The sequence below is a fragment of the Leuresthes tenuis genome, unplaced genomic scaffold, assembly GCF_036924035.1.
Source record: "Leuresthes tenuis unplaced genomic scaffold, fLeuTen1.0.hap1 SCAF_9, whole genome shotgun sequence".
Taxonomy (NCBI): Eukaryota; Metazoa; Chordata; class Actinopteri; order Atheriniformes; family Atherinopsidae; genus Leuresthes; species Leuresthes tenuis.
Genome location: NW_027325363.1, coordinates 24,913,348 through 24,985,436, shown reverse-complemented (window position 1 = coordinate 24,985,436; position 72,089 = coordinate 24,913,348). Strand labels below are relative to the sequence as shown.

The following is a 72,089-nucleotide window of genomic DNA, read 5'->3' as shown; positions in this document are numbered from 1 at the left end:
CAGGCTCCTTGTTTTGTTTACAGATTGTCGACATGCTAGTTTACAGCTCTGTTGTGACATGACGCGCGTGCGTGCTGCGTCTCACGGCCCCCGGGAAGGTTACAGGTAGGGCTAATGGCGGATGGGGATGAATGGAGCACAAAAGCACCGCGTGACCGTCCGTGAGGCCTGGGGAGACAACTTCATTTGTCAAGCAGCAACTCTGTTAGCATGACGACGCTAGCCACGTTTTGAAAACCTGAAGTTGGTGTTTGAGCTGATACAAAATTAAGCTAATTCGTAAAGTTAGTGAGGACAACGTTTCTGGAACTTTAGCATAACATGCAACACGAGAAGCCTATTCAAGCTGTTGTAAGATAGGCCACATCACACAGGCTGCACACTGCACAACAGCGCAGAGTTCTATCTGTGCTCAAATAAAATTAAACTTTTGCATTTAGCAGCGAAGTAGGCCGTGGACCGTGACTGGGCACCACCAGGGGGTCTTTCAGGGGGGGTTGGTGATGAAAAGTAGCATAATTAAGAGGAAAATAACTATTTCTATCACGCTTCCTTTACGGTTAGGCTCCCCAACTGTTTTTAGTCCAGGACAAATTTACACATATTTCAATCCTGTTTTAGCTCCTGAGCTTTTCTCACAGGAAAATTATTATTATTCTTTTTTTTTTTTAAATATGCATATTTTCGATCTTATTCGTCCGTTGCAGTTGCCAAAATAGAAATATCAAGTATTTTTTACTTTGAGTGGTCTTCCCTCAAGATTTTTTGTCGAGTTTTTCGGAAGAGGAGAATGCCACACACTCTCTGAGGAAGAGTTCAAAGAAGACGAAACAACCTCCGAATTCACGAGTCAAGCTAAACACGGAGCGGGCTGGAACTGAGGACATTTTGCGGCCTCCTTTTTTATTTTCACTCTCAAACCCCTTCTGCTGACCTGTGTATCATTCCCGTAACGCAGATTCAACTGCCTCCAATTAATAACCGCAATTATCAGCGGTTAAACGAGGATTTAAAAAGAATTCCTATGTGTGATCTCACAGCTCAAAAGAAGGATTGATGCAGTTATTCACGAAAGAGATTTTATGTCTGCTAAATATATAAATACATATATATATATATATATATATATATATACACGCTTTTTTTCTTGTATAAATATGATCTTGTTGTGCTGCAGATTGCTGCTTGGTTCTCGGTCTCGTGTTGGTTGATAGACGGATCAATTAGCCCAACGTATTGAATGATGTCATGCTTTAACCGAGCCCCAAATGCTTACAAAGCAGAGGCATAATGACGGTGTTGAGATGATCGGGAAATACTCTCCGTCTTAAACATGTGAGAAAGACATCGGAACAAGAAACAACATCGCGCCGCAAACGCTTCAAGCTGGGAGTCTGCGGTAATTGCACGTTGAGAGATGGTTGGCTCTCACCGCGGTTCAGCTGCTGCGGCCCGGCTGCAGACTGGGTGCAGGGTGATGACACACATGCCAATGCTGTTCCACCTGCACAGGCTCCCAGAGCACGGAAATACACTCCCGGAGAAAGCCGAGGGGACCCTCATGGGTGGCCGGAGAAATGTACACCTCTTCACGCACTTCCCTCTCCAGTGTGAGCTAATTAAGCAGCTATGGCTGTCCGGATTTTCTTAAAAACCTTTGACACGCGAAGGCTCACAAATGTCCATAAGTTTGATGAGAACGGTAGTCTGCATTTGGCAACGGTGGCAGATATTTATCTATTTTGCGACTTCGCGTTTGGACGAATTTGGTGGGGTGAAATACAAAGTGATCAGAGAAAAGTATATTTCACATCCCATAAATTACTGAAAATCAGAATTCATGCGGAGTTTTGTTTAGCCTTAAACGTGTCATTGCGTGTTGTGTTGTGCATGAAAACAACACAAGCCGTTTTCTATCTCCCATTAAATTTAATTTTTTTTTGCTAAGCTTGCTTGCTTTCTAACCCAAACAGAAAAGCTAAATGTGCCAACAGCCTTTATAGCAGTTTATCTTATGAGTGTGATATTACGCGTTTCAACGATTTCCTGCAATCTGCTTCAAATATGCACCCATAGTTCTCCAGCAATGGATGTTTTTTTTAAATTACTATTATTATTTATTTGGAAGGAACAACTATTTTAAATGTCCACATTTTCACTGATAAATAGAAGTTTCACATGCAGAAGACCACCAGAGGCGGGAACTAAAATAGGCACAAATCACAAAGCGCTACGTCGCTCCACAGAGCGCATTGGAGCAAGACTGGCCTGTCAGTGGCCTTAAAAAAAAAAAAAAAGAAAAGGGCTGGGTTTACTGACTCGCAAACCACAACTCGGGTTGCGCCTTCAGAAACCAGCTTTAGAAACATTCCAGCTGAAAGGAGGAGGTCTGCTGTGTGACACCTACTGAGCTGCAAAAGTAAGATTTGCGCTTTCAGTTCGAGGCGCATCCTGATTTTTTCTGCAGCGATTTTCGTTATATAAGCGCGCTAAAAAGCTTTTGATTCTCAGCGTTTGGACTGGGCTTGTTTTGCTCTTGGTGTGCGCGATGATGGCCACCTACCAAAGTCCAGAGGATGACCCAATGGCCCTAATGATCCACGACACCAACACGAGCAAGGAGAAAGAGCGACCAAAAGAAGAGCCAGTCCAGGACAAAGTGACGGAGAAGCCGGATCCGTCCCAGAAACCACCGTATTCCTACGTTGCTCTCATCGCCATGGCCATTCGGGAGAGCTCGGAGAAGCGCCTCACCCTGTCTGGTATATACCAATATATCATCAGCAAATTTCCTTTCTATGAGAAAAATAAAAAAGGTTGGCAGAACAGCATCCGGCACAACCTGAGCCTCAATGAGTGTTTCATCAAGGTTCCGCGGGAGGGCGGTGGAGAGAGGAAAGGGAATTACTGGACACTCGACCCAGCCTGTGAGGACATGTTTGAGAAGGGGAACTACAGGAGACGCCGCAGGATGAAGCGGCCTTTCAGACCTCCACCAACGCACTTCCAGCCGGGGAAGGCTTTGTTCGGAGGGGACGGCTACGGCTACCTGTCCCCGCCCAAGTACCTGCAGTCCAGCTTCATGAACAACTCCTGGTCGTTAGGCCAGCCGCCCACTCCGATGTCCTACACGTCCTGTCAGATGGCCAGCGGCAACGTGAGTCCAGTGAACGTGAAGGGGCTGACAGCACCCACATCTTATAACCCCTACTCCCGGGTACAGAGCATGGCGCTGCCCAGCATGGTAAACTCTTACAACGGCATGAGTCACCATCACCACCCCGCGCATCCCCACCATGCGCAGCAGCTGAGCCCGGCCACTGCGGCGCCGCCTCCGGTCTCCTCCAGCAACGGATCGGGCCTTCAGTTCGCTTGCTCCCGCCAGCCCGCGGAGCTCTCTATGATGCACTGCTCTTACTGGGAACACGAGACCAAACACTCCGCATTACACACGAGGATTGATATTTAAAGTTTACTAAAACGCTTTGTTTATAAATGAAGACTGCGTGAGTCGATTCCTGTGATTTCAAAAACAGAGCCTGCAGTATTTTTGAAGAGACTATTCTGACGAGCTGCTTGGGTCCAGCTGACATCCATGAAAGCCGATGGGGAGATACGCGCTTGTTGGTGAGGAAGCAGTTTTACAAAATGGAAACAGGAGATAGAGAAGTCATCAGCACACACCAGGTAGCACAACCTCTGGGAGCCATTTCGTGCGCCTGTATTACACTTGGACTGATGGCCATCACTCTGCTCTTGTACATATTTTGCCGAAATGAAAACGTTTTCATTATCAAGGGAATTGCGGACTTTGCTTCAGTTGTATTTGGCATGCGTAAGGAATTCTCTCACCATTACGCACGGTTCATCCAAAGTGTTGCCGATCGAAAAGAGGACACAAGATGCTCTCATTAAGTCAGTGCTATAAAATGTAATTAACTCACAGCTCCCTCTGGCTTTGAGTAACATGTGCAGAGCAAGACCTGCACGATAAATCTTGGTTGGGAACGGCCTGCAAAAGTTCTGGGTAGAAATCCATCAGATCGCCATAAAAAAATACAATTCAGGGCTTTTCAAACGTTTGGATTACTTGTGTATGTAAGATAAGTCTCGTGTGACACCAGCCAGTGCCAGGTTTTTGTTCCTCTTTCTAATTATTTTATTTCTATTTTGTAAATGTGATTAGCTATGTCATGTTTCATTTTAATTAGCACTTTGCCCTCTTTTCTAGGTTTGTGAATTTCTTAATAAACTTGTATTTCTTAAAATAATACAATGGTCGTGAAGTAATTTGTTGCACACTTTATGCCGAATAAAGCGGCAGAGAGAAAGTAGGTGAAAGTAACGCAACCGAAGTTCACCTTAATATTGTTTGATTTTTCTTCTAATATGTTTTATTTCTAACCTGTACATAGCACAAAACAACGCAGAGCTGGATGAGAAATGGCGCTGCACTCAACCAACTGTTTTCTAACAAACAAATCGATAATCACGCGCTGGATCACTTCGAAAAATAACCCCATATTGAATCAGTTGTTTTTGTTCTTTATTTAGACTTTTTTTCATGTATCTGTAATCTTATCGATGATTTAGAAGAACAAAAATTAGAATTGCGCCTAATTACAACAAACATTAGTTTTACAGCAGTGAGCATTTCCATTGTCTGATATTTGCTGATGTCGTCACGCTGTACAATCTTTGCTTTGCGCAACTGTTTTCGAGCTGTTCAGTCACAAATACTGAACATGCGCCATGCACCAGTCCAACCTTTATTCCCTTTCGTGGTACTATGAATGAGTCTCTTCCTTTTTTAATATTTCACGAGCGATCTCGTGTAAAACTGCTTTGAGGTCCTTATGTGTCCATTGTGTCATTGACATTGCTAAATAAATTGATAGATAAACACAATTAAATCAGATAAGATTAGATTAGGAAAAAAACACACAAAATGCAGAGTTGTGCGATCATTAAGCTGCTTTTCTCTCAGAATATTTCTTCAAATACTTTTTCGGTACTGGATGAAAAACAAAAGCAAGGACACCACCACTGCTGCTTAATGATAATAACAGTGATAAATAATAATAATAATAATAATGATATTAATAGTCATATTTAAGTTGGATATCACTCTCAGAACTGTTTTGTTCTTGCTTCACTGATGTTGGCTTTACTAAAACAAACACAATAATATCCACTGATCCATTATGGAAGTAAAGAAAATAAATGTAGGGACTAATAATAATAATAATAATAATAATAATAATAATAATAATAATAATAATAATAATAATAATAATAATAATAATGTTATGCCCAACCGACATATAATCCTTTATCTTTAGAAATTACGCAGGAAGGGGAATTTATTCCACCCAGAGGAAAGTTTTCACAACGCTGACATGCACACAGAGGATTAGATATTCAGAGCCACGGCTCCTTCTTCTTATTATTGTAGTAATTGTTTTTTTTTTGTGTTGGTGACACTTTTGAATTCAACCGCGTTTACGTAAACTGACCATCCCTTCCCCTCCAGGCCTCGCTACGCCAAAAGATCCGACTCTACGTAACCAACGACGTTGGCGACAGTTACCTTTGGATGAGGCAGACACGATGTCGAGTGAATTGCTTTGATATAACACAACGGTTTTACCCAGTTAACACAGCATTTTGTACATTTAAGGCGCAGTTCCAACAAAAAAAGAAAAAAAGGGAGGGACTTTTCTGACCACATCATAGCTCCAGGTTCGCTCGGTTCTTTACAGTTTAAAAAAGCATCTGCGCCTAAAAGCAGTGTATAACTGGAGGTATGGGATCACTCTTCAAAGATTCCAAACCCGGTACAACCCAGCGTCTCCCTACAGGACTTGAAAGAGCGCCAGGAGGTGTTCACCTCTATCCACCCTCTCTTCCCCAGCAACTGTCAAACACGAGCTCATCATCCAAGAGCACCAAGAAACAAAACAAGACAACAGAACCACCCGCATACCCTGGGACGATGGGAACACTGGTGCCTCGTGTCTGCACGTGCTTTGAAAGCTTTATTTTCTCGTCACAGTTTTCTTCTACTGTCATGACTACATGATGTATACCGGGGTTAATTCATCTTTGAGGGCGACATTTGATATTCAACGCAGGCCATGCTTGTGTGGCAAGCTGGCGCACTGGTTGGAGTTGCCCAGGCATAAAGGATACAGGCAGATGATGTGTTCATTTCAAGAAAACTAAAAAGTACTGATGCAAAATGGGGGAAAACTCAGTTATTCAGACGAATCGGTTGTGTGTCTGCGCGCGTCGGTGTGTAAATACAGCAAAACTTGATTTAATTAATTCATTCCAATCTAAGTGGTTTAAAGGTCTGTTATTATTATTATTATTATTATTATTATTATTATTATTTAAAATAAAATCAACTGGTAAATTTCAAAATAAATCCAAGACTTGGAACTCCTAACACTATGGCCAGTGTCCGTGTGTGTGTCCCTTTTCCATGAAACTGAAATGAATCCGTACATTTGCCGTACAGGTTTATTCAACTCTGACAGTCCTCATGCACTTCCGCAGACATGTGGATGAAACCCACGAGCCTCTGTGGACTGGTTTTGACTGAACATTTATCCCCCACTCAAATGTAAAGGTTGTTTAATGCAGAATGCAGCTGCAGAGGCCTGGGGAGAGCGGGATGAAAGTGGCAGCATAACCGGGTCAGCGGGCAGCCGCAGTCCCGGGCGGAGTTAACGCTGACACTTCGTTTTCCTCCCGTGCGCGCTGGGAGCGTCGGGGCAAGCCTGAAATGTAGCTGTGTACATTCTGGGCTTCCTCACATTAATGTTTTGTAAACAATAAGGAGATAAGGGCGCGTTTGAAAGTCAAGTGTATTCCAAACAAGCCTCCAAAAATAATAAATACGAGTGTTTGACAAGAAATAATGTTTAAACGAGTGTAACTAACCTTTAGAGAACCCGCAGGGGCAGAGAGAGACGCAATGGTCATCCTTCTTAATTCCAAATCAGGATTTAAACGGTTAGTTTGATTTATTGGTGTAAGACAAGAAGACAAGAAGAAAGGCTCGTGTCCCGGTAACATGCTTTTAACTTTTTAACCCCTTCAAACTTGTAAATAAAGTTGTCGATGGGTCACGTTTGGCCTTACACGTTTAATCCTGTTTTGTCACATGTTCACCGGTGACAGCGCAGATGCCTACACACATATTTCATGTATTCATTTTCCATTCATTTTTCCATCTCTCACACTTTTAAAACCCCTCAATCCTGCCATGAAAACGTGCAGACATCTTTGACGCGTGCGTGGAGCCGGGCGCGGCAGGTGTGCATTTGCGCACAGAGGTTGTCAGTTCAGCCAGCCAGCCGGGAACAATGGGCCTGCATACAGGATGTCTCGGGGGCTGAGACAGATAAGGCCAGCAGAGGTTCACGGCGACGCAGGCCAGCTTTAACACGGTCCTCTTTTAGACTCAGCCTTCTGATCCTCGGTCTGGATGTGCATCTTTCTTTTTTTCTTTAAGAGAAAAACTAGCTACATATCCGCTTCATCTGGAGTATTTACACCTGACGAAATTGGTGAAATGTGTTATTTAGGGCCTATCTGGATGCCTTTAACATGTTCTAAATCTTTTCGACGTTCAGTGAACATACTTGTGGAAATCGCAAGAAAAAGTGTCAGTTATATCACCAAAAAAGGCTTCGACTTTACCGCAAAGACGAATGATGTGCAAATGATCGTCCGAATATAGGTGTGGCCTAAATCAGGCCAGTAGTATCTGGTGTAGCGATGCCTTTCAGCCACAACGGCGATAATCCCAATAACATGCACAGGGATGAACATGTCTTCCTTCAATCCTCGAATATTTGTCCTCGAGGTGAAAAGGTTTAGCGCAATGTGCGGTTTGTTTTCATGTCTTTTCCGCAGAGCGCTCTGTGAATAACCATGATTGTATCCTTTGTTGTGCTCTCGGAGATGACAGATTATAATCAACAAGACGAATGAGGTCAACTCATTGTAGAGGCAACGCATTTGACCCTCGCTTCTTCGCCGTTGCAAACACACACACACACACACACACACACACACTCGCAGACAGGAGCGTACCTGGACTCGTTCCGGGTATGACAGTTTGCATGCTCCACAGGACATTGGCGATGCGACCCGGCCGGTCAAGTCACACGCAGGTTGCAGGTTTCCCAATGCCTGTACACAATTGAATTCCTGGCATTCTGGCTAATGTTTGAGATCGAGGAGCAACAGTTTCCACCTAAAAGCGGCGCACATCACCCCAAACCCATTGAATAGGAGAGTGGGGGTCAGCACTGTTTGGTATACATCTGCTCCAAACAGGAAAATATGCAGAGATTTGATTCGCAGAAAATCCGGCAATTGTTCAAAACAGCATGAGTTTTCTTTTTTTCCCCTCTCATTTTCTCTGCTTGGAGCAGAAGAAACCAGAGGTTTCAATCTGCTTGCAAATATGTGCTATTCTGTGCTTAATTTAGACCTGTTTATTTTTCTGAAGGCGTCCTCTGGTGAATCTCCAACTTGCCACGGTGATCTACGTGATGTTTTCAGTGACTGCAGATTATAATCTTAATGACAACCCCCGCGAAACAATGGATCACATGCAATAATTCTTTAATAAGCCAAAAATAATGGCGTTATTGTATGTTGATACACCGCCACAGTTTACAATGAGGAGCAGTGCGTTTGGTAAATGGACTTCTGGTCACCGAAGGTTCATCAAATGTCTGGAAATACAGTTTCTATTAATACAGCCCGAGTGTTATCTTTTCAAGGATCAGAAGGTACTGACAGCCACTCAGAGAAAATCATCAGGCGACAGCCTCCCTTCACCACCGGGACACTCAGATGTCACAAGCTAAAAAGTCTGGAGGGTGCTTGGGGAGGGGGGGTCACCATTTTGATTGGCTTTAAGAAAAGAGGTGGTCAGGTGCTGATAAAGACGCTTTGTGACTATAAGAGCATGTGGTAATCAATTCAAATGTACATATTTCATTGCACCAACACACAGTTAGGAATTGTTGTCTCTATCAGATTCAGGGACATTAAAACTAGTTTAAAAATCGTGGCGCATCCCCTCCTCTTGCGGCCTACTGAAACAAACACCCGCAGCATTTCTTCCGTGGATGTTGCGGAACTGGCCAGCTTATACCGTAAAGGGAAATGCGATAAAATGCTTCCGTTCTCTTGATTATGAGCTGCAAATTGCTTTGTCGGGATTTAAATGGCAGTTCTTTTCCCATCGCGCACTGATGGAGTCTATTTTTAAAGCCCTTTCCTCTCTCGCCCCACTAAAAACTTCCGCAGGGTTGGCAACAAGAGGCTATTAGGATAACTCCTCTCCTGTTAACGTTCAAATTAATCAAAGATGAAACCAAGTTCCCACTGGGATCATTAAGGGCCAGCACCTGTTCTTCTGATACGTTAGGTTATATAATAAACCAGTCCAACCTCAGGGTTAGCCGACCTCTGGGGATGGTGTGAGACATGCAATCACTGAAAGCCAATTATACATCAGGCCATATCAGTAATATAAATGCAACCTCATTCGGATGTGAATTCCAAACATTGAGCTTGTTTATATCAAAACAATTTCAAAACCCTTCAAATTCATACTCCCAGGGTTTTCTTAGATTTCACAACAGTGGAGTGAAGCACTAACTGTATGAGATGTTATCCTCAAAATGAATGACAAAATCTTCAGTCAGCCCTGAATAGATGATCCAGTCAGTTATTTGGCTGTTAAATTGTCATATTCTGACTCTGAATTTCCTAAAGTAACTAATAAGATTTGTGAAGTAAGTAAGTCTCTGTATTGGCTGCAGTGTAGACATGCAAAACAGGAAGCTGGCCCTAGGCCTGACCCTGGTCTTGCCTTTATGTGCATGCCAAACCCAGTCCCAGGTTAGATCTCAGACTCTGCAATCCGACTTCAGCCATATTTCTTTCAAGCAATTACATACCTTTTGGCAAGGCCTCACAATTAAACAAATGATTATATTTTGATATCCATAATTATACGCATTCACATAAGATATCCTTTCAAGTTGAATATGTTTTTTATTACATGCTTATCATCTGTGATGAGATTATGCACAGTGTGGGTTTGGACTGAGTTAGGGTACATTTAATCGAATAAGAGGAGCAGTAATGGAAGCATGCTGGACCTAAAACTACACTGCACAGGCTGCTCCCTTTGAGCCCGGCTTATGTTTGGCAAATTTCAAACAATGAGAACATTATGAGGGGAACTCTGAGGGGACAGCCTTTAACCCTGCCCACCACGGGTCAAACACATAGCACATGACTAACCTCTATATCACTGATGAGGCCCACCAAACGCATTACACAAACGTGTAAATGGATATTCTGACAAAGCTTGTTCTAAATGGTAAATGGACTTGTACTTGTATAGCGCTTTTCTAGTCTAACTGACCACTCAAAGCGCTTCACTACATGCCGCATTCATCCCACTCACACACATTCATACAGCACGTCTTAAGATGCTTAACTACGTGCTTTTTCTAATCATTCATACACACATTCATACCCCAATGATACACTGGGAGGCAACGTGGGGTTCAGTGTCTTGCCCAAGGACGCTTCGACATGTAGCCCGGGGAAGCCAGAGTCGAACCACCGACCTTCCGATTGGTGGAAGGACTCCTCCTGAACCACATTGATCTTATGGCTCAGATCAATGTGTGACCTGGTCATCTTATAGCACAGCTGTAGTGCCACATGGCACATAATGTATGCCACCAAATCATCTGAGCCTCACTTATACTCGTCAAAGTGGGAACTTTCTCCAGAAGTCACTCAAACGTGCCATAAATGCGCATACTGATGAAAGAATCAGCTCTCCCTCGAAACAATCTCTTTCTTGCCTGTAATTGTGCTTTGTAGATATTTGCTGCCCCCGTGTGGCACATGACCTGCTATTACACTTAAATTGGACTCGCTTTTCGATGCTTTTTGAATTATCCATAAACTCTCATCCGTGTGTGGGCTGCACGGTGATGTCGTAGCACTATTTCTTCACGGAAAGCTTCGAATCTCGGCTGGGTCTGTGGGGTTTGCGTGTTCTCCTGGTGCATACGAGCGTTTTCTCCTCCTACGGTCCAAAAACATATATTAGGTTGACTGGTTAGTGAGCGTGAGCACGCATCGTCGCTCTGAATCGGATGAACTTAAGGTTAATACTTTATATATACTAAATAACAACACACCCCCCCCCCCCCCTCGTCTTGGCTCATAAACAAAGAATTTGAACACAACATTTCAGAAAAACTCATAAAATATGTAGTTTTTGCATTAATTAAACAAATACAACAGTTCATTCAAGTACAACTGAAATGACTGTCAGTCACTTAACAAAAATGGGAAACTATTCCCCTCAAAAATTTAAAAAATCATGACACCGATGGGACCATTTTGTATTCTAACAGCAATGCAAAGCATTCTTCTGCATGAATAAGTTTTACTCGTGAACATTTCTGCAATAGTTCTCATGAAGTCTTGATTTAATTTTTAAGAAATTACCTTTACTTGTAACAAACTGTTTCTGTAGGATGGTAGTAGTTATTCTACTAAAGTAAAGAATTTTGGAAATTTCCTACAACACTCATCAATTTTAAAAGTTCAGCTCCTCCTAATCCATCAGCTGTGTGCTTCCATTTGTAAACACCAGGAGTGTGTAACAGTTTGAGCGATACCCAGAAATAACACAATGTAAAGCTGGTGCGCCTTTATGATCCAGCTCACATTTCTGTCCATTTCTGTTTGTGGACGACTTATTTCTTATTTAGACAGCAATAACATCTTGGGGAGGGAAACACACACACATTCATGCTTCAGAACCCCCCCACCCTTATTATATTACTGTGATTTGTTTTCACAGTAATATTAGTGTATTCTCAGTCCTTTACTGTAAAACCAATGTAAAGTAGACAGCTTTAGATCTGCAGTGCATTGTGGGAAAACATACTGTAAATCTGAACATAGTAATAAATGGGCCGCAAAAATCAAAAGCATCCCCATCTTAATATCAAAATCTGTCAACATTTTTGTGGAATATTTTGCCATTTTGGTCTCTTTGAAATTCTATTTCTTGTCCTGACACGTTTTTGTTTACCCTTGTTTTCGGTTGAGCACAACCAGGTTGGTGTGCACTGGAACAAGCCTGTTAGAAGTGAGCCCTTAAAGGTTGGCCCTTTAAAGAAAAAAGGGAACCATATGAAAATTGTGTCAAGGAGCTGTCCAAGTGTCAGGAAGTCATCACAGAGGGTGTGAAGTTTGACTCAGTTTTCAATCAGCTGATCCATTTTCATGTCTGTCAACCAGGCCTCTCACCGTGTCCAGGGCATGATCTGTTTGACAGGATTGTGTCAGTTGATCTTGCTTTGTAAATCAAAAACCTGGTGTCTGTTGAACAGCACTTAGGCCCAGTTTAATAGGATCACATTTCAAGGGAAACTCTGTGGCTGCTGAGATCCGATGGGAAGCACTTGAGTGGGACTGCAGCTCAGAACGGGTAATATTGCTTCAAATTCAGGGAAACTGAAGAGCTGATTTATGCACCCAAAATCTATATCAACCAGGTGGCATATCTAAAAATTCTCATCAGGGAATATCTTCAGACTAGTAGCTCTTTTTCCACAAACCTGCAAGGCCACAACACCACTTCCTACTCCACTACCCAGACCTAATACTTAAATTGGGTCCTCTCATTCACTTCTGGACATTGTGCTTTGAAAGTAAGCGCATATATTTTAAGCAATGTGCACGGAAGCTCCACTGCTTCAAAAACCTTGGTAGCTCTTTGGCAGAGAGGTATCGGTTGCTGCTGAAAGCCTATCTTCCCTGCAGTAATATTTTTCCTCCTGTTCTCTGAGTGGGTCAGACCAATGCATTTGATGGCCAAAATGTACAGTGTAGCTACTCAGGAAGCTGTGAAATTCAGGGGCTTCATAAAAGACACCAAAACAGCTACTGTAACAAGGGCACGACATACAGAAAGGGCATGACAGTCGTAGTGCAGGTACGATTGTGCTAATGATGGAGAAACAGGAAAAGGTTTATTTTGTGTCTGAGAAATGTCAGTACCAGAGTTGGATCTCATCACGCACTACAATATGGCTCTGAAACTGTATGTCTGTGTATGTGCTGACAGTCTTACTGACTATTTCCCATTGCTTATGTACAGACAGTTTGATTTGATCGAGCTGCGCTCCTTCATTCTGTGTGTCTTGTTGAACAGTAATGGAGGACATCATAAAAGGCACTCTTCCCCATTTAGATGATGAGACACTGGGGACTCTGCGTGAAGAGTTGTCCACAATAGGAGTAAGAGAAGAATGATTTATATCATAAAAAAGGACATCAAACACAAGAGGTGTTTGCAGAGAGCTGTTTTATGTTGTTTTTATAGAAGTACGTTTTTTGTCAAGAGTGTAAATACATATTAACCAGATCATAAATGTATGCATGTTGTGAAGAGATTAAACTGCAAATTTGTAGGGAAACATGGCAGCCTTTACATCGACCATAATATGTATGTTAAAGTTCCAGAGTGAGAGTCGCTCTCCTCTTCTCTCTGCTGTTGCAACTCCATGTTTCTTCAGTAGCCCAAAAGCAATACACCATAAACTGTCTCTTAGTGATTCATTTGAAAACAAGCTTTGTTGAAATGTTATAGAGAACATGACAGAAACACAGTCTTGTGACTGTACTAGATGCACTTGCTGTAATAATTTTTGAAGTATTTTTTTAATTCAAATTCTTTGCCTTTTCTGTATGTGTAGTACACAGTCCACTGTTTTTGTCTTGTTTATTGTCTTCAGATATGGACAGCCAACTGAACAAGTTAGGAGACTCTGCAGTGACTTATGATCATACTGACTCTGACACCACTGACACTGACATCATCATCATCATCTTCACAGAACACATTTCCAACACAGCACCCTATCACTGTGCAGCAGTGGACATCTTGGGAGAAGACCAGACCAAGTCTAAAGGTTTGCCTCTGTAACAAAGAGAGACCAGAAGAGACTGATAGGTGGCACCTACTTAGAGTTACAGTAAATGTCATGAGTGCGATATGCTTAAATCCCACCCTGAGTCAGTGTATTATTGTTGCAAAGAGCATTGTTAATCAGTATCCTAACAGTATTCAGGACAGAACAGATGAAGGCAATCAAATAGGCAGTGAACACTTTACTTTGTGTTTACATGCTTGAAAACACGCTTAAACAACCAGCACAGGAGCAACACCGTTGCACGGCTAAGAATGCTAAAACGACCTGCTGTGGCAATGTGGAATAGTCGGCCAAAACAATCAGAATAAAGGGCAAAAACAGATAGCCATGGCTGTATAAACTGTAAGCTGTGTGAGCTACCTGAGGGAGAAACAGGAAGAGTCTCTACTTAAGAAGAAGGAGGAGCTTAAAAATATTTTTTCTGGAGAGGGCCCAAAGGGTACTGACAGGGCAACAGTGTGAGCTCACGATGCTCACATACGAGGCACAGGGTCGTTCCGTCAGTGTTACACCAGCACCTAACATACAGCAGCTAAAGACTGAATGGCCTGTCCTGTTCACGAGGAGGTTCCTGATGCAGTGTTTCAGCACACTCACAGGCACTGACCTTCAAGACTCAGGGCGTCCATTGCTGGAAAAGTGTGGGTTGAGCCCATGGCTGCTATATGAGTTAGACTGGCATTCTTGAAAGACCAAGAGGATTTGCTTTTTCTTCTGTCAGACATGGATCTGATGGATAAGTGTCTTCTCAGATTGAATACTAAGTCAATAAACTTTTCTTACCAGCCATTATGTGATTTAATAGTGTGGACTTTCTTTGTTGAGATACTGGATTTCTCCTCCTCAAGAGCGCCAGTCAGAAATGGAGTTCCTCAAGGATCCATTTTGGGACCAATTTTACTCTATTTGTGTTTCCCTTGGGCTTTTTCTTCCACAAGTACAATATCTCATTCCAGAGCTATGCAGATGATACACAATACTGCCTTTCCTTATATCCTAGGCAGTCTAAAAGACGTGACATGCTGAATGGCTAATAAATATCTTCAGTTAAGTTTTATCAAGCCTCTTATGGTCATTCAAGCGTCAGACCCATGTCAGGAATTTAGGAGTCAAGTTTGATTCTTATCTGAAATTTGACAATTTTTTTTCTTTTTCAATTAAGGAACATTGTTAAATTGAAATCCATCTTTTCTGGTAATGGCTTGAAGACAGTTATCATAACAAGAATTATTTTTCACTATTTTACTTATATTGAATGGATTGAGTGAAATAAAATTCAATCCTTTATCAATCCCAAAGGGAAATTAAATTAGTGTGCATTACGCAGTACACATTTTTTTTCCAATTAGCATTTAACAGTAAAAAATAGTCATTAGTAATCAATTCAGAATTATTTACCATAAGCAGGGTATGGCTACTGCTGCTGGCAGGAATGTACCGCACTTTGTTGTAGCAGAGCTGAAGAAGTCTGACTGAACACATTTCCGTTGGTCACTGCATTGTGCAGAGGGTGTACAGTGTTGTCCATTATATTGAGCAACTTGGGCAGCATTCTTTTTTTAATATTCAGCACTAAGGTGTCTAAAGCAGTCCCCAGCACAGAGACAGTTTTTCTTTCAATTTCTTTGAGTCACTCGTTCTGATCCTCCAACAGATGCAAAGTAGATTGCACTCACAGAGTTATGCAACATCTTGGTTTAGACATTTAAGTACCTAAGTTTCCTCAAAAAATTAAGTCTACTTGTTCCCTTCTTGTATAACACCTCAGTGTTGCATTTTCTGTCTAGTCTGTTCTTGAGGTGAACACCCAGGTATCTCAGTATCTGTATTCCTTAACCACCTCCACGTCTTTTGCCAGGACACAAATTAGTTTTGGTCCTCCCACAGTCCAGTTCTCTGTACTCAGACTCTTGCTCGTCATTGATATACCCCACAACTACAATTTTTGAAGATGAAAGGTCTCTGAGTTGGACTGTGGGCACAAGGGAGGCTGTGGGTACAGATAGAGTGTGAGGTGGAGGCCAGCTTCACAGACCTCACAGAGCCATTGTTCTGTCAGGATACTGACTTCTGTCACTCCAATCCCCCTTCACCTCGAAGCCTGAGATCTTTTTCATCCCTGACCACACATCCCTAAAGGAGCTTGATTTCCATCTATTTTTCACCCCCTCCATACTGTCCTACCCCCTCTTATTTTTTCAGCTTTTTAACAATCCAATCTCTGCATAGATCACGATGGATTTCATGTGCTTTTAACCTGTCTGTGGTTATTTTTTTTCTTTTGGTTTTACTATTGTAACTGTGGTTAATGTTGTGTACAGCTGTTTGGTTAAATGTGCCTTATATGCCTTATAAAAAAACATGTAATTTGCTTTGATGATCGCGTAAAACATGACCAAAACATAGTAACTGATTCGCGTTTTCGTCAAACCACCTTAAATACTGTAGCAAATGATAAATAATATTGATAATTCCTTTACCACTAGATGGCAGCAAATCTCATAGTTTACTACCAATTTATGTTGTTGGATAAATTAAATAGTGATCTCTGATAAAGATAAAATACCCATTCCACGCAAGTCAGTGGGGTCATTATTGAACAACATTGTTTTAATGGCTTAACGTGGTGATAAACGGCTATTTATGACTCCTGTTTTAACAAATTCTTTGTAAGCCGACTGCCATTTGAAAACAAACTAGTCTTTATAGTCAGTCTGGCCTTTCTTTTGAAGGAGGTGACAAATATTTGATTTCGGACTAAATTAATCTGTCTTTTGTACCCGTTATAGGTACAAAACGTCGAAGGAAAGCCGGCTGTCACAATGTCTGCCTCAAATCAGCAAAGCACTGAACGAACCCACAAGAAAACAAGACGTGGCCTTCACAATAAAAGCCTCGTAGCCACTTGACAGAAGACATGATTTCACACGTTTAAATTATATTTCACTGTTGTTGTTTAAGTTTTGGGTGCTAGGTGGATATACTTACACTGGAACACTGCGCACGCTGAAAACAATTCAAACTTTAAAATATGTGTATTCTTTCTGACATAGAATATTTGTGTTTAGTCCTTTATCCGTACAACATAAAAAATACACAGAGGAACAAGTGTGCAATTTGGACCTCTCTCAGCATATGAAGGAACTCTCTCTAGAAATCATTAATTTCCTGGGACATTTCCTCACAGATATAAACCCTGCAGTCAGATCAGCTTGACGAAAGATGATGAAAGATGCTTGTGGAACTCATAAGAGGGATACGTCTACAATAAATGCGGTGGATCTGGTCACACCAGGTTACAAGCTGTCCTGGGGATTTAAGCCCTGCAACCTGAAGGACAGTAGGTTACTGTTTCTAATACAGAAAACTTACAGCACGGTGCACATCAGCCTCCACATACACATGTCAGTTTGCATGTAGGATGGCCTATCTATGCTGAATAGTGCATGGAAGGTCTATTCAAGGTGCCTTCTAACAGAGGTGTATTCAGGATGTTTAGACACAAAGTACAAACACTGTTGACAGATATATCTGAAGATACAGGCTCTTGTTGTGCAGTGCGATGCGGAACTGGTGTGAAGGTGAGACGTTGCTGTGTTGGTAATTGGCAGATAGACTCATCCACAGATCATCTGTCCGACAACTGGAAACATTTCCTCTTGCGTAGATATAATATAGTTTTTTCTTTTTAGTACAGTGACGATTGCAAGTACTCTTCAGGTAAAATTCTACTACCACCTAAATAATTCCCCTCAATATTACTGTTTTTCAAATAAAGCCCCTTGGTGTCCAAGTAATAGCTTGTTTTTCAAACTCCAACGTATAGTTAGCTTCCGACATAATAATAATAATAATAATAATAATAATAATAATAATAATAATAATAATAATAGTCTGATATCAAATAAATGAATAACTGCTTTTATTCTTGAAGTTCTGTCCGGATGTCCTCTTGGGCTCGCTCAGCAGGACTTTGATAGTGGCGGTGACTGGGGCAGCAGAGAGGGAGCTGGCGGAGGGAAATGTGTTGGTGGTGGTGCTTCACCTTCTCAAACAAACAGGAAGCACACCGCGTTGCTGTCCACCTGCGAGTCCTGTGTCCCACGGAGAGAGAGACTTTTAGAGCTGCTGGGTCCGCACAGGCGCCTTGTGTGCGAGAACAGTTTGTTTGGCGAAGACGTCGCGACAGTGTTACCTCTGAGCTGTTTTTATTTATCCGGCACATTCTTCAACGACCTGACACTGAGAAGTGAATGAAGGTAGGTCCCCACTTTTTAAGTTACTGATTTTAAGCGGTGCGTTTTTCACCCGCGGAATGAAGACGTCACGTCAAAAAAAAAAAAAAAAAAAACTACGTTCACCCGGTCTTGTCAAATTAACATCGCATTTTTGCTGGTTATAATAACGGTGGCGCCCTCGCAATTTCCATAACTTAATAGTCCATGTAAAGTTGATGTTTTTCTAATTCAGCAGCGGCAAGAGTAGTTTGTCAGCCATTAATCTGCATAAAGTCACTCTAGAGTGTAAAACAGACCGCAGGCTGCACCGTGAGTGTGTTGGCCACAGTTTTAAGTTGCAGTTTTTTTTTTAATGCGTTTCAGAATTCAAAATGTGTTCGCTGGCACTGACTTCTACCTCAAAGCAGGTCAACAACAAACTCATTAGGTCTTAGCTGTTTGTTCAGTGCTCCCTCCTGACGAGAACGGAATGTAGCATTCCGGAGTGACCTACAGACGGTGTTTTCACTGGAACTTTGTGGCTTGAAGATGATGCCTTAGATTTTTTTAGATGTGAAAAAAAAATCTGTTTTTTGTTGTTTTTTTTCGGGGAAATGAGCTCAGAAGCTCTTTTAGTCGGAGATACATGTCGGTGATTCCCCCTGCTCTTGTTCAGTAAGCTGACTCCTGCTCAGCTGACGACAGTGTGTCAGCTTTATTGTTGAGAAATTGACCGACAGACGAGCCAAAGAAAGAGGATGTGAAACTCCACAGAGTAAATCATGCAGTCAGCTTTTATTTCATAAAAAAATCGTGCGCTTGTTTCAGTATGAGCTATTTCATTTTTTATTTTTTGGACCCTCACTCTTTACCATCTGGTCAGTCCCCTTCAGATGCCACAGGTGAGTGTGTAATGGACGTTCATGTATACCTGACAGATGGAACGGGTCCATGCATATTCCCAATTTTGCTTTTAGCACATCACGATGAGGTTGAAACCATCAAGTTAAAGCGTAAAGTTTAAGCAGTGATTGGGGTTGAACGACAATATTGCATTAATAGTTTGGAAACGGGATAAGTGGATGAAAATGGATGTGAACAGTAGCCTTAACCTGAACAGATCAGTGTGTTTCTGCTCTGTTGCTCATTAGTACATCTTTCTGGAGTATTGTTCTCAGTAAGTTAAAAGGCAAGCTTGTTTGGTTTGAATTTAGGTGAAATTTCAGGGCGTTGCATGTCTTTTCCCTCATCAAGCCCCACCATTGCCTTCGAGGTATGGTTTTGGTTGTTATCTGTTTGTTCTTTAACGTTTGCCGCTGCTTCCTGTAGCCGACATGTAGTCCACTGCACCTCACCGCCTCCACTGTGTTTGAATGATCGAGTGCTGTGCTTTATACGTTGTTCCATACTCTTTTCTGTCATTGTTGCACAGCTTCACCTTTGTTTCATCCTCTCATTCTCTCTGTTTCATTCTCTCACTCGGCAGCAACATTTTGTTTTAGATATTTCCTCAGGTAAGCCTTTTGTGTTTGCTTTCACAAAGACATATATTTGTTCCAAAGCTGGACGCTTTTGCTCCGACGTCACTGAGAGTGATCCTGAATGAACAGTTAGGGAGTCTCCGGCGAAATGTTGCAGTTTGGAGTCAGGTTTTGGCACGTCTACCAAACCAGTAACGTCTCCCAATAAAATTGCTGGATCTGCACATGGATATCGTGAGAGTTCTTTTTCTATTCTCTCCCTCTCTCTTTTTGGTGTGTGCTTGCATGTTTGCACTCAGCATGCCACAGTTATTACGCATCTTTTGGCCCCCTTTCTCTTCGTGCTTGATAACAGAAGAGGAAAAAAAACCTGTTGTATATCAGAGTTTGAGTTCCTTCTATGTCTGCAGACGCAGCCGGTGTGCTTTGTGATAAATTGGACACGCGTATTCCAGATTAGGGGGAAAAATAGAAATTCCCAATTTTTCATCATTTAGTTACAAATGTTGATATCCAGTGGTCCTGACAGCCCTGCATAGAGCAGGGTCTGGTGTCAAGTCCCCTCTGAGGTAAAGTTGGAGAACACTGATAAGGCGAGCTGACGTCACTCTTCAGACGTCAGCCAACAATGCAGCTATTTACCCCAAGCCAGATTTAGTCTGAAAGCGGGCCTCTCTGAGAAACTGGGCACAAATGAAAGCAGAATTCTAACCAAGTGTTTGACAAAAACAGCAGAGATGGCATCTGTCTTCTGTATCATTTGCCTTACGAAGCTGAACATGAAGTTGGGTTGTTTTCTGTTGGAAGATTCCTGATGTGGTGATGTTACCTGACAGAGGAAAGTGAGTTACAACTTTAGAGAAAACGTGTCATCGGTCTCTGTGGCAACTATCATGCTTCAACTCACTGGTAAAATTCAAGCAAGAATACTTGTTAGCTGAAACGAGCACACGTTCTTTGAATGGCATCAGTGTGTTTGGTCGAAGTCTTCAGTTCCACAGCACGTTTCTCATTGTATTATTCCTGTGCTCAGAGGCTCCCAACTCTTATTTCAGTGTGTGTGAAAACTTCAGAGCGAACAGCAGTAGAAACCGAAGATGTGTTACGATTCAGTAGCTACAAGGTGAAAATGCTGACCTTCAGCTTTAAGGAGTGTTCACGTCACTACGGAATAAGCGGTATGGGAAAGTTTGAAAACTTAAAGCATCTTTTGACTCTGAGTTTTCAGAACTCTGAAAAACTTTATGTCAAGCTACACATTATGGCATGGATCTAGTAAACTTTGGTGTGTGATGAAGTCAGACTGTGCATTCATGGCACCGACTGATTCATAGGCTTAAAGACGTGACTGCGATTCCCACTGCTATTTTTCTCTGTGCTGTGACCTTCCTGGCGGTCGAGATAGCAGCTGGTAGGCATATCACACAAACAAGGCTTTTCCTGCCTCAACTTAACCAGATTTACTTCATTGTCAACATCCCAAGCACAACATTTCACATTTTTTACCTCAGTCTATTCCATTCACACTTTTTTCTGTTTTTCTCTCCTGTAATGGCACCAGCGTTGCATTTTATTCGGATTTGGGAGGTTTCATTTGGAAAATGATAACTTGCAGTATACTCTACTAAATGCAGTATGTTTGCTTTCATTGTGGACAGGCTCCCTGTGTGTTAATGGTCCCTGACCTTCTGGTTTTAGCCTGGCAGGTATGAGTTGTTTTTTTTTGTCCCTCTCTCACTGCCGCCATTGAATGCTTTTAATTCAATACTTTACTTTTTCTCCACATCTGAAAAGCAGCGGTCTCGTAGCCTCGGATAAAACTTTGTTTTTTTGCATTGCCTGTGTGAGAACAACCAGCTCATTTGGAGTAAAACACCCGTGTGTTGCAATTGCCATTTCTTTGTGTCTCTTTTCCCTTATGTCCCTGCATGTCCCTCCACCCTCTTGCTCTCTTACTCACTCACACTTCCTGCCGTTTCACTTTTAAAGCAGTTGCCACTCATTACAGCACAAGGCTTGCATAATATCCTCTCAAAGAACAATGTGTAAGGGAGATGATGGATGTCTTCTGTGAGGATTAGTTTGTGCCATGTGGCTTTTTTGCAATTTGTCTGCTGGCTGTCATGATTACCGTGACTGCATTTAAGCCTCAGAATGGTGTCTTCTGGCAGTGCTGATTAAGGACAGAGGATGGTGAATACGTAGGAATGGAAATTGCCACAGCGAGGAATGCCTCTGACTGAGAGGTGAGAGTGGCCTGTTGGAATTCTCATCTTCACTGCACAGCAGGCCGGGACCTGCCGAGGAATGCAGGGAAGACAGCAGGAGAGGGATATGTAATGAAAAGAGAAAGCCACTGTACTGTTGTAGAGTGTAATGTAAAACAGTAAAAGCGGAGAGGAATCTGTCTGCACTCAAACCACATGTGGTCAAGTGCATATGTGGATAGCAACAAATTTGCCTAAATTGAATCCAGTAGGCAAAATCTATAAACCAATTCAAACCTTGGCAGCCTCCATCCCACACTCTTAACGTCAAGAAAATCTTGTCGTCCTCCAAACAGACTTGAGAGTTTTTTTTAAGTCGGCTCGTTTGGCCCTCGCTCTCACTTAAAACATCACAGTCTCGTTCTTGTAGGAAGTGCAGACTCATCTAACATGCTGCAGGCTGCTCTGTGCGCTGGGTGATGCAGGCTGTTGTTGTGCAGTGGGATGCGGCACCGGTGTGAAGGTGAGACACTGCTGTGTTGGTATTTGGCAGATAGACTCATCCACAGATCATCTGTCGGACAACTGGAAACATTTCCTGTTGCGCTGAATCGTTGTCGGCAAACGTGGGTAAGAAGCGATTATTTGCAGGTTGTTTCATGCTCCCATCTGCCGAAAATTTCACAATAACGGCAACAAAAAAGGATCCAGACACTAGTTGTTAGACGTTAATCTGATGATTCTCAGGTGATCAACAACACAGAGTTATGTATATTCTCAGTGAAATAGCATATAAAACAACATTTATACAGCTTGGAAAATTACGTGTAATTTAAGTCCACATAGTCTATAACTTCTATGTTATACTGTGTTATATACTATGTAACATAAGAACACGTTTGGTGTAAGTGAAAAGCCTGTCTGCCTTTACCTGCGCACTACATTTGTGGCTAGCGGCTGCCTGTATATAAACCTGGAGAAGCTTTGCTTGTCATTCAGTCAAATTTAACTTCAAGAGGAAAATCTCCAGAGAAAATGCATTGACAGCTGTGTTAGTCAATTCCATCCGTTAGTTCTTAGATCCACTTGCTCTTGTTGAGGGTCACACTGCGTTACAGCCAGGATACGCTCTGGACATGTTGGCCGTCCATCATAGGGCGATCGAATGCAAAGCTTCTCAAACAGTGAACTCCAGTATTGGTGATCATATTTCACATTGCTGTATATAGCGGAGGCATCGGTATAGTATTGATTTGGTGATGAAGTTGTGTATCATTTGGAATTTTCATGATTTAAGTGAGGGTCAAATGCTGCACTCGATTTATTGAAGCCGGAGGCAGTTTTAATGCATGTTTGTCAAGTTTGTTGAATTACTTGGCTTTAATGGAGCAATAATAAGGGTATTTACATGAGCAAAATGGCTGTGTGGTGATTAGCAGTGTCACTTCACAGCAAGAGGGTTCCTGGTTTGAATGTCAGCTGGGGCCGTTCTGTGGGGAGTTTGCATGCTGTGTCCCTGTGGCTTCCTCCCACTGTCCAAAAAAACGTGCATGTCAGGTGATGCTGATGACGACACACACTCTGTCCCACGCGTACTCTGTGAGCACACGTTGAGCCTTGTGATAGATCTAAAGAACTTCTGGTTAAATGTGCAGACACACTGAGGTACGCTCGCATGCTGCCATACTACCAACATTTATTCTCCCACATATCCAGATGTTGCTAAAAACTGGAAAGTCTTACAACACGTGGGCTGTTTTTGGAGATGATGCATTATGGACAGAGTTTATCCCTTATTTCTGTCTTATTTGGTGTAGAATGACATTTGTCTTACATGTGTATAGATGGATAGATGACTTTAATTCCAAAGCTATGTCATCAGCATCCTGCTGTTCTCCTTATTTATAGACTCCTTAAGTCTGAACAGTGTTGAGTTTCTCTCGCTGCCTCCTTCTCAGTTCTGTCTCCCCTTTGTCCTATTAAACTATATGACCTCTGCCTGTGTTGAGCTACACCGTGCACCTGTCTTATAGTTCTGTCCGGTGTTGAATAAACATGCACTTGTCATCCAAGCGATCCTCAGTACTGTATCCCAGCCTGCAATGGACTTTTGCTCAGCCAGGCAGACGAAAGGTAACTGATTTACAGCATGTGAGAGAAACTTTTAAGATCAGAGGCTTGAACTCCACCCACCTGAAAGCACCTCAGAATAGTTTTTAGAGATGGAAATTAAGGAAAGAAGGGCAGAAGTGGGTAAAGGCCTCAGATAGACACAGACACCATAGAGTTTTTCAATGATCGAAGGCTTTCGTGTGAAATACTTCAAACTTTAAGTGTCGAACCCTTCTGTGTGTGAGTTTCTCATGGTCTGCTGTCATGGAGGCTCATAAACATCCCACTGTGCTAATGAGTGGGGTGTGCATTGTTTTTAGAATGGACAGACAGTAGTCCTTTTGTTTATGGTGAAGCCACGATGACGCACAGTCGAGTGTAATAGCCACTCAGGCCACACTTGGTTTGGGAGATGCATGAAATGTGTGCACTTGCACATTCCTTTTTAGCATATGTTGACTCATTGTCACACCGTCTGATATCTGTCTGTAGTTAAAAACTCAGCAAAATGTGTTAAGTTGATGTCTTACCTCGTCAGGCAGATTGTAGTTTACATTTTTCTATTTTGTTTCTGATTCTTTTAAGCAGGTTGTTGACATTCCAAATTATTAACATGATTGTTTTTATGCCCTTCGGTTGTCACTGCAAGGTAGAAAAAGACAATGATGCAGTGTCAGGCAGGGAGTGCCTTCAAGGCATATCGGTTTATTATGCAGCCCTCTGGGCCCCAAAACCCAATCAACTGTATACAAAGGAAGCACTTCATGGCTTCAGTATTTATGAGAATAACAAGAATTAAAAACATAGGACTGACCCTCATGGTCCATGCAGTGAAAAGAAAAGAAAGAAAGGGCATGTTAGAAGATTGGAGGTGTGTGTGTGTGTGTGTGTGTCTGGTAGTGCCCCAAGGTAAAGAACAGTGAGAGTCTTGGTCGGTGATGAAGCCCCCAGTCATTTAAGGCCTTAACATTCCTTACATTCCTGTACCAGGATGGGTGGAGGAGGGGAAGGGTGTGTTTTGTGGTCAAATGGGGAGAAAGAGAGTCATTTCAAAGTTAGGCTCTCACTGTGGTGGTTGTGAAATGATGAGGGTGACACAGGAAGACCCCGATGATGAAAAGAGTTGCCTCTCTGTTGGTCCTGCAGGACCGAGCAGGTCTACGTGCACTTATGTGTGTTACTTTTGCAGAAGAGACTGCACAAGCAGCGTGTAACACTTGACGTTGACGTCACTAGCCACTACTCTGTGCAGTGTGGTGAAAGTTGTTTTCCTCCCGCTGATGCCCCGCAGAAAGAACCTCTCATTTGTCCACGGTTGTGCACACAAACTGCTTCGGCTCCTCACCTGCCCACTCCTTGTTCTGAGAGTGGTAAATTAGAGGAAAACTAAAGCCTTATTAAAAATCTAAAGTAGGTCAAATTTGCTGGATTTTCTTCATCTGAACAAAACTCTTAAGAAGTATATTACTTAATAAGTTCCTCTAGATGAGATGGGGCCCTAAAAGAAAAATGCTGTTGCTTTTGTAATACATGTGCTCCATTTCCACTTTTTGTCCTGTGTTTCTTGAATGCCATTAAGGGAATTTCTTGACCATTTCTGGTGCTAACAAATGAATGCTTCCAGTAAGTCAGCCAGGTTTTATGGTACCATACACACACGCTGAGTGTTCTGATGATTTAGATTAAGAGCCTGTTTTACAGTAATATGCGGGAGTCTTGAGCTACCTCTCATTTTCCCTATATTTTGCTTCCAAGGAAGCAGACTGTTTAAAGAATATTTCAGAGTTTCTTCTTTGTGCAGCCTGTTCACGTATTTTCAGTCCAGCCTTTGTACTAGACCATTTTCATAGGAATGTGTTTTGTCAAGCTAATTAGCACTGTTCTATGAACCATTCAAGCATATGAAGGCACCTAATTCAACGGACGATCTAGTGTTGTATCTGTACATAACAGACAATTTTAAAATGTATCATGTAGCAGTTTGGTACCAGCGATGTCTCGCAAGGGCGCATCGTTTGAAAGATAACAGTTTGAGAAGAATAACATTATTTTGGATGGGGGGCTGAGAGATGCAGCTGACCTTTCAGTTGACCCATCCACTGTTCCTTGAAGTTTCATCAGAGCTGGTTTCCATTCTTAAGGAAGGGAAAGGTTGAGGTATGCCAGATTACAAAAGAACTGGACTGAAACTCCACTGGAACAGGTCTTGAGCCTAGACCTCAACATTTACTGAAGCAGTGTAAGATCATGTTGACGGAGAACGGAACACAATCCAGCCAACATGTAAAGGACAGCTTTGAAATTTTCTTCAAGAAACCCAGAGAACTATTCCTGAAGACTACTTAAAGAAATTACTAAAAAACTTGCCTAAAGGTGTTCAGGCTGTGTTAATAAAAATAAAGGTTTTCATACCAAATATTGATTTGGTATGAAAATTTGTTATGGGCCTTTCTGTGTGGAGTTTGCATGTTCTCCCCATGTATGCGTGGGTTCTCTCCGTGTACTCCGGCTTCCTCCCACCATCCAAAAACATGCATGTTAGGTTAATTGGTGACTCCAAATTGTCCGTAGGAGGGAGTGTGAGCGTGCATGGTTGTTTGTCTCGTTTGTCTCTATGTGGCCCTGTGATGGACTGGCGACCTGTCCAGGGTGTACCCCGCCTTTCGCCCGATGACAGCTGGGATAGGCTCCAGCCCACCCGCTACCTGATTAACAGATTGACGGTATAGAAGATGGATGGATGGATATTGATTTTGAGGCTGGTTATAATTGTCTGTTTTTCACCCTCCATATTACACGTCATTGCTGAACCTATTTCCCATTGTCCTGGCATAATGTAATGAATAGACTTTTTGCTACAGGTGGGTTTTGGGTGTTACCACAATCATTACCGGCAGCTCCTATTCATTTACCGGTTCCTTGTATAACGTGCTCCTTCCAATTCCCTACCTATTATTTTTGGAAAGTGCTCGCTCCTTTCCACCCAGATGGTTCTGTGTAACAAACCATCTGGCGTGTCAGGTGCCAACGTGAAGAGTTAAAGAGAACACTTTGACATTTCATTCCTTATTGTTGGATGGAACAGGTGACTTTTAGTGTGCAACTCCACGCATTTTCGGCTCAGGCCTAAAAACAAATTTAGAAAAATAATCCAAAAACCTAATCCATTGATGTCGCTTGAACAGAGCTGAGAGCGGGTTTGTCCTCCAGCAAAGACCTAATCTTTCAACCACTCCATAGTAGACTCTCTGTCTGTCTTACTTTTGAATGTTCTCCTAAAAATCACTATAACTTACACACACACACTTGCAGAGGATCATGTGACAATGACTTGAATAAAGTCAGAGTTAAACATTGACTGTCTCTGGCCTGAGATGTTATCACTGTTCAACAGCACACTTCCTGGAACCGGTCACCCTATGTGTGGCCCTACTGGAGCTGTGTGTTGGGACTTATTTTCAGGGCTGTTTTCTGGGCAGATCATATGTATTTATCCACTACCCTGTTTTAAACATATCCTCGTGCTTGGACCAAAAATGCACACACTCCCTGCAGTTATTCTTGTGAACCTCTCTGTGTTACACCCTGATAAACAAGATAGGCCATCGTAACTACTGGGGAAAAACAGGAAGTTTACTGGCCTCAATCAGAGTGAGTGCGTTGCGTGTCATCAGCTCGTGTGTTTTTGGCCATAGTACATTTGTTTTCCACATGGTTCAGTTCACATCTTGGTTTCAGCAGTGACAGCTCTCTGAACTGCAGAGAGGTGGTATGGATGGTCAGTGGGCTGCCTTGGGCCCTCTTTTCTGTACAGGGCAATAATACTGTAGGTCGTGTCTTTCACTACCTGTTTGTGCAAAACACAAGATGAATCCATGCCGACTCACAAATTATTCTAAAGTATTCGGTTACTTTAGGACTGTAGCGATACACTAATCTCATGATACGATACGATACACGACATTCAGCCAACGATTCGGTACGATTTTATGATTCTATTCGATACAATTTAATACACACAATTTTCTGAAAGATTTTAAAGGGACAGTGAGATTTGACATGAGTCGTCGCTGATTGGACCAGTGATCCGTCCTTTGAACCAAAAGGACAACACCTCCAGACAAATGGAAACAAACAAAAGTGTCTTCAGCGTACACAGACTCATGTTTATGTTGTGAATATTACATAATTAACCTGCTTGTTTTACTTGCTAAATACCATATACACAAATCCAAATTCTCTAATCACAAACCATCTTTTTAATTTTTGAGAAGGAGCTCAAACAATACATTACAACAATCCTACATTCTATAAAGAGAAAAGCCATCAAAACCACTGAGCGATGCACTTTATATAACATTTTTATGAACTAATTTATTACTGTTTTGTATAATATGACCCCCCTGGCATTGTTTTGTGTTATGTTAATGTTCTGTCTTTTCACTAATTGTAACATCTGACTTTTCAATAATGTTTTCTACTTTATCGGGAAACAAAATATCGATATATATTGCGGTATCAATACAATCGCTCAGCCCTAGTTACTATTGTTTTGTTATAAGCTACAGCTGCATTGTGATTTTCTTTTTCCAAGCATGATGGAGCTCATCACAGCTTGTGTATTTATTTTAAATTCAATTTGCTTTTATAATGTGGCACGAGTCGCAAAAACCTTTGTATCCCTGCTCATAAACTACGGCAGGTGTTCTTTCCTCACTCACTTCTCCTGCGTTGGAGAAGTTGAGGCATCTTTTCAGATCGTCTTGTGTTACTTGTCGGTTGGGGCTTATCGTTCTCGTTAACCCAAAACTTTTCCCCTCAGGTAGTTTACACATGCATGACAGCCTCGCATCACTGTGTGATCAATCCGGCGGTGCAAAATTAGCTGTGAGATGACAGTATCGCTTGTTAGAGTGGTGCGTTCTACCATATTGACTTGTCCTTACACACATAACCTGTTTTCATCTCAGCTGCTACCTCGCTTACCAGCTCAGAGGAGCATCGGGGGAAGATCAACTTGAACCCTCCGAGCCGCTTTTGTAATTTGACATTGGCTTGAAAGTGTATTTGAAAAGGCCTTTAGATTAAGGGCTCACTGGAAGGAGGAGAGAGGAGACACATGACAGCACAGAGTGGACAAATGAGATGAGCTCATTGAGGGGAAGGCACATGAGAGTGAACATAAACATTACATCCCCAGGGAATTCCTGGAAAAGTGCTTTCAAACATTTTTCATAGAAATCATTCCTCATGGAAGATCAAATTATTATTATTTTTATTTATTTTTTACTTGCTATGCAAGTTGTTCATACATTGGCACAATCTTAAAGCATGTTAATTGCTTTGTGCTCTTACATGTAGGAACTATAAATAAACAGTAAATCATGCTGTTTACTCACAATGGCTCCACAGATTTCTCAGATGAGAAAGAGACAATTCTACACACAGCTTGTTTGTTGGTAAAGCACTTTGAGCTTCTGATCAGAAGCCAATATCACAGGATGTTTCATGTGTTTCTTTTCTGTTAGAACAGATAAACATGAGCAAAATGAATTGTTTCTGACCCGTTTTTTTTTTTTTTTACTGATTTTTTTTTTTTAGGTAATCTTTGTAGGCTTTCAGATAAATATTACTGTGAAGGCAGAAGACTGCGTGAATGATTTATTTAATTTTTTCTAAGGCAAAGAGGCAGTGGGAACAGATGGTGAGAAAACAGGCCTGTTACCTTATCTTGTATTTTGAGTCAGCTGGGGCCGTTGGGCTAATCAGGTGTGCATACAGTTCAGTGCATAGTTTCTCACATACTGAACCCATATCACTGTGCACTCTGTAATGGAGTTTTAATCCGTCTTAACACACTTCCAGTTTCTCCACAGTCTCGGACGTTCTTTAACTTTGGATGCCTCTGCTGAGATGCATTTGAATACTCTTTTCCCTTCTCCTAACGCTTTGGTTTGTCCTCTCATTCATCAGATGCAGAGTCTCAGAAGCTATCTGGACTGCCCCACTGAGGAGCAGAGGCCCTGGAAATAAGAAACTTCAGGAAACAGCAGGTAAAACTTCTTTCTGTGTGTGAGCATGCTGTGTCTTGCAACAATCTTGACCTATTTTACTGGTGATGCTGCCATGTAAGCAGTGTGTGTGTTATCGTTTGAGAGTTGGAGCAGAGGAACTGAGCACTGACTGGTGGGGAATGTTGGGAAGTCGGCCAATACGCCTTATTTTCATGTCAAAGATCAGAGTTTCACCATTACATCAACACTCATTGCATCAATTATCATGTACTGTATCCTCCTCATTACTATGCAACTCGCATAGACACCAAAGCGAAACAAATCCTTATTTTCACATCACTAGAACTTGGCCATTTGTGAAATTTGCCAACATTTTTTCTCACAAACCAGATTTTGACCTGTATATAACACGCTGTTTTAACTTTAGAACTGAGTACTGATCCCTCCTTTAGGCACAACTTCTCTTCAGTCAGTTATTGAGCTGACTAAGGACTTTAAAACACAGCACCAGAGAATATCGCGGGTTTAGAGAAGAGTCAGACCTGACTTGGTAAATCCTGTGTATCATATTGGCTCCATATTATCAGCCTGTTCCTCTTAGTTTTTGTAGGCTGAGTTCATGTTCATGCTCATTTGTCAACATTTCACCAGATGTGACAAGTTTATTCCAGTGATAGCTGAGTCACTGCTGGTGCATTCACTGACCAATGGAAAGTAAGAATTTCCAACTGGTGGGAAAAAATTAATAAATAAAGAAATGCCATTTAGAAGTTAGATGTCCTTGTTGGGGAAATGAGCATGAGACTAAGACCGATTTATTTATTTTATTTTTTTTCACAAGTTAGGTGAACGATGAAAGTTCTGGAGATGGTTTGATTTTAATTGCAAAGCACAAATAAGTTTAAACTTTTCTCTTTCTGAGGTAATTCACTGCAAATCTGAGCCGCTCGCTGAGTGAAAGACTCTCAAACCTGGGGGCCACAGTGGCAGGGGTTTTTTGTTTCTTTGTATTTGTCCCTCTTGGGTTGCAAAGTGTTTGCCAGATAAAGCAGGTTGTCGTATTGATCCGTGGGAAACCTACGACGGCACTTTGTAGTCAACTGATGACAAGATTTGAGGAAGTTTATTACTAGACTTGCCAATAATAACAATGATCGTTGCAGCCCTGAGGAGTGCGTGTCTTGGCCTTTGAACTAACAAAAGATGAACATGCTGATGTTTTTTCCTCATCATTTGCATCCTAGCTGTGAGCACTTGCAGAGTAACACATGGTTAACTTTCAGACTTTTGTACATGTGGCAGTGCAAGAGTGTTGAGTATCATTGGCATCTATCAGCATAATAACCACATTCTGTGCAGGTGGCCAGAAACCACCAATAATCAGGACAGATGCCTCCCACCTGTGCTCTGTTTTTCTCCCCATTCACACCCACTCAGATGTGGAAAAATAGCTCGATCCAATTACTCATGCTATGTTCTGTCTCTGCTGATCTTCCCTCCAGCACTGACATTACTGCCACAGAGCAACAGGAATTAAACTTTTCCTAAGAAGCCAAATGAGGGTCTTTGTTTTCATTTGTTCTGTTTTGTTTGTTTTTATTTGCATTTTTGTTTTTAAGTTTTCCTTCTCCACAGAAATGACCTTGGCTGGTGTTTCTGTCTAAGTTAATATCAAGCAGTCTGTCATAACCCTTTCGCTAACACAATCCAAGGAAGCCCTGCCCATGGGCTAATTCTCAGAAGCATGTTTGCTTTGCATTATCTTCATGTCACTGACCTCACTAGCAGAGGTGTTATTGAATATATTTAGCTTAGTCTATGTTTTCAGCCGGACAATGGATGGTGAAGTTAACTAATTATAGCTGGAGGGTAAAGAAGGCATTTTCCTGTACATGAGTGCTGTGTTCATTCTTTTTTTTTCCTCTATTCTGGTTCTTTTGGGTAATGTTAGTTTGTGTTCTGAATTCATAGTTGAATAGAAAGCGGCAGAGCAGTGTGAGTTGTGTCAAACAGCCCAGACAGATGGGCGGACGTAAAAATGGAGGAGGCGGACATCGGCGTGTCATTTACCGCAACTAAATGTTCCCAGCAACTCGGTCACCTCCACAGCGAAGTGATGCCTGAAGCCAAGAAACGTCTCCCATTTCCAGGCTTGTGTGTGTGTCTTTCAGTGCCAATGTGGGGTCCTTTGTTTAGGGAGGAGATAAATGGTAGCTTGGCAAGATGCTGGGATACCAGTGCTAAAAAATCAGCAGTGTGTGTGGGAGCCATCTCCACTGCATTCACAGCTGCTCAGTGTTATTTTTGTCAGTTTCGGTTCAGTCATTCCACTGTTCCATGATTTGATCAGAAGCTACGGTCCTGTGGAGGTTCTGTGTTACCGGCTGGAGTTTGTCGATGAATCCGTTTTCAAAACTTCCATTTTTGAAGAATCGTTTTGCAGTCAGTTGTTTCTGGCAGTAACCTGAAATAATCCCACACCGTGTTGTTCTTTTGATGAATGTTTTGCTCATCTCTCTGACCAGTCTATTGTAGTTCGAAGTGGTAACACTGCTGCACTCTTCAACACATTGTCATTGTTGTTGAAACAATGCCAAAATTTACAATCTTGCATCTCACCTTTTCATAAGGTGAGCTGATGCAATCGACCTTCTATGTAGACGAGAGACCTTGAGACAAGAATCCCATGTAAAGGAAAAGTAACCCTCATATGGAAATGTCTGCTGGAAACATAGTTGTTGTAGTTTTAGAAATGCCTTAACACAATATTACCATAACACGGTTAAAAATGGTGGCATTTAATGCAGTTGCATGTGGATTCCGTTCAGGGAGAAATCACTCATTACCTTCTTAAATGAGTCAGGTAACTTATCATCAGAGTGCATTCAGCCAGCAATACCACATGCCATTGAGGCAGGCATCAGTCACCAACTGCATTATTCACGATGTCATGTGACGAGCTGGGCTCGGCACCGTTTGGTGAAAAGCAACAACGTGTCAACCTCCAGCAAACTGACAGCTGTGTTCCGGTTACTTTGATTGTTGGGCTCATTTTAGTCGTAGAGTTTTATCTCTGAACCTGAGCTACTAACAGCTTTGATCAACTGCAGTGATGCTCAGAGTGACGGTGTCGGAACGATGCTTCATTTTCTCTCCACGTGTGAGACACTGAGCACAGTGAACAATATTTAGATTACTGTCGTTTTGCAAAATACGACCATCCAGATGCTTCATGGCTGATAATGAGCTATCTGATCTCATCACCTGTGTTGGCTTACCTCTGTTGTTGTTGTTGTTGTTTTTACCTCCATATTTCTATTGAACATCTTTGCATTAAGAAATCTTTCATTTACAAAAACATTCAACAGATCATGATGGTAAAGTGTACATAAATCAGTGTCACAACATAGAAAAGATCAAATATACATGTTGACAGGCTGTGCAACCTGGACTCATTGAACAGCGTTCTTGTCTCCCCTCCCTTCACCTGATGTCGGCGGCTGAAAGAGGGGAACACGTTGTGGACCGTGCTGAGGCTAAAAGCTAATCTTCTTGGTTGCTTGCCAAGTGCTGCACTCATTCAACTCGACTGACAAGATTTGAAAAATAGACTGTATAAAGCAAAAAAACGTTATGGGATGAACTTGGTCCTCATGTGTTGAGTTGAAGACACGCTGTGGAGGCATCTTGAAGTACAATATGAGTGCGTGTGGGCTGTTGCTAGCCAACGTGAGTACGGGTGGATCTGCCAGACCATGTCATCTGCTGACGGTGAACCTGTTATGGTGACAATGCAGTTAAGTTAAGCATCTGAAAGATGGATGTAAAATGATCGCATCCCTTTGCAAACAGCAGAAATTGATGCCTGTTTACTAAGCAGAACCATATGAGAGTCCTGCAGCAGTCTGCCCCATCAGGCTCATGAGCAGCCCCTGTTGTCACCGGCTTCTCAGCAGTTGTTTATGGCTATTTTTTTTAAACTATTTTAGATTCTGATATGACTGTTATATATCTGCTTTGTTTTTTTTCAGCAGCACATTTTGGCGTTTTATGACATCTATTTGGATCAGCTAACAATTTGCACAAGTCTATATGAAAACTCTTACCTTTGAATCGGCGCTCTACCATCGATCTATGTCATTATCTAGTCGACAAGAATTTGCAAAGGATAACAACTTGGATTTTTTTCATAGAAGTTCATTCCAGTCTTGTATCTGCCAACCATGGCTTTAACCCCTTGGATTTCGGGTAATGTAATGTTTGTCAGCCAGAAACCTGACTCTAATTGCACTATCTCTGCAGGTCAGTACATAGACATCTGCGACATAACTGTTATTTCTTCACAGTTTGTTGATCGTTATGGTTTTATGTAAGATATTGATGAATCTTACTGTTGCACATTTAAAGCTTGATCGTCCACCAATCAGACAAAGAAGAATAAGAGTTAACAATTGAAAATTACATAATTGAAAGTTTGATTTGATTTGGGTTTGATCACATGAAACCAGCTGTATGAGCCAACATCTGGGCTTTGCAGAAGTGACAGAAGCCAGAACAGTTGATTTAGCTACTGTAAGTAGATGTGGTTTTAAACATGTTAACCCTTTCGTCTTTAAATTATTAAACATCAATTTAGTCAATCAATTTTTCTCTTTCCGTTTCCTCGGATATGCTTTTCTCTTGGCCGGTGGAAGAAATGATGCTGGTTCCGGTTTGATTTAATGGGTTTTATTTGTACTGTAATCTGTTTCTGTAAGAGTTATTTAGTGTCACTAAAAGCTTTGACGCCCGTAAATCAGTATTTTCACGACCATCACAAATGTAAATTTGTAAGTAAAGCAAAAAGTTGCTAAATTGAATGTGCACGTTGTCGGTCAAAGTTATAAAAGAAGAAGATTGAGATCTGTTTGGTCAGAACCTGGATGCTCTCTCTGTTTAGCCCACAGCGTGTATGTAGCTGCTTGTTGACGATAGAAGGGGATTAATACTGTAGATTTAGTATTGTTCATATGTAATGAAGTGATAATTAGCATGTGCTCAGCCCCATGCTTCTTACGCTAACTTGCCATGTGACGACTTGTGGTAACTTTGTCTTTAGTGAAAAATTTATCAACTCTAAGAGGGGAAAATGGGTGTTCACAAGATGGTCACTTTCCTGTGAAGGCTGCTCATTGTTTCTCCTTAGTTATAGCTTCCAAGGAAAGCACTCTGTTGTTTTTTTGTGAAATAAAAAAGCTATTTTGTCCATTTGAACTAAGACTAATCCTTATGTCACCCTCACAGAGCAGCTGTTTGTACACGGTCACATCAAAACAGGAGGAACTATTGCAACCTCTTCCAGTCAGCATGCGTATCATTCCGTGATCTTTGGATTCTGAGGCAAAGGAAGGCGGAGCTTGGACCTCAGGACTCCAGTTATTCAAATAATTCTTTTTTAGAAAGAGGAACAAGGAAATTTTACATTCCATGCTATTCAAAATAGATCTTTCGTTCTAGTTTTTGTGGCATCAAGTGTATTCATGGGAATGTAGGATTTATTTTATCGAGTCTTGTCTTTTCCACTCATTTGTCAAGAGACAAGGAAAATAGGTTATTTTATATCTCTGCATGGATATGCCTACATTTGATTTCCTCATTTCCTGTTTCACAGAATCAGACTGGCGTGGCAGACTTTGCACATACGATCTTTATGCCTGTAAGGCTTCAGTGTTCCTGTAGTGAGCCTATATTTGCTGTAGTATTGAGAATCCATTTATTTTACTTACTAACATAGCAGCTCATTTATATCCAGTTTGCTTAGATATTGAACCTGATGCTGGTGTGAGTTTGTGAAGGTCACAGAAGGTGTGAGTAAGTTGCCTAAAGCTACAGATGAAAAAAACAAAACATGAACAACACCATGTGACTGCACTCCTCCCTCCCAGCCTCTGTGTGTTTTTGTGTGTGTGTCTGTTGGTCTGTGAGGCCAAGCTGGCAGGGCAAGGGCAACACAAGGGCAGTGTTTGTGCAGGGCATGGGACTGTCCTTGGTGGCACACACATACAAACATGCTTGCACAGTTGCCAAAAACAGAGGGTTATTGTGAGCACTCAGCTCAGTTGGATCCACCCACTACAGTCACACTTTGTATCACATTTAGAATTCCCATCTTCTTCTAATCTTTCACATCCATCGCAGATTGCAGTCTTGTTTTGATCCTCCTCATCGCTCCCAGCTCACTCTGTTTAATATTTCCTTGCATGTCTTGAAGATCTTGCATAATTTCCATCTTTTTCTCCAACCGTTTACCACGACAGCCTCCTCCTGTCCTCATGAATCATCCCCTCCTATCCGCTCTTTTTGCTCTCGTTCCCGAAGGAGGTGTGACAAGTCTCGACAGTTAAGTCACGGAGAGATCTGCGTTGACGCTGCTCGTATTTACATCTGTGTGTTGCCTGTGTGCTTCTTCTCGCTTGTCTTGTGTGTGTGAAGTGAATCGGCCTTTATGGAACATCACAGATGCACATCTGCTTTCGTCTCCCTCCACACTAACTGTGACAGAAGCTAAATCGATGAGCTGGCAGTTCCTTTTTTCGTTATTACAGCTATCTACATAGCATTTTGTGTACTCTTTTCTTTGGAATGAAGCTGGAGAATTGTAAGATCATGAAGAGGAGGATCCGTCTAACCTTGCTTTAAGGCAGTTCCTTAAGGGATTAAGAGTTATTTGTCTGCTTCTGTCAGAAGCTGAGAGTATTTCTTCATTGAAAGAGGAGCTTTCAATGAAGTTTAAGCTGATCGATTTGATCAAGACCTCAGGAAAATAGGTTGTGGTATGCTTTTTTTTTTTCAAAATACCTCGAACAGAAGTTACAGGGCACCCTTTTTATAACATGTTTTTACACATCTATTCATAGTAGCGTGTTTCAGGGGGTGGTGTCAACCCCTCCACTCCACGCCTTTCTTCCACATTTCTATATTAAGATAGGTCGTGAAGTTTTGCGTGACCATGCCAACGAAGGCAGTCACACACCGAACTGAAAAATACTGTCCATAAGTCCGCACTCAGCTGGCCCGGATCAGGAAAACACCACACTGCAGATGGAAACCCTGGAATAACATAACTGCCAGCTGGAGGTTAATGGATGAGTCAAAATCATGAGTGAAGTGTATAATTGTGGAGGAGTGTCTTTAACTTCTGTAGCTTCATTTGTGTCTTTGTTGAACAAAAGATTAATGGTTTGTAAGCTAAGGTTGTCTTCTTTCGGCTCTACATTTCAAACCCCTTTGTTCGCTGTAAATAAAAGTGTCATTGATTGATGTCATTTCTTTATGAAAGTCTATCAAACTGAAAGCACCTCTTGAAACACAGATGATATTTATGAACATTTATGCCTTTTTGCTACCCTGTATGCTGTGCGGGCTGCCCCTGCTCCAACCTTCCTCCACTTAGTCGATGGCCTGGTCTTCCTGATGAATCAGAAGCCAAGGCCCAGCTATGAGGCCCCTTGCTGTCATTCAGACTTGGTACAGTCACTATGTAGACTTGCTTGGTCACACTCTTTCTGGCAGAGTGGCTCCTCATGATGCTACAGATAATGGTACTTTGATGGGGTTGTCCACAGTTGTCACATAAGATTTTCAGACGAGGATGTTAAAGAAGATGAGGCCTTCCTTAGATGTGACGTTTCATTTTCCTGCCTGTGCTGGAACAGTGCTGCCGTGGCGCAGAGAGGATTACTGTCACAGTGGATTAATAGTGGTCCATGAATTGTCTCTTTGATACGAGTGAATCGAAACCATCGTCACCGTAATGCATTCTGAGTTTTTGTGTTGCTCAGCACAAAATGCCTGACGTCATAATAATCCATCACACAGGTAAAGGATGGCTAATCGGGTTTTTCTTTTGCCAGTTAAAAAATGTGCTCATCCCTCCTCAGGTTTTGTGGTGAAAGTGGATCTCCTGCCTTTTGAATGGCTCTCTTATTTTCTCTTCAATTACAGTATTGTTTAGTCTTATTACACAGTCTAAGCTGATATTCTGCTATGCTGAAGGCTACACCATGTCATAGAGACAATGACTTTGTTGGGACCCATAGACCATACATGTGTAATGAACAACTTTCAGTTAATGAAACCAGGCGCACGTTAAACTCATGATGAGAGCGGCTTCTCTGCTGCTTTTCCATCAGCTGTCACAGCTACCAGTGCCCCCTGATTCAATCTAGTCAGTTTACATTAACGCAGTTCAAATGACTAATGAATGGCTCCTTATCAGGCCACTGCAGAGCTTAATGACGAGCTGATCATTTGAATCAGGTGTGGTGGAGGAGGGAAACATCGAAAGCATGCAGGGCAGTGGGTCATGAGGACCGGAATTGAGAAACACTGCATTAACGTATGCTGATCTGTAACTTTGGGAGGATCGACAGTTTGACCGTTTCTCAGAAACCTAAACATAAGTCTGAGAGGTCGTGAGACGCATAACAGCAAATATTATTTACCTTACACTGTTAATTTTTTACAAAAATTTCTGTTTCTGAGAAACAACAGCCAACTCTCTGATTCGTCAGCTTTTTATGAATGACCAGTCAGACTTTTTCTCCAGTGACTGTTTGTCACTCACTTCCTGTCTAGTGTCATTGCTTCCTGTGGGTGTATGCCACTGTGTCAGTGGAGGTGGTTAGGTTGCTGCCCGGATGTGGTTTATTTGCTCGAGCCTTACAAACACAAATAAACAAATATCCACCCATGCGGGTGGTTGTGTACATCCACTTCAGGTTTCTTCCCAGATGCAAGATGTATATTATTTAAAACCAGTTGGATTTTTTTTATATTCTTCTTTGTTTCCAAGTACTTCCACATTTTTATTTCTGACCATGATGCATCATTTCTCAGTGCTGCTGCTGATGACTTGATGGTATTATATTACCAGATGAAACCGATCCTTGTCAAGGAAATGAGGCACTGTAGCAATAAATAGATGAAGGATGCAGCAAAGTACAGTCAAGGAATGAAATTATGTCATTTTTTGGGAATGAAGCCTGTGGCAGAAAGCAAAACAAAGATTTTACATTCATTGCACGGACACTAATTCCTGACACAATCACTTTACCAAAGTAAAATGATTTCCAAAGCTCATAACCCACGCACACTTCAGACGCAGTTCACTGACACACCCCCCACCTGTCTGCTTTCCAACACACCGGCATGACAAATTCATACTAGCAGAGTTTTTATTAGCTAGCGAAGCAAATCGGATGTGACGAGCTGCAAAAAAGACGGGTAAATCAGACACTTTCCCATTGACTGGTTTGGAGTGAATAAACTAGGCTGCATAGTGTCACCAGAAGGCTTCTGTATAGGTTACAACACCTGTGGTTGTAATTCAGTGGAGGAGTAACCAGAAACAAACCTTGAGTAGGAAAAAGACGACAACAACAGCTGTGGTGGACAGCAACAAGAGAAAAAAGGAGGGGGCTATTTTTTAGGAAATCCGCTTATCTCTGGGAGTATCTTGGATACCATTACAAAGCCCGTCAGTCATGTAAGTTGGTTTTTCAGCTCTGATCGCAAAACGACGGTCGCATTTTAATCTTTGCAGGGGTTGGCACAACATGCAAAGTTATTTCCATCCTCTGTCATGCAAGTCAAGGCATGTTACTTTTAACATTTCCATTCATCTTTTCTGATTCACATCTTTGAAATGTGAATCAGAAGAAAATGAAAAGCCAGTGACTGTTGAGTAGTTGGATTCTCATGGGTCCCGTTTCTCTTTGTCCATTACCCGACACATTCATCTCCAAGCTTTTTAGTTAGCATCAAAGGCATTCCTTTCAATGAAATACAGTACTCATCTTTTTTTTGTGTGTGTGTGTGAATTGTGTCTATGAAACCTCGTGCAGTTCGTCATTGTCATATTACGGCTTTAGAAGCAGTGACTTCCCTCTCGGTGCTGTTGTGTTTGGTGGGAGAAAGTGAAACACAATTAGAGGCGAGGGTGCTAAGATTTAAAATCGCGGGCAACAGCTGTGGATGTAAATGTCATTTTAAGACCTGATAAACGTGGGTGCAGATCAGTTTCATCTTTCGTTATTTTATTTATTTTCTATGTTTACATTTCTTATTTACAGAAATTGAAGTATGGAAGAAAAAAAAATGCATTGGAAATATTGTTCGAGTTTAAAATCATGCTCTAAAATTCTTTTAGATAGTCCAAAAAGCAAATATTATCTCTGATACTACAGCTAAAAGGATTTTTTTATCACATTTTTTGGGAAAATCGACTCTCAAATATACAACCCAACCTGCATCTGCACACAAAAAGCACTGCTTCCACAGAAAGGGAAACGCTGACTCAGGCAGTTCATGTATATCTCCATAGTGACTTACAGGAGGACGGTGGTCGTCGTGGAGGGGGGAGGGGGGAGGGGGGGGAGGGGTGAAGAGGTCTTGGATCCTCCCTGTGAACTTTATTTTTAGCACAGGGTTGAAGAAAATGTGTCACAGGACCCTTAATCACCAAGCATAACCTTTTACGCACGCACACACGCCATTTGTTTAAGCCCTTTCTTTTTTCAATAACTCACACCCGGAGACGCGTGGAGACACTCACTCCATTGTGGGGAGCCTCACAGGCCTCTTACTGTCAGACAGAGAAAGAGAGTGCTGAGTAACACCAGTGTTACTGTTAAATGCATCTGGCATGAAAGCCATCCCAACGTGTCTCTGGTTCAGAGGAAGCAGAGATTCACCCTCTGGTGCGCATGACGGAGGTTATGTGACTGGGTTTTGTTTACCTTTTTCCATTGACTTTTTTGTCCTTTTCTTTTTACTTTAATGCCAAACCAGTCTGTCTTTGTTTCACTTCTCTCTGATCTCCCTGATTATTTTATTTTTTATTTATTTTTTTGGTCACACACCTTTACCAGAGCGACGGTGAATATTGGATCAGAGGACGTGGCGGTTCAAAGACGAGGCTGGTCTTCTTCGGTCCTCGACAGTTATGTTATTAATATATTACAGACCAGAAATATCAGTTGTGCTTTGAATCAGAGTTCAGTTTGTGCGTGGGACCTAATATCAAAATCCCCGCTTTGCACTGAAAACAGATGTAGGTGGGATCATATGTCAGCACCTTCAAACACAGGCAGTCTTCAGAATATGCCTGGGGAGCTTGCATAGTGATACATTGTTTACCTCAGCCAGTGTTTGCTAACTGGACTTATTTTTTTCAGGCTCGCCTGTCTGTTGCCACATAAAACACTCTTTTCTTCCTGATCTTGCAAAAAGCCACTTGTTCTCCTCTGTTCCGCCCGCTGAAACCTGACCTGGCTGCAGACATCTGGCTGTCTGCCACCACATCCTGAAACCCTGTTCACCTGTGCGGCACAGTGTGTGTGCTTTGGTAAGCACACATATTAGCAAGATGGAGGCAGAGGGAGAGAGGAGCTGAGTGTGTTGACATCACAGGAGCATGATACACTATTCAAGCTGTCTACTGTGAAAACGTCACTCTTGAAACCTATTATTATTGAGAGCAGTCAGTATGGACAGACATGCTTGCACTTGTACTTGCTCATCGCTCCCTGATAACACAGTGCTGTCAGTGTTGCAGACAGACATGGTGTCAAGTTACCTTTCATGTTGGTAACTGTGCACCTTTATGACATAACAAGTTGGCCCATGGCTCTTGGTTTGAATGGTCCCTTGTGTGGTTGTGTATTTTCTCATTGCAACCTTATAGTGTCTGTCTGAGGTGTGTGTGTGTGTTTTGCCTTGCGTATTCAGATGCAGTTGTTATTTTCATATTTATCAGATCAGATCTCTGTCGCTCCTTATCACACGCATAAAACATAAAAAGTCATTTTGGAGTTGCTCTGACAGCAGTCTGCTGTCGTGGTTGAACAACATACGGACACTCTCACTGGGTTGTTTCCATTTGCCTCATTGATAATGTTAAGTGGCTGAGATTGTGGTTCCAAATGCACCACAGATATTGCACCATTCCGCAGCTCATATGCCGGTTGCTTCAGCACTTAACTTGGAAAGGGAAAAGACCATTAGAAGCAATGAGGGCTGTCATTTTTAATGCGCAGATTGAGCCTTAATGGAGATGGACCTGGGGCCTAGTGGAAGAGTTAATGTGCAAGGCCATTTGAGCACTAGGTCATGGGAAAAATGCAGGTGGAAGTGGTGTGACAGCACAGCAGTGGTTGAGCCACGGACCCAAATGGAAACAAGGCTGTGGGTTGTTTCACACCTGCAGTCCGAAAGCCCCTGACTGCATTTTAGCTACATTCTGGGCAGTTAACATGCTCTTGGTGCATGTTGACGTGCACGGGTGGGCATTCGTGTCCCTTAGTTGCATGTTTTCACTGTTTAGTTCTGAGGCTTATGGATTTTGTCTTGACTGACACAAACTGGCATGTGTTTTTGAAGATTTGTTGAGGAACCATGGCAGGACACCCTCCTGCTTTGCTATCGATCATTTTCTTGACACCAGTGTGTGTTTGTCATGTCAATATGTATTTGATGCTATCCTTTATACGCGTAGTGCCTGTCTAATAAGTGGGAGTGGTTTCATCGTATGTGTGTTCTGTTCCAGGGTGACCATATTGTCAGATGAGGGGAAGGCAGGCTGGACTTTTTGTTCTGTTTGCTTAGTGGGCATTCCTTTGAGCACTGGCCCTCGTCCAAATGAAATCCAGCAGCCTCCAATGGACAGGGCTGCTCTCACAGTGAACAGAGTGACACTGAAATGTTGGTGCCTGTCAACTTCTTGTTAATGAATGTAAGAGGGTGAAAACATCAGCCCGGTGATGACACGTGACTGAGAAGCTGGTTAATGAGTCATTGTTCAATTTCATAATGCTGGCTTGATTTAACAGCCACTGAAGCGGTCTTTTTCTGTTCTGTGATACATTTTGACCTTCTTGACTTGTTATGTTCTTGGTTCATAGCTGGGATGAAGGCCACAAATGAGTTCAGGCATGACTGCTTTGAAGTGCTTCGCTAAGCTATATTTTTCAGCCCAGTAATTAAGCATTTAAAGTACCTTGTTCAGATCCAACCACTTCAGTCATCAGGATGACATATCGAGAACAAATATATACGCAAAGAGATGTCTTTCATTAAATGTTTACTGTTTCCAACATACTCATCAAAACCGTGAAATTCTAAGTACATTTTTTGTTCTCTTTTGTCCCTCCAGGTCCTTATGGTTGAAGTGGTTTTAGGTGTCCCTTGCCATGCCTCCTGCCATGACAGACCTCCTGGACATATGGGCGGCCCACTCGCCCGTGGCCGGGCATGCTCCGGACCAGGTCACTGTGGACTTTTTGCTGCCCACTGGTATCTACATCCAGATGGACGTTCCATATGAGGCCACGATTCAACACATCAAACTGGTGAGTCTACTGGGCTGGTGACGGCATGGATTAGACCAAAAGTTTGGATTTCTAAGAATTTGTTTCGTCAAAGCTGAATATCAAAGCTGTGCTGCTGTGACTCACCAAATAATTGATGATTCCTACAAACATCTGCTTTAAAGTTTCTTAGAAAAGTTGAATGAAGTTAATTGTTCTGCTTGGTTTGTTATCCTTACATGCCTGAAGGCTTTCTGTCTCGATAAAGAAAACACACACAGTCAAAATCCGACAGCTGCTCAGTAAGTCAGACATGATCCAATGTGTGTTTTCAGAGGTGACTGCTGCGGTTGGTTTGACGGGACATTTTTTTGTTTTTTTCTTTGTTTGTACTACCTGTCAGCATTCCACTCGCTCATGACGTCATACTTGCTTTTTAAAGATCCCCTTCTCTCAAAATAGTGTTTTCCTTGTGTTTGTCACCCCGACTGTACTGAGTAGTTTCTGTGAAACTTTTGTAAACCAACTCGTTTTCCTCTTTTAATGGAGAAATAGTCTGTGAACTTGTCTAAAATCTGAGATTCAAAGTGGACGTCTTTGTGTTGGATTGAAAGTAAGTGTTAAGATTAGAAAGGTTGTCCAGTGCAGCTGTTTGAGCTTTTCATCTGTGCTTCATTGCTATTTATGCTTTGCTGCTTTGTCCCTTGTTATGAAATCAATTTTTATTGTGCCCCTCTTCACTCGAGACAGCTCAAGCTAACTTTCAAACATTCAGCGTCTGATCAACGCGTGTCGTCATACCTGGAGCCTGTGTGTTTTTGGCTGAGATCAAAGCAGATGGAGACCATCTTGAATAACACAGCTCTAACCCAGGCATGAGTGGAGGGAGGAAAAAAGATGCTCTTCCCAATGGTTAAATGGGTTTTGTTTGGAATTTTTTCCAAACTAGATCAATTCTGAATTCTAGTTTGTTGAGCCATAGTTTTGCTGTCAGTGTGTAATGGCGTGCTGAACAGACATTTAAAATGAGTGATGTCAGCCTTTGGCACTTAAATGTGATTGTCTACGATCATAACAAACTTGCATGCGCTCCTCTTTGTGTGCATCATATCTGCCTGTCATTTTCTGAAAAACACTTTTGGCTTAATCACCCCTCTAGCATTACCAGATATACAGATTTAGTTTACAGTAGTCTCATATTCACTGATGTTCGCTCTCAGCAACAATGTTTCCCTGCAGTTTTCTCTTGTCGATTGGTCTACAAGGTTGTGTGTGCACAAAAGATGTCTATTGATAACGACGGGTGACGGGTCTTTCTCTAAATTTGATGCTAAGGAGGCAAAAACCAAAGAGACCGAGTGGATACTTTTCTTCTAGATTTAAAAAGCTTGTTTAGAAGAAGGCGGTGCAGGGTTTTGGTTTAGCAGAGGGATGAAATACTCCCTGGATCACAGATAAAGTGATCAAAGTCTGTATGCCCGCAAAGATGAGAAGGTATATGCGAGCCTGTGTTTCAGTCAGTCATAACCCTGCATTCATTCATTCAAACTGAACGTTTCCTCTCCTTGTGCTGGATGATTGACATGTTGAAGACTAAGGAAACTTTTAAACAAATGATGGCATGAAAATGTTTTCAGTCATTCATCTCAGGTTTATAAGATTAGATTAATGAATTCTCTACGTCTTTCGCATATACTTTTATAAAGAAATGAAAAATTGCAGCTCTTCCTGGAGAAGAAACTGTTGTTTGTGTACATCATAACGACTCATGTGTCGTGTTTCAGGATTAAACTTATGACAAAGACGCACACTGTTTGACACCTAACCCTGTGATCATGTTGTGGGGTAGAGGGACATGAATCATGCCAGCATCGGCTGTTAAATATAGTATTACTGGACTGGTTTTCTCACCTAGAAGCTGTGTAACCTCTCTGTGGCTTTTTGTTCCGGATCATAAAACATATGTGCTGTTCTTATCATTTAAAGGGATCGAGAAGGATTCCAAGGATTTGCTCTGTTTATTAATTCCTTCAGAAATATTGTGACGGTCGTGCTTTTTAAAACTAATTATTCCTATATGTACAAGATCATCAACTCAAAAACAAAGATGCGGTTTAGTCCATTTGCACATATTGTAAGTAGACTTTAATGAAGGAAGTAAAACCATCTCTGTGGTTTCTCATTTCTTCTGGTTCTTTCCAGCTCTTATGGAAGCAGGCGCAGACCTTCCCGCTGTTTCCCTCCCTTGGCGAAATGGAGAGCCACATGTTCGAGTGCGTCAACCAGGCAGCTGTGCACGAAGAACTCGAGGATGAAACCCGCCGCTTGTGTGACGTTCGCCCCTTTCTGCCAGTTCTTAAGCTGGTAACGCGCAACTGCGGAAGGGCAGAGCGCTTGCTGGACTCCAAAATTGGTGTACTCATTGGCAAAGGTGAGACTGCATCACATTTAAGACTCGCCTCAATTTCAAGTATAATTCATTATCTCTCAATTCTTGAGTGATTCACTTATTGCCCCTTTTTGACATTCCTAATAACGGAAAGCACTTATGAGATGGTTAGTAGGACAGTGGATCCTTCCCAACACTCTGCAAGCCTTTTACAGTATGTTAAGCAACTCTCCTCCTCAGCACATTCACCCCAGCTATCAGACCTAAGGCTCTTGCAGCTGGTTCCTATCAGTGGCCCAGGTGGCTGATGGAGAGCCGTGATCGTTATAATGATGGTTGACAGGATGAGTTTCTGCCATATCTTTCACCACAAGCCAATTTGTATAATTTCTGCTGAAGATTAGGCATTTTAGAGGAGCAGGAGGTGATTAATCACTGCTGTATAAAAGCTCCGAGGGTGAAAGTCAAATTAGCCCACAGATAGGGAAAGGAAGGGGTTCCGAGTCTAAGTGAAGGAGACTTGGACAATAATGATGCTCTCCTTACGACTCCACTTTAAAAGCTCCTGTTAGACCAAAGGCCTTTGCTGGTAAAGTGGAACCTCAACAGGCATGCGTGGATAGTCATTCATATATACACCCCTCACCCACCTCAATGCACAATAACAAAAACAACACTATTACACACAGCCCACTGTGTTTGTCCCCTCCAGATATGCAGTCGCACAAACTTGTGATGTCTTATAATGTCCAGAGACCTTTTTTTTTTTTTTTAGTGCCGAGGGTCATATGAATGTCAAAAGGCTCTAAATGTCAATGTGTTTTCAACAAAGACCAAGGGAGCATTGTGCAGCAATCTTTTTATAAGAAAGAAAAAGTTACACGGGAAGTAGATTAGTACGATCAGCCGATAGTTAATTTGGTATTCGTGTGAGTATTTGGAGGCTCTGCTTTCATTTTAATAGAGGCGAGAAGTGTTTGTCCTCCTTTTTACACATTTACTATTGCGAGCATATGGCATCATTTGTCCTACACGTGTTTGTGCATTTCCCACGAATCAAAAAGTCTGTGCAGCAAAATATGTTCCGTTGAACTTGAATTTAACATCTTTCTTCTCCACAGCTCTTTCTGCTTGACATTTAAACTTTTTTTTTTAGTTAGAGCCCAAAGAGTGTTCTAAAGTCTAGCTTCTTGTAAAGTGAAGATGTTTTCTCAAAGCTCATTATTAGTGTAATCTAAACATTGGTCGGCACTTCAGTTTAAACAGCTTTCTCTCTTACAATGTTGTTCTTTACCGATTGTTTGTAGGTCTTCATGAACTGGATGCCATAAACGACCAGGAAGTGAAGGACTTTCGCAGTAAGATGTTTCGCAGCAGTGAAGAGAGGATGCAACGAGTGCAAATGATGACGTGCACGGAGTGGCTGCAGGCCTGCTTCTCCCCACAGCTGGAGCCAGCAGCAGGATCGGCAGATGGAGTCAATGACCGGCCAGCTGACTTGAAAGTCATTATCCACTTTGACCAGTCCCAGGTGAGGAGCTGCACAGTGCACACTGTTTAAATCAATTTAAATCACTGGGCAGAATACTGCCTTTATTTATTTTTCATATAGAGATGCAACAGTCTTTCTTTCTTTCTTTTTTTGTCCAAAGTATTTCAAAATAAACTGACAACTCTCATGCTCAAATATTTGGTGTCTCTTTGTGCTCTGCTAACAATTTGAGAGGATGATGGCTGGTTTATGTCCTTGTCTAAATTCATATTGTCATTTTCCTTATTAGCTAAAAGAGACTTAAAACAATCAGCTTATTACCGATCCATAGCATAGTTACATTTTTATCTACTTGCACAATGAACCAAGAATAACAATGTGACTTAGTGCACCGCTCAAAGACAAAACCAGCTTGTCTGAGTAGCAAGAGTAGCCATGTGATTCCACCAGTGCATGCTCGTGTTACTGTAGCTCTGCCCTTTTCTGCTCACAGTGGGCAGCTTCACAAAAGTCACGTGATTGATCCCAACTAGCGAGACATGTGACAAGACTAAGTGGGTCAAAACCATCAGTGAAATTATGCCATTCTCTTAGACGATCTCGCATACTGGTAATACATCTCATGGGACCTGAAACGCTGATTAAAATGAACCCCTTTACCTCTCCTCCTCTGCACTCACTTGTCTGTGTCCCTCCATCTGTCTCATTGCCACTTTGATAGAAATTATATTATCTAATAATAAAACAGATGGTCATGTCCCTCCAGACTCTAGTATATCAGCTTTGATCAACATCACAGGCATACAAACACGCACGCACACACATTTACAAAGTCAGGCCATCTGTGCCACTGCGCTCAGGTGGACATTGTCAGGAAGTCTTATTTGGGAGGTCAGACACAATAAGCTCCATTTCAGACAGGAAGTGTGCCGGAACAGTTTATTGTTCAAAAGAGAATCTGGCTGGGAGTTGGTGTGAACCATCCTTCCAGTGATATCATTGGCACTTATGCAGTAGCTAACCTCTGTGTTGTTCACATAATTGCTTCTTGCATTAGCGTCCAATTTGTATTCAATTTACTTTTAAACCTTTTTTTTTCTAGATGGTTCAGATAAGTCAGGAGGTATTTTTCAGTCGGCTCTCTCATGTCCTCTAAATGTTGCAGTTCTACCTTAATGTAGCCACGGTTTTGTTAATTATTAATGGATGACATTTTAATGAAACCTCCAGGAAATTACAATTCCATCTCTGGTATCAGGTCAGCGCTGGGCTATAAATAGCAGAAAGTATTGAGCCTCAGAGCATGTTAGACTGTGAGTGATAACGTATGGAGGAGTCATCTGTGCTTGTCCAACAGAGATCAAGACTTTTTGTGTCATTTTCTTTCCTCTGTACATGCTACCCAACTTCTTACATATAAGCAGAGGAGCCCAGTGAGCATGTTGCTCATCTTCTCTCCCAAACATCTCAATGTTCAGATGACTGGAAGTTTGCTATTTTATCACAAACATCTCTCTTCACTGCCTCATATGATGCAGCTGCAAGGCAGTCTGTGCATTCTCTTGTTGTTTGTTTTTATTCAATTTGCACTTATATTATATAATAATAATAATAATAATAATTTGTTTCCGTCTTTCAGGACTCAACCAGTTTGAAGGTGCCATCGTCTTTCACCCCCTCTGAGCTGATGGAGTTGGCCGTGAGGAAGTGGCTGACCACCCATGCGCCTGAAGAAGAGGAATGGAGGGGTCAGTATGTGCTGAGAGTCAGTCAGTGCCTGGAGTTCCTCTGTGGAGACCATCCCTTGATTCAGTACAAGGTCAGTGGCGACACATGGGACTTGACCCGTTTTTCAGGAGACTGAGATTGTCCTTTTTTAACAGTTGTATATTTGTTTTGGAGTTTTTTTTTTTACTGCAAATTGGCTTGCATGATTTGTATAGGTCTAAGACAGTAACACAGTTATTATTCATGTTGTTATAATAGCTCAAATCTGGCTTGAGACACACTGTTGATAGCTCAGCATTACTATATTTAATAGAGGTGCATTTCTTTAAAGTGTATATATGCTTATGCACAGTTTGTTTCAACATTTTTAGAGAGGATTCAACTTTACAGCTACTCTTAAATGGGCCGTAGTTGGTTTACAGGACATTTCAGTGTAGCATTTAAGAGTAAATGCGCCGTGCACGTAATTATAGACTCCTTTTAAAGTCAAACTTGTCATTCCAGTTTTAAGCTGTTAATGAGGTAACAATAAAGATTTTCTGTAAACGCTTTTGAGAGGCCTCTAAAAATGTAGAGTGGCTTGAATACACTCGTAGCTAAAGCATGCTCCTGTCTCATCTTGTGCACAGTACATCCGTACATGCCTCCAAGCCAAGGAGCCTCCTCACCTCACCCTGGTCCACACAAGCACTGTAAAGACCTTGTTTGACAAGGAAATGTCTGCAATCGGAGCCGTGATTAGTCGCAAGTCCTCCAACCCTCCTTTACCGCTACCTCCCAAGAGAAGAGTTCCCACGGTTAGTCCAGTTTGGCTGAGAGAATGAATGTGCTTGTACGTGCTTCTCACTTCCTTGTTGTGGCAGTCGTGTCTATTGAACATCTGCTGTTATTTTTAAAGTAGCTGTGTTTTGCAGTCTGTTCCACACTATTCAGATTTTCAAGTCGAACAGAATTCATATCCTTCAACTGATTCCACATGCAAATATTGTTTATTGTATAGCTCTGGCTGTGGCATGACTAAATTGACTGTGTTGATGCATACAAGAAATGTTCTCATGTAGACGAGATAGCACTCTGTTAATAATGCCCACTGTTTACTTTGTGACGTTCTTGTTGCACCGAAATAGCTAAAGCACCACCGTTCGATTGATTCACCTGCGCAGAATCACGCAGGTGTGGAGGTTTACCGAGTAAATATGTACTTGGCAGCTGTCACCTGTCTTTTATGAGGAAGAGTTCAAAGTGTGTCAGAGCAAGCCCAAAGCATCCTGCCAGCATTTGCCACGTTGTCAGAAAACATCGGAAGCTCCTCGCTGCTGCTTCCAGGTGCACAGTGATATCACTGCTCAATGTGCGCACCCACATTTCAAATGTCAGGCTCAGTTTAATTGGCCTTGTTGAGAGTCTCCTGGCGTTTTAATTACCTGATGCTGGCGGGCCATAGATGTCTCTTTGATGTATGGTTTAGAAAGAGAATAAATATTACAGGTGTGTCTCACATCAGACATTCCCACGACACTGTTAGAGTAGTTGTTTCCAAACTTTGTTCATATCTTATTTTGCTTTACAGTAAAACAAACCTCACTACTTCTACATTTCTCTGACCACATTTATGACTTGCTGCATGTCACAGTCACTGCACTCAGGATTTATAATCCGTTCAGTCCCGCCGCACTAATCCAGAAAAAGTATGTTCACATGTGGAGCTGAGGTAAAGCAATCCTCTGTGTTTGATGACATTTTATAAGCCTTAAGTGAAACAAACTCTCCTGACACTATTTGGTTATGGGTGAAATCAACATTTCTTTAACTAGTGTTTTAAAAATGGCAGATCACAGATTTCAACTCTGTTTTCATCTCTCTGTATCCAGTACGGTTAATAGTTTCGCTTATCTTGTTTTAATCAACAGAAATATGTCACACTGTACATTTTTCTTTCCACTAAGAAACTTAGTCCTAGCTGTTGACCGATTGACCAACTAAGGTGACACTTAACTTTTTCAGGCTTTAGTTACTTTTAGTTAAAAGTAACTGTTTTTGCAGCGCAATGCAGATCAGAGAGTAATGATTTATTTATGATTTATTTACATGATAGGAGCTGTGTTGTTGTGCATCTGGAAACGTGACTGATAGTCGGTGAAAACAAGCAAGTGAACAGAACAAAGGGACGCTTGTTTTTTGTGACGACATGGTCCAGTACATAGAAATAGATGCAGCCAACAATGGTGTCATATCTGATAAGGACCTATAAATGACATGCACCATCATACTCACATGAGAATTTACACACTGAAGCAAATGTCCACTCAGAAATAGACGCAGCAGACAGCAGGAAGTGTGCTGGTTAGTCATGTTCTTGATTTCTATGCGTCATGTGATGCCATTTGTTCTGCTGACCCTCGCAAATCCACTTGGCTTGACATCACAGTGACCTGCCTGACCTCCCTCATTGTTTGTGTATCTGTGCTGAGAGCTGGTGGGTGTGAAGAGGCAGAGTTCTGTGCATATTTTCACAGTGCATACTGCTAATCCCGCTCAGTCATAGCAGCTCTCTCTTTCTGCTCTCACTTTTCCTTTTCAGCAAGTACAAACGTGTGTGTGGGATGTGTCTAGCCCATTTAAGATAGTCCTGGTGAAAGGCAGCAAGGTGAATGCAGAGGAGACTGCCAAGGTAAATTTGTCTGATTCAGTACATTTATTTTTGTATTATCAACATCTCTGAAAGTATGATTATGTTCCGAGTAGCACGTCGCCACACTTACAAAACCTGAAAACACGGCTGTTGCATAACGCAGCGCAGGATGAAAAATAATGGCATGCCTCAACACACAGGTTCAGGTGAGGGCGGGGCTTTTTCATGGCACAGAGCTGCTGTGCAAGCCGGCGGTGAGCAGTGAGAGTAGCGGACGCTCAGACCATACCTGGAAAGACAGCAGGCTGGAGTTTGACATCTCAGTCTGCGATCTGCCACGCATGACCCGCCTCTGCTTCGCTATTTATGCCGTCATGGATAAGGTGAAGAAGCAGAAGTCCACCAAAAATGCTCACATAAACAAGTACCAGACCATCCGTAAGGCAGGGAAAGTGGTAAGTTGGACCTCCAGTGTTTCTGGTTTGCAGTAGGCCGGAGAAGGGCATTAAGTCTTCGTCAGTTTCCAAACATATGCACAGAACGTGTTAATGAACTAAGAATCGGTTGTATGTTCCAGCACTATCCCATAGCTTGGGTCAACACCATGGTGTTTGACTACAAAGGGCAGCTGAAGACTGGAGACATCATCCTGCACTGCTGGTCTTCCTTTCCTGGTACACTCAATTAAACAAACTGTCTAATATTCAAACAGGATGAAATGAGCTTCAGATTCAGTCAACAAAAGTGTGTGTCTGTCTGTGTCTTACCCAGATGAACTTGAAGAGATGCTAAACCCAATAGGAACTGTTCAGACCAACCCGTACACTGAGAATGCTACCGCGCTGCACATCCACTTCCCAGAATACTCCCCACACCCCATCATCTTTCCTCCTTTTGACAAGGTGAGACTGCACTCTGTCCATCTCACAGAAACATGAACGTTGGACTTTCAGTGCATGCTAATAGGCTTCGATTTGTGACTTAAACGTTAACACTCGAACAAATGACTTCTGAATTGAACATGCATACATATTCGTGCTATTAACCTGAACACTTGATGGAACCAGTGTGGCCTTTTTGAAAGGCATAACTGCAGCAGTGGTACCTAGTGATTATGATGAAGCGGTGGCTATTAGCATGAGAGGATCAGAACGTGCTCCGCTTGCTTAATGCACTGTAGCTGGAAGTGATGCATCAGTGTAGGTTCCCTCACACAGCGCTCACTCATGGTTTTTTTTTGTTGTTGTTTTTTTGCAGATACTGGAAAAAGCTGCAGAGATCGCCAGAGCAAATGACTGCGCTCCTATGGTGAGATATTGTACAATCGGAGATAATTGTGCGAGCACGTTTAAATGATTGCATTCATTCAGAGTAAATACAAGGGTCGAACAACTGAAAATGAAGTAGCACGATTGTTAAATGTTGGCCAGCAACAAGCATCTCTTCCCCCTCACAGACAGCACAAATGGAACCTCTCAAACAGTGGTAGTTTCCTTGGAAACCTTTTATCATTTAGTAGGGTGTTGTAGCAAAAATATTCCACTCCCTCCATCCAAAACTAGACTCTAATCCGATTACTTGTATGTTTTCCTGTCTCTTTGCTCCTCAGCTAAAGCCCCACTCCTGGGTGTGTTACAGTTGGTTATGTAATCCTGTGCTTCACAGAGGGCAGGTCTGCACACAATCCTTTCGTATGAGTTTTATGTATGAGTGGATTTCCACTCACTACAGAGGACTATTTATTTTTCTTGTGAGTCACCTTGTGGTTTAATGTGGAGCTCGGCACAACACTGCTATCACAATTTAATTATGACAGCTACAGTAGGATCCACTTTAAATCAACAGCCTTGAAATGAAGGCCGTTCTTGTTTAGGTAAATCCACTTTTAACTGAGATATTTGAATCATAATCATGGGTGCTTTGTCTGCATTCAAAGCAGTTGATGGAAACTTTGATACGCTGCTGCCCTCCTGTGGTTCTTTAAAGTCACTGCTCTTACTCGTCTTCATGCTCTCTTTTCTCCCTTCATGATCCTTCGCAGGGCCGTGGTGGTAAAAAGTTCCACATAGAATTGAAGGAGATCATGGAACGCGATCCGCTGTCTCAGCTGTGTGAAAACGAGAAGGATTTGATCTGGACACTACGAAATGACTGTCGGGATAATTTTCCTCAGTCGCTACCCAAGCTGCTACTCTCCGTCAAGTGGAGCAAACACGAGGACATGGCCCAGGTCAGCCACCGTACCCGTTAGTTATAGTTTATATAGTTTATAGTTCAAATTTAGATGTCATTCATTGAGCTCTAAGATATTATTGTAGTGTGATAAAAATGAGAAAAATGGATCTTTTAAAGTTCTTACGTGTAACATTTACTGTAATGTGCCAAAATTCATAAATATTCTTTTATCGGTGTGGAAAAAAACAAAAACCAAAAAAAACCTTTGATCTCTGGTGAATTCTCACTGTCTTTGGATTCAGTATCCATTTGTATCGCCCCCTCCCATCCTCCACCCTGTTGCACCACTATTTTACTATAGTAGCCTAGAATGGACAAATAAAACACCGGCTCTAAAGCAGTGATTCAGTGTAGTTTTTCCTTTGTGCTTGAAAAAGGAGGAAGTTGCTTGCAACGTGCAGTTTACGGCTCTGGGTGTCACAATGTCTGACATACTGCAGCTTTTCAATTGAGGACTTACTCAAAGTTCAATAAATGAATAAAAAGGGTGGGGAAAACTTTTAGAAACAACTTTTTGTTTGTTACTTTACAATGTACCAAAACCTCATTTTTACTCTGTATTGAAGTCTCAAAATGTCTTCTTGTAAATTCCCTGCATTATTTTCTTAATATGCCAGATTCAGCTGTTGTTGTTGACTTGACAAAAATCCCGATTGTTGTTGTTTTGCTCAGCGTTACCATGGCAGCAATACAACAGAATTTGAGAGGGGAGCGATTAGATGGCACAGTTTAAATGCCCCACACTGACAGAAAACCACCCTCACCTATACAGTTGACATAATTAGCCTTTAAACAAAAAATGTTTCAAATATTGTGAGGAATGAGGAAAAAACATTTTTTTCTTTCCTTGAATAACTATGCCTTTATTAAAGCTGAAAACAACAAAAGTACAGCAAACTGTAGCGCACCTTAGCAGCTTAGTAAATGTTACTGGGTGCTTTCAAATCAAATTTAAAATGTCTCTTTTATTACTTTAGGACTAATGTTCATTTCTATGATGAGTGAGCACATGGGTGGTCAAGCATTCACAATAAGTATTTGATTCATTCAGCTACCCAGTGACTGCTTATAGGGCGACCGTGGCTCACTGCTTAGAGTGGGTCGTCCACTCTGAGCATTGGAGGTGTGATTCCCAACCGCTTAAAAAGAGTGGTGACCAAGTGGTGCCCTAGTATATGCTCCCCTGACGCTGTGAATGGCTGCCCATCGCTCCAGTGTATAATCTGTCTCCATGAGTGTGTGACCCTGAGCATGTGTGTGTTCAACAGGTGCCAACCTGGATGGGTTAAATGTGGAGGAGTCATTTTGTGTATTTCAGGCATCTACATGACAGTAAAGTCTTAATCTTAATATGTAACTGGCTGAATATTAGATTCTGAATGTATGTGTGTGTGTGTATCTCAGCTGCAGGCACTGCTTCAGATTTGGCCCAAACTGAGTCCCAGAGATGCTTTGGAGCTTCTGGACTTCAACTACCCTGACCAGTACGTCAGAGAGTATGCTGTGGGCTGTCTGCGGGATATGAGGTAAACATTTCCATACGTTTGGGATGATGCACTTTTTGCATATTCAAGCATCTGCTTTCAGTTAAGTTTATCTACTGTAATTCAGTACACACTGTTTAAATTATTCTGCTGTTTTCTGTCTGGTGTGTTTGACTGTAGATGGTACCTGTCTGTTCCTGTCTGCTTGCTTTTTATCCTGCAGACCATTTGAAACGTCATCATGAAGTTTTTGCTAGAAAACAGCCTTTGAGAATGCGTCCTCTTATACTTCTCTCTGTCTGTTCCTGTACCCTTCTCGCCCCGTCAGTGATGAGGAACTGTCGCAGTACCTGCTACAGTTGGTGCAGGTGTTACGTTATGAGCCCTACTATGACTGCGCCCTCACTCACTTCCTGTTAGAGCGTTCTCAAGGGAACCGCAAGATTGGACATTTCCTCTTCTGGCACTTGCGGTGTGTTACTCGTTAAATACACGTGAACATGTCCTCTGAACATTGAAAGTCATGGGGAAAGAGATTAAACACTTTGAGTGTGCAACATTTGAGTGTTTCACTTTGTTCATACCTCTTCTCTGCTGCTCTCTACAGGTCAGAGATCCACATGCCAGCAGTTTCAGTCCAGTTTGCACTCATCCTGGAAGCCTATTGCAGAGGCAGCATCCCTCATATTGAGGTCCTAAAGAAACAGGCAAGCCACCCTCGGTGTCTGATTTATTTGTTGGCTGTTACGCACGTTAACTTACAAGCTGTTGATCAAATAAAATGAGTTATTCTTACAAGCCTGCGAGGCGTTGCCAGAAGACTTGACAGTCTTAAGCTATTTCTTAAAATGTACATTTTTTTAAGCCTCACTTTGTTGATTTTCTTTCTTTTTTTCAATGTGTTTGAGTTTAGTTCATACATATTGATATTTAAAAAATGACGTTGGTCTGTTCTTAACATTGACAAGATGAGATTTATGTGTGTTATTGTCTGAGAATGTGACAGCAGTGTCACCCTTCCTGCACTATAACCTTCGCCCTCAGTAATGTTGGTTTTGACAATCAGTCCTTTGGACACTTCCTACCACTTCCCCATCATTTATCTGACCACTTTCCTGTTGCGGGGAGCAACACAATGTCTGTCTAAAGATAATGCACTCAGCTGTCAGTGCTAGCAGTGATTTATTTCTCAGGATAATTGGCTGATTATTAAAAGAAATTCAAATGTCTGTCCAGTATTTGAACTTTTTCTTTGTCACACGGTCTTTCTCTTTACCAGGTGGAAGCCCTGAGTAAGCTAAAGTCAGTCAATGAGCTAATTAAACTGGGAACTATTAAGAACGCTCGGAGTAAAACCAAGGAGGCAATGCTGACCAAGGAGGCCATGATGACATGTTTAAGACAGAGTGGCTACTCGGAGACTCTGTCAGACCTGCACTCCCCCCTTAATCCCAATGTCCTGCTGTCTGGCATCAAGTAAGATGACTAGTTTTCATATGAAAGTCTCCCCGCTGTCAGATTTGGGATAACCATTTTCCTCTCTGTCATTGTCCCATCAGTGTGGAGAAATGCCGGTACATGGACTCGAAGATGAAACCACTCTGGGTTGTTTACAACAACAAGCTGATGGGTGGAGACACTCTGGGAATCATCTTCAAAAACGGAGACGGTAGGGGGTTGGAACACAGAAGAGAGGGGGGAGTTTCTGAGTAAATAGATATTTCCTCTTCAAATCAAGGCTCCCTCTCACCTTTTCATCTTCACTTTCATCTTCTAGACCTTCGGCAAGACATGTTGACCCTGCAGATTTTAAGGTTAATGGATCTTCTGTGGAAGGAGGCGAATCTGGACCTCAGGTGAGCATTCCTGCGCGTCCATCTGTGTGCTCATGTGCCCGTATGAGTACCGAGGACAGGCTTTTGTAAGGCCTGTTTGTTCCTCCTCTCAGTGGGGAAGGGGAAGCTCTGGTGGGCTGCAGAAGAAAAGACGCACTTAATTACCTCACGCTAGTTTGACCCCCAACGTTCATGCACTCAGACATCCACACACACACTCCCACACTCGGGTTCAATATCTTAGTTACAGCCTAATCAAATCCACACTTTTCACACTTCCTCTCATCATCATCCACTCCAACATCTGGATCTGAGCATTGAGGGGGTTGTTTTGACAGTTGAGCTTTTGGACGGTGCTTCAGGTTACGGAGACTTGGGTTCAGAGTTCGAACACTGGGATTGGATACTGGGAGCAAAAGCAGGGACAATGTAATGAAACCACTATGATATGGTATATTTTCCCACTCGTAACCTTCCCTGTCACTCTGTCTTTTTCTCATCTACTTTAATTCGACACCCATTAACATGAGCAAGAACTGCCTTGAAGGCATTTGGTCTCCATTAAACCTCTTTCAGGCTGCAGAAGAAAGTCTGCATTGAACACTGGGTCATGGCTGTCATATGTGTAAGACTGAGAGGCACCATGTTCATACGCTATAACAGCAAAAGAGCTTTTCCAAAAGAAATGTCCAGATCCCACAAAGTCGAGCTACTGCCATGTTTTAGGAAAAGTTAAAGCGATGCCAGAAGAAAATGTATCATCATCACATATTCTTAATTGCATGGGGTTCTCTCAATTCGCTGTAAATTCTACAATGTTATACAGTCTGACAGTGTATTCCACCCAGTGATCACTGAAATATCCATTTCTGTTCATCTATTATTAAGTAAATATGATTTAAAACCTTCAAAGCTCTAAAACTTTGTAAAGAGAACTTAATTGAACAAGACAAGGAGAGTTATTTTATTCTCTGGAAATAGAATATCTCAGAGTGGTAAAAGTTTGTCAACTTTGACCAAACGTGAGGCTATGGATGGCGTTATGCTCACAAACTGAAGGATTCGCTCGGACCTCAGAAATAGTTGTTGAAGCTCACAGGCTGGAAAGGGTTACAAAAACACCTCTTGAGAGTTTTGGCTCCACAAATCTTACCGCTATATGATTTGCGAATTGGATGAAATTCAACACCATCAATATCCTCCCCAGAAGTAGCAAAAAAAAAAAAAGATCGCTCCGAGAGCATAGCATGTTATTGGATGCCAGGTCCTGAAAGAAATTAGGGGAACTGCCAGTCATCTGCAGTTTTCTTAGGCTCACATGTTTGGTACACTCTGAAGGCTGCTGGAAAAAAGTTTTGTGGAGGGATGAGACCAAAGTGGGACAACGCTGCATTCCAGCTTAGGAAGCTATCCCATCTGTGAGACATGCTGGTGTCATGGTTTGGGCTCCTTTTGCTTGCCATAACTGACGGAACATGTCATTCTAAATTATACCTGCGACGTCTAAAGGAAAATATCGGAACCTTGGTGTCTGGACTGAATCTCCGGAGAAAGTGGGTCATGCAGCAAAGCAACGACTCTTGGCACGCGGGTCTTAAAAAACACTCAAATACTTTGGCGAGAACAGGTCATGGTTGTGGCCTCAGTCCAAAAGAAATGTTTTGGAAGAATCGAAAGCAAGACATTGAAATGTGCAAACCCACCAACATTCCAGGGTTTAAGCTGTCTCTAAAATTCCTTCAGGCCGATGTGCAGGAATGATCACTAGTTACTTATTTTAAATAAACATGGTTTTAAAAAAACGGCCGTAATATGTGTCCAGTTTGCCGTTATTTTTATTTATTTCAGTATTCCCCCATAAAATATCCCAGTATTTATGTGTTCATGTGAAGTGAAACATGTACACTTGTATATGTTACTCATGCAAGTGTAGAAGTAATCATTTTTACTTTTTTTTTTTTTTCTTTCCCATACAGAATCGTACCGTATGGTTGCCTGGCAACAGGAGACCGGACGGGGCTAATAGAGGTAGTCTCATCGGCAGACACAATCGCAAACATCCAGTTGACCAGTAGCAACGTTGCAGCGACTGCAGCATTCAACAAAGATGCTTTGCTTAACTGGCTTAAAGAGAGAAACTCTGGGTAGGATGGAGCTTAAAGGAAGCTTAACAAAGTGTTATTTTCTTTAGAGCATATGTTTATTTATGTTATGTTTATGTGTTGTTTGTCAACAGCGATGCTCTTGATCGAGCCATCGAAGAGTTCACTTTATCGTGCGCAGGCTACTGTGTAGCCACTTACGTCCTGGGCATCGGAGACCGCCACAGTGACAACATCATGGTTCGCAGCACTGGACAGGTTTGACTGTTGTTAAACATACAGTTCAGCTGAAAATTATTAGCCCCCCTATGAAAGTTTAAGGTTTTTTTTTTTGTTTTTTTTTAATTCCCAAGTGCTGTTAAACAGATCAATGACTTTTTTTTAATATAGCTTTTCCAAACATCCTAGTTTTATTTTGGATACTTTCATTAATTTACTTTGCACACAGAAACAAAATAATTTCACAAACTACCAGGGTCAAAATTATTAGCCCCCTAAAGAACTTTTTATTGAGCCAAAGCACAAACCACTGTAGTGCAATCATGTGCTTTACCTTTGTAATGCTCACAGCTTGTAATCAGTCAAGTTAAAACTGAGGGTTGTCCTACACGTTACACACAGTATAAAAACGTCATTAAGGGTTTGAGCTGTCACTTGAGAAAGCATGCCAAAAACAAAAGAATTCAGTTCAGACTTGAGACAAAGAATAGTTGTTGCTCAAAAAGCAGGAGATGGATATACAATGTTATCACAGTCTTTCCAAGTGTCAAGAAGTGGAGTGAGAAGCATCATCAAGAAATCCAAAGAGAGGCGCACAGTACAGAACAAGTCTGGCAGAGGTAGGTAGGGAAAGATTTCAAAGACTCTGGAAAGAAAACTAGTGAGAGATGTGTCTAAAGACCCTAGAACAACTACCAAAACACGAGTTAATGACTGCGCCAAGACAGTAATTGCAGTGTCAAACAAGACAGTCACTAGAGCCCTGTACAGAAATGAGAAACTCCATTTCTACAGAAGAGACACCTTCAAGCCAGACTGAAGTATGCTAAGGACAATCTGGAGAAAGATTATGCATACTGGAGGCGTGTTCTTTTGTCAGATGAGACCAAACAAGAACTCTTTGGCCATAGAGATGCTGCTTATGTTTGGAGAAAGAAGGGAGAAGCGTATAACCCAAAGAACATCGTCCCCTCAGTTGAACACGGTGGTGGGAGTATCATGCTGTGGGGATGCTTCAGTGCGTCTGGAACTGGGAATCTCGCCAAGGTTGAAGGAATCATGAAGAAAGAAGGATATGTGAAGATTTTGAAAGGGTCGTCGCTTTGTCTTCCAACATGACAACAACCCAAAACATGCATCGCTCCTGGTGAAGAGCTGCCTCCAGAAAACCAAAGTGAATAAAGCCCTGACTTGAATCCCAATGTAAATCTGTGGGGTGCACTGAAGACCAAGGTCCATGCTAGAAGAAGAATGGGCTGGGATTCCTCAGGAGATGTGCCAGAGACTTGTTACAAACTACAACAAACGACTGCATGCTGTTATCCAGCAAAAAAGGGTACACAATTGACCATTAGCATCAGGGGGGCTAATAATTTTGACCCTGGTAGTTTTGTGAAATAATTTAGTTTCGGTGTGCAAAGTAAAATAATGTAAGGATCCAAAATAAAACTAGGATGTTTGGAAAAGCTGTGTTAAAAATGCATTGATCTGTTTTACAGCATTTGGGAAATTTTTGATAAAAAAACTTAGGGGGGGGTAATAACTTTACAGCCCGTAATGCAGTCCCTTTTCACATCTTCTCGAGGCTCACCGATTGTCTTGTGTTGTTAGCTTTTTCACATAGACTTTGGTCACATCCTGGGCAACTTCAAGTCCAAGTTTGGCATCAAGAGGGAGCGTGTGCCGTTCATCCTCACGCACGACTTTATTCATGTCATTCAGCAAGGGAAGACGGGATACACAGAAAAATTTGGCAGGTTTGTTCCACTCTGTATTTTTCTTTTTTATCTTCAAACTTTACCTCTAACTTTAGCCTCATCGACGTCGTTGTTTGGACCAGAAAAGAAATTCAATTTAATGCCAAAACAACTGGTTTGTCTGTTATGTTATTCTAAACAGACCTTCAACTTCAACTAACAAAAATAAACAGATATGGCTATCTGTCAACATCCAGATGGGCATTGGTTGGCTCTGCTGACTGCATAAAGATAAGATGCCTTTCTTTTTTGTAGGACTTAATGTTTTCACTTCCCACAGCATAGAAGGAAAAAAGCAGGTACAAGTTATGAGAGAAAATGGGTTTTATTCCATTTGTTTGTTGAGAAAGTAAAGAAGGAGCCCTGCATGAGTTGTAATATAAACAAGAAGAAATATGAAATAATACTGGGCTGCTATGGGATGAGAAAATACACAGAAAGTGGAAGAAATTCTGAACATAACAAAACAGTCGCACCAGAACGTGTTGAAGATTGATAGTGCAGTACCCCGTTCCAACCAGCAGTAGGCAGTAGAGATCCGTGCATGGAAGTCCTCTATGCCGGCCGCTTTGAGGGATGTGCTGGCTTGCAAACAGTTTTATTTAGATAAGAAAAGATGGGGTTTTTTAGATATTTTTTTTATTATTATTTGAAAGAGGAAAGTATTCTCTGGAATACACACAGGTCAGTTGTAAAATATTGATTTAACTCGGACAACAGTAGCAGTGTCGCAGCTTTTTCACACATGGACCATTTCTGCACGAGGCACAAAGGTCAGGCAGTATTTTAGGACAGTCAGCTGCTCAGTTTAGTCTTTCATATTTGTTGTTGTTTTTTTGTTTTTCTTTTTCAGAAAAGTTGGTCCATTTGAATCAGAAACAGCCAAGTGCACGGCTGATGCCACCTCGTGTGAACAACTTGGTGGTTTTATTTTTCAGTTTTATTTCGGATCACATGTGCCCATGTAAACGCAAACTTCTGTATTGTTGTCACTTGAGTTTGTGTACGTGCAGTGTGGCACGTGTAAGTATAGCGTGCAAAGGCTTCATGACGCAGTACTGCCATGCATACAATAAGTACCATGTAAACATCTATGAAGCGTGGAAATACCCGTTGTATGTGATACAGTAATCTGGTATGACCCAGTTGCATATCTACATTGATGGTTGTACCACAGGGGAGTAAATATCTGTAACAAAGTCATGTAAAACATCCAGTGCTTGTGCATCTGTACCACTGTACTGTTAGCACTGCCCATGATATGCCACACAGACTGGACACAGCCAATTACTGAGTATCATAACAAGGGATTTGAAGGAGTTGCTGAAGTTATTTAAAGTTCACTTGCAGACTAATAGGTCCTCATGTACTCTGAATGTAAACCTAACTTATCCAACACCTTGTCTTCATGATGGGACGATGCCGGTGAAGTATGATGATGCCTTGCATGCCTTGTGAGTGTGACCCTGAGAATCATCTTGATATGGCTGGGCGATGAAACGATAACGATAGCTATCATGGAATAACTTTTCCTCGATAGAGATATGAATACTTTTCGATAGAATACGTTCGTCTTTTGACAGACAAAACGAATAACCAATTTTCCGCGCTGGACCAATCACGTGGCTGGAATACCAGCAGCTCGCCGTGGCGTGTTTGTTTGTGCTGCTGCAGCCGTATAAAAAAGAAAACGAGTGCTCCCTAAGAAGAAACAACAGATGCAGCGTAAGGGATGACGTTGTTGATGACATTGTTGATAAGAAGGACCCGAAAAGTTCGGTGGTGTAGAATTTTTTTTTAGGGGTTTTTTTTTTTTTTTGAAGTATTTTGTTTTGTTTTTTTGTTCATCCGACACGAAACATACTGTGAACTGTCGGTAATACGGCTAATCTTTTTCATCACCTGAAGCAGCGCCACCCGTTTGAGCTGTTACAAACACAGCCCAGAACAAGTGCTAATCTGCCCCCAATAACAACGCCCGTGCAGCAGCAACAGAAGACCATAGAGTCTGCTTCATCCAGCGTCATGCCGTAAAATCTAAGAGACACCGTGATATTACAAATGCAGTAGCTTATTGTATTGCAAAAGACTTGGTACCAATAAGCACAATGGGAAAATGTTATGGACCCGACATATATCGATATCGACCGATATAATAAAAATATATATATATATTGTGATGTGATATGACTTTTTCCCATGTCGCCCAGCTCTACATTTTGATCAATTCCTCAAACTGTTTATCTCCAAAACGAGAAATACAGTACTGGGGCATCGCTGTTCTATGCCGGTTCACGAAACTTGCACATTGGGTACCAGGTCACACCGAGCACATCTGCAAATAATCCTGCAGACATACGGAGAGGAGGGGGCGGGGCGAGGGGCGGGGCGAGGGGAGTGGGCGGGGCGGGTGCTGTGCTGTGCAGCATCACCAGTGCTGTGCATTCAAAGCTAAAACGGTGATCGACGGAGTTTCAGTCAAGTTTCATTCATTTTCAGTTGGTGAGGATTATCTATATAAAGCTGGAAAACTGTCGGGTAATTAAAGCTATTTAAGAAGCTTTAATGATCCCACAGTATAACCAGTGAATTTTTGTGTTTGTAGCGAGCGTTTTGAAAGCAGCGTTTTCCTCTGCAGACACTTCAGTGAAACAAAGTCCGGGTCCTTGGTCTCAGACAAGAGGAAATGTTTGTCACCTGTTCTGAACAGTTTGTGGGCAGTGACATTTAGCTCAGTCATCGAGTCTCAGATTACAAACAGTAAAAACAAAACTCCCAACAAAAGCCCCTAACCACACTGATCTACTTTATCTCCAACAGATGCAAGCACCAGAGAGTTCCTACAGCGTTGTTGTGCTTTTCTAGAACTGCTCCTCGTGACAGTGTGAAAATAAACTAACACTGAAGCACATTGGTTTATTTTGAATGTTACTTCTCATTTCATTGAATGTGTCGCATTGTTTCAATCAAAAACAATGATTAGAATTCTTCATTTACATGCAAATCCTTCCGTCGGTCATCATTTTATCATAAAAGACAAAAGCATGGTGTGATGTCTGATTTTCTTTTAAGTCAACAGTTTATTGGTTCCTGGTCACCAGCGACACAAACCACTACAAGAAAAATGATAATCCTGCATCAGACGCATCGTGTGCACACAATGAATTCTGACAGAGATTTTTTTTTTTTTTTTTTGCTCTGCAGCATATGATTATACGTGTCCTTTGTGCTTCTTGTAGTTTCCGTCAGTACTGTGAGGAGGCTTATCTGATTCTGAGGAAAAATGGCAACCTCTTCATCACGCTGTTTGCCCTCATGCTGACTGCTGGACTACCTGAGCTCACCTCGGTCAAAGACATCCAGTACTTAAAGGTATTGCATGCAGAGATGTAGGGGAGCTGGAAAAAATTAAAAATCATAATGTTCTTTGTGCAGAGTTAATGGTTACGGTGCACTTAAACGAAACAGTGTCTTCATGTGAATACGTGCCAGGCATAGATTTTAAATGGTGGAAAGTTTACCCAGTGGAACGTAAGATAGAGTATCTCTGTCACTTCTCTTGTTCTGCTTAAATCATCTCCTTAAATCCATTTAGATAAAATGCTTTCAATAACTTCAACAGCCCTAATAACCAGGAAGTTTATGAAAAGTTGTGTGCAAATCCAAACTGCACCTGGCTCTGTGTTTGTTTCCAAGTTAGACTATGGAATTTAAAAGAAGGATTAGTTATTCAGTGTATATTTTAATATACAATACCCCACAAACACATTTCCAGAAGCTGAGTAGGTAAAAAGAAGCAGCACTGAGGACTGTTGTTTTGAGGAGGAAAAAGTGCAGCCCTGTGGTAATGGTGCGGTATCAAAAAGCCTGTCTTCAAATTGCACAACAGTAATGGTTTGTTGACACATTTTTCTTTTGAGAATCCTCCACACATTCCCTGAGGGGGACAGGTGAGGACTACAGGAAGGCCAGTCCACTGCCTGTACCCTCTTCTTCCTCAGCCATGCCTTTGGAATGGGTGCAGACAGTGGTTTTGGAATTCTGTTGAAAAATTGATGGGAAATTTCTGGAAAAGATGTTTGTCCTGAAGGCAGCACGTGTCACTCTAAAATCTCAATGACCTACAGGTGAACTGTAAAGGAGCTTTTGCCCCATAACCACAATGGTCCAGAGTACATTGGGAAGAAATATCTTAAATACTGACTGATCTGCCCACAAAACACTTTCCTTCTGTGATGGTCCAGCAATTTTTAACTGACTGTGTTACGTTAGTGTGGAACTGTAAGGTTCATGGCTTTGAAATGGTCAGATTCGCTGTATTTAGAAAGAAAACCACAGGAGCAGGTTGACAAGCTGCCGACTTGCGCTGCAGCTCTGATTATGACCGCATCCTTGAAATGACTCAGCTGTCGCTGTGATGTCACTGCCTGTTGCCATGGCTGCTGCTTGGTTGTTACGGTTCTGTTGTGTTTTCTAACTGGCACAACCCTGCTTACAAGCAGCAGTTGATTCAAATGGTAATGGCTGTCTGGAGCACCATCTATCAGCCCACAGCAGCAGCCGAAGTGTTAAACAATAACTAAATCCAACCACAGTGTCACGATCACAGCTGGCAGAGCAGCTGCAGTTGTGCTAACAGCCAGCAGCACCACATTGTAAGAGACAAACATTATACACAGATCACATGAGTTACGACTGCATCAGTCTTTTTGCTGTAGTATAGGCAAAGTGTTTAAATTAATTGGCAGCGTAATAGAGCCATATCTAGGTGATTAGTCATAGTGGGTCAAAATGTTATTTTTTAGGCTTCGTACGACTGCATAATACACTAAATCAATACTGCAAGTTGCTATGTAACATGAGCCTTTTTATCTGGCTGCTCATCACTGAGCAGTGATTTGCTAAGTTAAAGCATGTGTCATACTCTATTGCTAAAGCCGTGTCATTTATACAATCACTATACAAAGCCATGGCTGGAAACAATGTGGACGTAGTGAGCAGTGCATGTATGCATCTGTAATGTAATATGTAATCTGAGACATGTTGTACTGACACTTCTGAAAGGACATGTTATTTTGTGTCTGTGTCATTACTTATCCATCCCCCTGCCTCAGGACTAATTCCTCTCCCGCTCCTCCCTCTTCAGGACTCTCTGGCTCTGGGTAAAACGGACGAGGAGGCCCTGAAGCAGTTCCGCCAGAAGTTTGACGAAGCCCTGAGAGAGAGCTGGACAACCAAGGTGAACTGGATGGCCCACAATGTGGCCAAAGACAACCGCTCCTAGAGTTGCTGAAACTACTTAAAGACTAACAGGAGATGCTGTGAGGGGAACATGTGGGAGGGGCGACAAGTGCCAAGGAGACAGGGTGACACATACCCTGATTTAAAGAAGGGAATGTTGCTGAAATCTGGAACCTGAGCGGATTCACCCCCCAATGTGTGCTGCACATACAGAGTAGACCTGCTCTCTGAAACAGTTCAGTTACCCTGCACCCTTATTTACTGTATCCCTTTAAGCCTTGTACCACCCTGGCATTGTGCCCATGAACTACCAAATTCAGGGTCTTGTGACATTTCTGTGGAATCATGGTAGGTGACGTCATTGCAAGTTTTGCACAGGCACAACAGCTGTTGGAGCACACATCCAAAGGAAGGGAATTGAGGCAGCCACTTTGCCTACAACAAATCTTCAGAGATGACCTGTCCAAATGGACCGACTGGAGCGGGCTGAAGCAACAGTTATCGAAAGCAAAGTTCGGGAGAGGCGGACTTTTGTCATGTACTTGAAACTCTGTTTGAATGAAAGGGACACATTTTTTCTGATACAGATAACGGAGGGGGGCAGGGAGGAAGAGACGAGAAAAAATGGGACCCTCATGTCTTAAAACAGTACGCAACATGACCACAGGAAGTGCAACATGACCACAGGAAGTGCACCGAGACGCTCGCTCCTGCTGTCTTAAAGTGTGCCTCAAAACTGTAGGAAGATTGTATTGTTCATGAGTTTTTCTGTTTGTTTTTTTTTTTGCAGTTTAAGAGTTAGTCATATCGATGTGTCAGACTACTTCACTAGTCCGTACAAAAACTTGTGAGGGAAGCAACAATAAAAGAGGACTGATTGGAGCCTTCCGGTCCACTGTTTGGATCTTTGAACACTGGAATGTTTTTAGAGACATGAGAGTTATTCAAAAGGTCTTTTAATGAACTAAACTCTTTTATTTGTTTGAATGGTTTCACTTAACATTATGAAATCAAAAGCATTACTATCACTACCCCCCCATTTGTCATCTTTTAAAAGGCCATCCACCTCCTCCTAGCAGCCATGTTAAACTCACTGCAGCTGATGCTCTTAACATGTTCAGACCAAAACGAGAAAGTAATTGTCGTAATTTTGTTTGATATGTGCGTTTTTAATGATCTGTTTCCAAACTGAATGTGCAGAAACGTGCCGCTCTTTTTAAGTTTATTTGTTTTTATACAAGCAGATGTGGGCGGAGTCGTGGAGTGGGCGGGGCTTATCAGTGGGGACGTCATACTGCGATGCCTGGCTACTTCCGGTGCTCTCCTAGCATCCGCGTTAGGTTTTTGTGCAATATCAGAGTATATGACCCATATCTTATCATGTAAAACCATGGGCCCAGGCCTAAGCCTATAATCGTTTTGTCTGCTGGTTTATGTGTGATGCAGCTGTATTTCGCACCACTAGCCTTCAGAAGTCTCAGACACTGGATATTGTCAAATGTACAGGCTTTTAATGTTTTGCTGTTGTTTTTTTTTTGTTTGTTTTCATAGTTTTATTAAAGTTATTTTCCACTGCGCCGCATTCCCGCCTGTGGTTCGTGTTCTTGTTCTGCTCGTGGTGTGGGTTGTGCGACCGTGAACCCACTCAGGGCAGCACTGTTTCTGCTTTTAGAGCTGCAATCACTTTTTATTGATTCCAGGCCAGAAACTTAGTGGAATCCATTTTTTCCCTGCTTTTAGCTTTAAGAGAGTATCTGAAAAGAAAAGGTGGTTAAATCCTCAAGTCGCACATTCAGAGATGAACGGAAAGCGACGTTCCGAAGTTAGACTTTTTCTTCAAAACGGAATTTTACAGCATTTCAACTCAGAAGACGGATTAAATTAAAGAAGTATTGCTTTGAAGAAAACAGGAGCTAATTTTGGACGTCGCATGACTTTTTGTTGTCCAGCTGCTTCATTTCACACATCCTCAGTAACTTCAGAGATCTAATAACTCGGGGAGTTGATTAGAGGACTATAAGGTAGGCTTATTCACAGGATGATAGAGCTGAGCTAGAGAAAAATAAAGTGAATAACCATCAAAGCAAGTAATATCAACAATGAATGGTAGTAAAGTAAGATGGTGTACTTAAGCAAAGGTAATACGTCTAACGATTAGGAAAATATCTGCAAAATGAGAAGGCGAGCCCTTGTTTTTGGGTGTGTCCCCACACTTTAACAGTGTTTCTCCTCCATGCTACCTTAGATTAAGAGAACATTAAGGCTATCTTTGTTAACACCACCCTGCCCACCATGAAGCTTCTTTGTTTGCAGACTCGTTATCATCTGAATTGTTGCATTTAGACTGCAAGACTTCATTGGCGGGAACAATTAAATCTTTTTAGTTAAGACTGCAGACTTTTCATATGTACACACCTGCATACACACACAAATTAAACTTCCAAAAAATCCAAAAAGCATGTGTAACGGGTTGACTGTTGATTATATTTACCTTTACTTGTGTACCATGGCTGCTCACTGGTTGGCAGGGCTCTCCTCAGCACATAAATATGGGCTGTGATTTAGGGGCAGCACCAGTACACGAGGATTGAGCCCATGCTGTGCCGAACGAGTGCTGTGCTTGACCATGAGCTGACTCGTCGGTTTCCGTATTGTTACCCAGGCAATAAAAGTCCAGTCTGAAGCCTAAAGAGAGTCGGTCCTGAAAAAACCGCAACACAACGCAAACAACGGTTGCACATGTCTGGGAAGCTTCATCCTTTTAATATTTGCAAAAAACAAAGGGATCTTCAAGCTTTCTAAAGTAACTCAACTTATTTGCATAAATGGTTCCACCTATTGCACTCATCCCTCTAGCCTTCATATCTCCATGTGAAAATTAATTTTACTTTCTGTACTATTTTTAACACTTAAATGTTAAAGAAGGAGCACTTGGCACCATTTCAGTCCCTTCAATTGTGCATTACACATGATATGCTGGTCGTTTTTCATTTTATACTAATTCAAATAAACTACACAGATTTCGACAGTTCAAAAGAAAGTAGCATGTTGTGAACAGCTGGTTCACACGGAATTGAGTTACATTAGGTAATCCTAACACAAAATTCCGGAGGGAAACATAGACACCGCACACTACATTTCCCACAATGCAACGAGAAAAAGTCTCCATTACATCCGCCTATTCTGAAAAAGCATCTCGATGCTGGCCAGATCATTTTAAAGCACAACATCTGAGCTTAATAAATAAAGCCTCCCCCACCATGTGTCAGTCCTGTTTAGGGAATTCCACCCACTTGTGAGTTTCTCCAGTCCGCTACGGCTCCAGCAAATGAGGTGGGTGGTTGTAAAAAAAAAAAAAAAAAAAGAAGATGGTGAAGGGAGATATTCATGAATGAGTCCTGTATTTCTATCGTTTCCAAATCAACGGAAATCCGCCTACACTATAAATAACCACAGGTGAATGTGAAATACGTGTTCTCTTTTTCATTGGGGCATAATGGAATGGAGGCGTTAGGAGCAAAAGATCACAAATCATGCATGCCCAACATGGGGGTTTACTGACGACTGCAGCGCCTAATGCGTATCAGGCTCTGAGTATAGTATCATGTTGAAGTGCAAGGCAGAGAAAGTGGGAGGATGAGACAGCTTTCAGATGTCCTGGTGAGTGGCGCTGAGTATCATCAGACAAATAGCAGGGACTGTTGTGGCTCGAGAGCCGTCTCAGCAGGGGTGTGTGGCTGCCACTTGGAACAAGCAGGCAAAGGGCCCAGATTTTCATACTGAGCTTTTTCTACGGAGGCTCTTGGCGCAACAATAGAAAATATGGTGTTGTGGCTACCACGCCAGCAGAAGGAAAATGATTCTGTACTCTCCAGCCTCTGCCACACACAACAAACTGCGATGACAAACTTGGCACAGCCCAGCTCACCATAGTTGAACAAGAACAATTTATATCCAATGGGTATCTTTTGAAACAGTAGAACTGATATGACGCAGATAACCGGAAAAGCACTCCACTATCCCACCACGACAGCCTGTCCCTCAGCTAAATACAAATTATCAGGCGTGTCTTCACTACCTAAATACTGAGTCTTTTTCGAGTTGCACCATGTCATTCTGCCAATATGTTAGCAATATCTCGCGTATTACACTAACTTCTTGAACTGGTGTTTTCTTAATGTTTTTAGTTTGTTTTATAATTTCTTGCTGTAGCTTCCTCACACATTTTACATTTATGTAATTTCAACAGTTGACACGTTGTTTTCAAACCCTACTACTCCGTGTGGTCGTCACTGCTCGCTACATCATCCCACGATACACACAACATGAGATTCCACGTGCAATGAATGACTTGTTTATATAAAACGACGGACAGCGCTTTGCACCAATGAGCTCACGCCGTTGCTGTTCCATAACTTTCTCCATGGAAACCCATAGCCTTCAGCCAATCGAGTAATGTTAGGGGAGGAGACTGAATTGAGGTCACTCGGTGAGCTCTCTGATTTGCCGGTGAGTCTTTACCGGAGAAAGCCGGGGAGGAACCAACGACTACTGTGTCAACTAGTCTGAAGCTCGACTCCCATTGTCGGGTACTGGATGCTCTAAATTAGCGTTTTACTCACTTGTCAGCTTAGCTTTTTCTTTTTGCTGTAGCCGAACGGAGCGGGGACTTTCATTTGGACCGAAAAGGTTGGTTTTCTTTTATTTTAGACTTTCAATTGTGGTAGAAATTAATATCAGAGCACAAAAAAATTGCTTGCATAACTACATTTCTATGTGCGCATGCGCGGGAATAGCGATTGCTCTAGTTATTGTACTTTTATAACCCACGAAATACTGTCCGGAGTTTTCTGTGCATTCACATCGGTGGAAGAAAGTAATCTTTTGTTAAATGAGTCGTCTGTGGGTAAGCTACGCTTATTTTGTTTCGTGTTTTTAGCAATGTTGTCACTTTTACATAACTGTGTCAGTGTACCGTGCAGTGGATTGCAGGTCAACGTGTGTGTGGATTGTGACTAGCAGGTCAATGGGAGCCTGGGGGGGGAAGGGATTTTGGCAAATGTGTTATTTTTTCTCCTATTATTATATTTTTAAGTGCTCGAACTGTTATTTGATGTAAGTTTGAATATGTGGGAAACGTAGAAAAATTTGTCAGTGACTAATATATATATATTTATTTATTAATTACTCAGTTTTCTTTGCAAGGGACTGAGAAATCATTTGGTAAATGTTTCTGTAGTGCTCACATTCACGTATACAAGGAGAAAATCCTTTTCTTTACATTGAATAGATACACTTATGACGTTTGGACCGACTTTATTTTAACAGAGATGGAATTGGTAGGAATTACTAGTCAATAAGTTGATTTCCATCTCAATACTATTCAAGTTTCCCAAAGAGGGCTGCAGTGCACACATATGCATGTTTAAAACATTTTTTGTGACTTATCTCACTGTAAATATCAATATTAAGTAGGTATTAGCATTAATTATATGATCTGGTTAGAGAAGCAAGGTACTTGTTGGAAGA

At 41.9% G+C, this 72,089-nt stretch overlaps 3 protein-coding genes across 4 annotated transcripts in view; all 3 read left to right on the top strand.

The window, feature by feature from the left end:
- Window positions 1-2,313: 2,313 nt before the first annotated feature.
- Window positions 2,314-4,062, top strand: foxl2a (forkhead box L2a). Its single transcript, XM_072392986.1, has one exon. The coding sequence runs from the start codon at window positions 2,549-2,551 to the stop codon at window positions 3,467-3,469; it is 921 nt and encodes a 306-aa protein (XP_072249087.1). The 5' UTR covers window positions 2,314-2,548; the 3' UTR covers window positions 3,470-4,062.
- A 13,978-nt stretch (window positions 4,063-18,040) lies between these two features.
- On the top strand, window positions 18,041-68,142 carry pik3cb (phosphatidylinositol-4,5-bisphosphate 3-kinase, catalytic subunit beta). 2 transcript variants are annotated; one of them, XM_072392985.1, is made up of 25 exons: window positions 18,041-18,328; window positions 29,767-29,790; window positions 30,060-30,139; window positions 43,293-43,488; window positions 45,649-45,877; window positions 47,143-47,366; window positions 48,967-49,146; window positions 49,685-49,852; window positions 51,637-51,726; window positions 51,888-52,142; window positions 52,265-52,361; window positions 52,459-52,589; window positions 52,945-52,995; window positions 53,729-53,917; window positions 55,327-55,448; window positions 55,735-55,878; window positions 56,014-56,113; window positions 56,686-56,882; window positions 56,966-57,075; window positions 57,184-57,262; window positions 59,218-59,385; window positions 59,478-59,601; window positions 61,174-61,319; window positions 64,559-64,691; window positions 66,466-68,142. In XM_072392985.1, exons 4-25 carry the CDS (start codon window positions 43,330-43,332, stop codon window positions 66,601-66,603), a joined length of 3,234 nt encoding a protein of 1,077 aa, XP_072249086.1. In that variant the 5' UTR covers window positions 18,041-18,328; window positions 29,767-29,790; window positions 30,060-30,139; window positions 43,293-43,329; the 3' UTR covers window positions 66,604-68,142. The 2 variants fall into 2 exon arrangements, with proteins under 2 accessions (XP_072249086.1, XP_072249085.1); XM_072392984.1 differs by lacking the exon at window positions 29,767-29,790.
- A 2,954-nt stretch (window positions 68,143-71,096) lies between these two features.
- LOC140314660 (period circadian protein homolog 2-like) overlaps window positions 71,097-72,089 on the top strand; it is a 15,791-nt gene continuing 14,798 nt past the window's right edge. Inside the window, exon 1 of the mRNA XM_072392983.1 lies at window positions 71,097-71,249. The gene's annotated coding sequence lies outside the window, so the exon portion shown is untranslated. The remainder of the gene's footprint in view (window positions 71,250-72,089) is intronic.

Excerpts from the sequence above, each read along its gene's own strand:
- foxl2a (XM_072392986.1), top strand. The coding sequence starts at position 2,549 with ATGATGGCCACCTACCAAAGTCCAGAGGATGACCCAATGGCCCTAATG.
- pik3cb (XM_072392984.1), top strand. The coding sequence starts at position 43,330 with ATGCCTCCTGCCATGACAGACCTCCTGGACATATGGGCGGCCCACTCG. Across the intron at positions 52,996-53,728 it reads CAAATGACTGCGCTCCTATG|GGCCGTGGTGGTAAAAAGTT; the intron begins GTGAGATATTGT and ends GATCCTTCGCAG. Across the intron at positions 59,386-59,477 it reads CTTAAAGAGAGAAACTCTGG|CGATGCTCTTGATCGAGCCA; the intron begins GTAGGATGGAGC and ends GTTTGTCAACAG.